Consider the following 68,630-nt stretch of genomic DNA (forward strand, 5'->3'; position numbering starts at 1 on the left):
TGTTATTAAAAAAAGTAAAATCACATGAACTTCTGAGTGAGTGAGTTAAACGATAAGTTGATCCAATTATGTTGGAATAAAATGTTTTAAATTCGAATTCGCAAACCCAAAAAAAAATTACTTCGTGTATATTTTCCAAACCTTTCACTTGTAAAGTTTGAAATCACTTGAGGATTAGTGATTCTTATTGATTAGAAATTTGTTCCATGTAAGCTTTCAAGCTTAAATGTGGGCAAGATTTGCTAGATAATTACATTAAACAAATATTGTTATTTCTAGAAAGTATGTGGTATCGTTTAGTTCATTTAAAAAAAAAATTTTAACCAAATATATTTTAATAAAATTTTAAGTTAAAGCTTGTGATTTTTTAAAATGCAAAAAAATTAATCATTTTTGAGGAATATTATGAACAAATTTTTTACAAATGTATATTTAACTTGAAGAAAATCAATTTCGCGGATCGTTGAACTAAAAAAAACGAAACTTTTATCGTGAGTTATTAAAAACGTTGTCTACTTGTTGAATAGAATTTTGGTTTAGTAAAATTGCATACCAAATTCAAGTTTATGAACTATTGGGTTGCCCAAAAAGTAATTGCGGATTTTTCATATAGTCGTCGTTGACAAATTTTTTCACAGCTTGTGATTCTGTAATTGCATTCTTTCTTCTGTCAGTTATCAGCTGCTACTTTTAGCTTGCTATAGAAAAAAGTTTAAAAAAAGTATATTTGATTAAAGTTCATTCTAAGTTTTATTAAAAATGCATTTACTTTCTTTTAGAAAATCCGCAATTACTTTTTGGGCAAGCCAATATTTGTAACTATTACGCGGCATGTAGATGTTTTATGATATGTCACTTTTGTATTAACATGTAATAGAAAATGTTTGTCAAAATTGTCAATTTACATGCGATTGATCATTTTTGCTATCACACCTGTATGTTATTTTTGTATGACACAACCTAAAAATTTGAGCCAAAGCTGATTTTTTATGAATTATATTTGTTAAAGTTTTGAGACAGCAGGTTAAACCATAAATTTGTGAAAACAGTTTAATTTGGGGTTGTTTTCATTCGACTGACAACAAAAATAGCTGATTTCTTTATGTTTTTGTCAGAAGGAATAGAGCATGCTCTAATCGAAAAAAATTACATGTGCTATTTTGAAAAGTGATTTTCATATTTTATTTTTTTTTTATCACACGTCAAGTACAACTCCACCTGTGCTAAATTTGACATGTCATAAGACAACTACAGGTGTAATAAAGCCTTAAAGATGCGTAAAATTTGTTTAACACTTGCAATGTTTCATGCAACATTTAATCAATTTATACTAAACTTAACTTACTTCATTGAAATAAGTTTTTTTAATTAATTCTAAACCACTTTTTTCTGAGTGTAATACTCACACACTGACTGAAATACTCACAAATGTTAGCAGTACTATGAGGGAAGAAGAAACTAAGAACGAATCGCCGATCCTTTCATCGTTACATTTAATCACTCACTCAAATAAATATAAAGAAATTAAGTACCTGTATATTTCTAGTTGCTACACTATAGCGCAACAGTTTAACGTTTTATCTCTTTTAGTTTGTTTGAAACTATTGAGTATGCTCTTCATTGCACTTTCTTTGGCTCACGAACGAAAGTCCCAACAACGAACCCATCAATCAGACAGTCCAACGGGAGATTTCAAAGTGAACGGTGGGTCTTGGCGGATTTGTGCGGTCTTGTTGTTGTTTTTGTGTTTTTGTTTTGCGGCAGAAAAACGCTTTCTTTCTTCGGTATGGAAAGTATTTTTTAGATGTCTAAATATTTTCTCATATGTACATATATGCAATTCATGTGGGACAAATTTGTGGTTTTCGCAAAGAAAAACATAACTGCTTGATATGATTTTTCTGTGCAAGTGTGAGAGATTCAAGTAATTAAGGAAAACTTTTGTTTGCTTTGGAAACATTTTTAACAGAAAATGTAAATGTTGCATTTATTTGGTGATGCAACGCCTAATGCAAAAATTTAGCTTTTTTCTTTACATAATATAAGAAATGGTAGCATTGAGGTGTGAGTGTTTAATGGTCGCTGCTTTTTGTACAAAGTCAAAGTAAAACGGGAGCATCAACAACAACAATTGCAGTCGTCATCGCAATCGACTATCTGTGAGGCGTCGCTCGTTTGGGTGATTAATTAACATTGACTTTGTGTGTAACAAGTGGTCAGGTCAGCCTGGCTGCCAACTTGAACAATCGCCTTACAGCAGAAGCCCCATGATCAATTGATAAAACGTATCTGCTACAAGTGGGCATGAATTATTGACGCTTGCGTGTGCTAAACGAAAAAATTCTTGTTAAAGTTTATAGTTTGTGCCAAAAACACAGAACTATTTTATACAAGGTTGTATCGAAAGTTAAAATTTATTGAGTGTAAAGCGAAAATAAAACAAGAACAATTTATTGCCATGAGTCCCTTACATTTAATGTTGTTTTATGCAAGTAATTTGGATTTTTTTTTCACAATTTTCTACCATGTTGTCAAAATTTGCTTTAGTTTTCATAAAAAATTGATGTTTGTTTTGATTCCCCTGTAAAATCAAGGAAGAACAACGATTTTGTTTATTGAATTTTTCTTCACCATCTAGCTGGCAATTGTTCTGTCAGAGAATGTAATTTTTTTTGTTTGCTTGTTCATTCATGTCCTCTATATTTGATCCGAGACATTAAAAACGTCGATTGAAAAATGCTAATTTCCAATTTCTAAGCGAAATTTAATCAACACATCCCAGCAATCAGAATTAACCCTACAGATAAAACTGGTTAGGATGTTTTTTCAGCGCAGAATGTAATTAATTTATTTTTTATTTTAATTTGTTTTGTCCAATTTCTACGAAATTTCTAAGTAGACATTTTCGACTATTGTTTGACCACTTATTGCAAAATAATAATGACTTAAAACCAAACGTATAATCAAAGTGTGATATGATACTATGGCTCTCGCTACACACACGTAGACAAACATTTTTTTATGATCTGTCAGTAATTATTTTTTGTTGTTTTTCTTTTTTGGCAAACATTTTTTTTATGATCTGTCAGTAATTTTTTTGTTGTTTTTCTTTTTTGAACAGAAAATAAATTGACTTTGCACTTAACACATACTTAATGTGGTAAGAAAAAATTAGACCGAATTAAATCTGTAGTATATTGCAAAAATTGGTTGTCTTATCTAAAAGACATATTGTATTCGACAGTGCAAAGTAAAATGCCTACACAGAAAAAAATAAAAATCGGTTTCAATCACCAAATAAATTGAACCAATTAATTTTTTTTTAATTGAAACTGCTTCAATCACTAAAATAATAATATCAATCACAGTTTTTGAAAAAAGTGATTGAAAAATTTTTCAAAAATTGCATATTCAATTAAAAAAATCATTGAAAATATTTGAAATTTCCAATTAATTTGTTTAGTTAATCCTATTTAAAAACATTGATATTTCCGAAATATCATATTCATTTTTTATTTAAAGCAATTAGAAATGTTATTGAAAATATGCTAATCTTATATTAAAATTTTTGCTAAAAACGCGCTATAAAGAAAGAGTACCGAGGCGAAGAGGGTTTATGTTAAGCTAGCGACATATATTAACAGTAATTAATATATTTTTATTATATTAGCTTTAGGCAATCCCATGGCAGCCGGTTGTACGTATCGGATTGACCTGACGAAGTCCTTCATCGGCAAGGGCTGCAGCCTCAGTGTACAACAACAACAGTAGCTTTAGGTATTACATTTACATCTTTAGGTATTACACTGCGCCTTCTGTAACACCGTATGAAATACAACTTTTTTATCAATTACACTTATTTTCATGGAACGACCATAAGTTATTCCCCCTGTTCCAGTCCTGCTCTGCATCGACCTCTTTAACTCGCTTATACCTTTTATTTGAGCCCTACAATGCAATAGTCGACATAAAAGTCCTGTTTTGGTAGTTTTAAGATGGGGACATTTCGCCCCAAATGATGATATCAAATTTGTGTCATTGAAGGTCTGTTCTAGTCCCTTATAATTTTTTTGGACTCCTATATTGTAGTGGCTGAATATGTCGGATTTGGGGTGTATTTTGAGAGTGTGCTGTCCACCCAGATACTTGGCTCCTAAAGTAAATATAAGCTTCGTGCTATTCTCTCGAAAACTTTTTAAATGAGTTCCATATAATCATAGTCGGTACATAAATCTTGATTCATTTGAGCCCTATATTGTCGTGATTGGTCTATATATCCATTTGCGGGAGGTTCTTTTTGACGTAGGGATGGTATCTCTGACATTTCGCATTTTTGCATTCGTGCTCTACTCCCAAATACCTTACTTAAGCCCAAAATTGTCATGGTCAAATAATATGTATGGGTTGGAGGGGTTTTGGGGCTGGGGCTGGCACTCCGCAACTTTGCCCTAAAAATAGGTATCTAATGCGTTCTTTATTCCCAAAAATCTTTCATTCAGGCCCCATATTGATATGTTCGGGAAATAAGTTCAGTTAAGGTAGTGCGTAAGGGGCATTAGGAAATGTCATTTTCCTAATCTGCTTCCAAATTTCTTTTATTCGAGTCCCATATAGTCATGGTATGCTAATATATGGATGTTTTTGGGGGTGGGGAAACCACCCATTATATGGACTTAATATGTTTGCGATATTCGTTTTGCCTTTCATTGAAGTCCCATATTGACATGAACGTCCTATATGTCCGTTTGGTGTAGTTTTGAGGTTGGGACGGCCCGCTTGGTACTTAGTCTCAAATTGTAAGACCATATTCGTATTCTACTTTCCAATACCTTTCAATATTGTTCCGATCGGTCCACTTTAGAGTTTGTGTAGTATTTTTGGGATCTTACGATATCGAAAAACTATATAAACTACGTATGTTTCCTTCCACAAAAACATACACAATCTGTGAAAATTTTAAGAAAATCAATACCATTCATTTGATATCCATATTGTCCTTATCGGTCTACTTTTGATTTTGGGTGGTGTTTTTGGGGTAACGGGGGAGGGTCCGCCCCTTTCCGATATCAAAAAATTATATAGCCTATGGGTCCTAGCAGACCAACCCAAACAATCTGTGCAAATTTAAAGGCAATCGGTTTAGCCGTTTTTATACCCACCACCGAAGGATGGGGGTATATTCATTTTGTCATTCCGTTTGCAACACATCGAAATATCCATTTCCGACCCTATAAAGTATATATATTCTTGATCAGCGTAAAAATCTAAGACGATCTAGCCATGTCCGTCCGTCTGTCTGTTGAAATCACGCTACAGTCTTTAAAAATAGAGATATTGAGCTGAAATTTTGCACAGATTCTTTTTTTGTCCATAAGCAGGTTAAGTTCGAAGATGGGCTATATCGGACTATATCTTGATATAGCCCCCATATAGACCGATCCTCCGATTTAGGGTCTTAGGCCCATAAAAGCCACATTTATTATCCGATTTTGTTGAAATTTGGGACAGTGAGTTGTGTTAGGCCCTTCGACATCCTTTGTCAATTTGGCTCAGATCGGTCCAGATTTGGATATGGCTGCCATATAGACCGATCCTCCGATTTAGTGTCTAAGGCCCATAAAAGCCACATTTATGGTCCGATTTCGCTGAAATTTGGGACAGTGAGTTGTGTTAGGCCCTTCGACATCCTTCGTTAATTTGGCTCAGATCGGTCCAAATTTGGATATTGCTGCCATATAGATCGATCCTCCGATTTATGGTGTAAGGCCCATAATAGCCACATTCATTATCCGATTTTGCTGAAATTTGGGACAGTGAGATGTGTTAGGCCCTTTGACATATTTCTTCAATTTGGTCCAGATCGGTTCAAATTTGGATATAGCTGCCATATAGACCGATTTCTTGATTTATGGTTTTGGGCCCATAAAATGCTCATTTATTGCCCGATGTCCCCGAAATTTGGAACAGTGAGTTAAGTTAAGCCCCTTGACATACTTCTGCAATATCGCACAGATCGGTCCAGATTTGGATATAGCTGCCATATAGACCGATATCTAGGTTTTAACTTTTGGGGCCATTAAAGACGCATTTATTGTCCGATGTCGCTGAAATTTGAGACAGTGAGTTTGGTTCTGCTCTTCGACGTCCTTCTTCAATTTTGCCCAGATCAGTCCAGATTTGAATATAGCTGTCATATAGACCCATCTCTGGATTTAAGGTTTAGGGCCCATAAAAGAGGCATTTATTGTCCGATTTCGCCGAAATTTGGGACAGTGCTTAGTGTTAGGCTCTTCGACATGTTTATGCAACTTGGCCCAAATCGGGCCAGATTTGGATATAGCTGCCATGTAGACCGATATCTCGATTTAAAGTCTTAGCCCCATAAAAGGAGCATTTATAATCCGATTTCACTGAAATTTGACACAGTGACTTATGTTCGGCTTTTCGTCATCCGTGTCGTATAAAGTTCAGATCGGTATGAGGTATATGAATATAAGGTATGAAATTTTCACCGAATTTTGATGAAAGGTGGTTTACATATATACCCGAGGTGGTGGGTATCCAAAGTTCGGCCCGGCCGAACTTAACGCCTTTTTACTTGTTCAGTCTATATGGAACATACAAAACCATTGGAAGCCGCAATTTTTGTTCGATTTAGCTGAAATTTTGCACATAGTATTCTGTTATGACTTCCAACAATTGTGCGAAGTACGGACCAAATTGGTTAAGAACATGATATAGCTCCCTTATAAACCGATCTCCCGATCTGATTTCTTGAGCCCTTACAAGCCGCGATTTTTATTCGATTTGGCTGAAATTTTGCATATAGTGTTCTGTTGTGACTCTCAACAACTGCGCCAAGTAAGGTCCAATTCGGTCTATAACCAGATATAGCTACTATATTTTAGCAGAATCCATGCTGGTGGGTTCTCAAGATTCGGTCCAATCGAACTTAGCACTCTTTTACTTGCTTTTAATTTCACTGAGTATTTGGTCGCTTGAGAAGGCATTTGTCGTTCGATTTTCAATTTTTCATAGATTAATCATAACATTTTCTATATTTTAGTCCAAGACCGATCCTGTATTCCAAATTTAAGCGGATAGCAAACAAAAAAAATCGAAAAAATAAAATTTTTGAAGTTTTCCAATTGATTTCTCAAGGTTTGAGTTTAAAAAAGAACTTTGACCCAAAACACTTAAATTTTTCCACGACACCAAAACGTGTCAATCGTACTCAAATGTGCTGATCGATGAAAATTATTCTAAATATTTTGGAATGGTTTTTATTTTGTTTGCTTTCTTTACATGTGTGTCCAAACATCATATCTAATTCTTTCGATGAACCGTGTCGGCACGTTTTTTTAGACGTGTGGGCTTCAAGAAGATAAGGACTCTCAAAAGGTTATTCTACACTCTACATACTTCTTATGGGTATGACAAATCTTGTGGAATCAAATTAGGTGTAAAAATACTATTAATTGGGACATATCTACCTGAATATTCAATGTTATACCAAACTACTGATAGTGCCGAATAATCAAAGTATTTAATATAAGGAAATGATAACAACTTGAGTATAAAAATAAATAACGCAATAGTTTAAAAAATATATATACCCCCATTTCTCTCCCCATTCTAGAGGTGCACCCTTAACGCGTTTATATTATTTATATCTGGTTAAATCTTAAGAAATAGTGACTCTTCAACACGTATAGCGTGCGTGTATACAATTCCAATGACTTTGCAAATATTTTATAACAAGCAAAACAATTTCATAATCACAATTTGTATTCCATAGCTCCATGATCGACAGAGTCTGACAATCACAACAATCAAATGGCCACTCAAATATGGATAACTGCCTTGATCTCCCTTTTATGCATATCGCCGCCATTAGTGGAATGCAGACGACACAATTTGAAAATTTTAGGCTTATTTCCGCATCCGGGCGTAAGCCACTTTCACTTCTTTCATCCCATAATGCGGGGCCTGGCCGAGAGGGGACATGAGGTGACGGTCGTTAGCCACTTTCCAGACAAAAGTCCACCCGTGGGCTATATGGATATACCATTAACCGGAAAGGAGACATTAGTCAATAGCGTGGATTTAAAGGTAATTACAATCATTATTTGGTTATATAATACTTGTGTGTGTCATAGATCTTATTGAAGTAAAATAAACAGTCTTATTATTATATTACAGTATCATGAGACTTTTTAGCATGTCATATTAATATGTAGTACGTTCGGTTATAGCCGGAACTAAAATACCCACCATCGTGGATACTGTCAAAAATTGAAAATATATGTACATTAATTTTTTTTATATCTGTAGTTCGATTCTCCAATAATGACCTATTAGGGAATAGATCATGATCGTACTTATCGTGTGTACGTGTTGATTAGAGCTTTTGCTATAATAATTAAATTCTAAAATTAAAATTTCAAAATTGGTAAATTTTCATAGTATTCTTCTTCCGAAACAACAAAATATGAGCGGTATTACATTTTGTTCGAATAAATATAACACTGTTATCTCACCGACACCTCACCCCAGTGTACAACACACCGCTACAACAACAACAAAAGCCAAATTGTATGTACAGTGAGCGCCATGATAAAGTGTGCATTTATTTGTAAAGTTTTTTTCCTGTATAGCTTATTATTTTTGTTATTAAGGTTTAAGTAGAGACCTAAATTTTCTTATAAAATAACAATATAAAATGTTTAATAAATCGCAAATTTAAAGGCTTTAGGCGTAAATTTAAAGGCGGGAGTTTCCATGTTACTTCTACCATCGGACGCCTCCCCAGGTGGTAGATGGGGGAAAACTCATCAGAAATGACGGCTACCGCAGAAATAATATTGGGTTGCCCAAAAAGTAATTGCGGATTTTTCATATAGTCGGCGTTGACAAATTTTTTCACAGCTTGTGACTCTGTAATTGCATTCTTACTTCTGTCAGTTATCAGCTGTTACTTTTAGCTTGCTTTAGGAAAAAAGTGTAAAAAAAGTATATTTGATTAAAGTTCATTCTAAGTTTAATTAAAAATGCATTTACTTTCTTTTAAAAAATCCGCAATTACTTTTGGGGAACCCAATATATCCGCTTGCATACGGATATGAATACGAATACGATGGGTCCGTGCAATAGGGTCGGCAGCGGATGAGCAAAAAGAAGTAAAAAGCCGTTATGTTCGGACGGGCCGAACTTTGGATACCCACCACCTAGGGTATATATGTAAACCACCGTTCATTAAAATCCGATGAAAATTGCATTATGTTCCATAGCAGTTATAACGAAATATGTTTCTATTTGGACCAAATACTAATAAGTACAAGTCACTGTTCAATTGTGTATAACAAAATATTGGCCTTTTTAGTAGCTATATCTAAAAATAAATCGACCTAAACCATATACAACATGGATGTCGAAAAGCCTAACATAAGTCACTGTGCCAATTTCAGTAAAATCGGATTATATATGCGCCTTTTATGGGCCCAAAACCTTAAACCGAGGAATCGGTCTATATGGCAGCTATATCCAAATCTGTTCCGATCAGGGCTAAATTGAAAAAAAATGTCGAAGGGCCTAAGACAACTCACTGTCCCAAATTTCAGCAAATTCGGATAATAAATGTGGCTTTTATGGGCCTGAGACCCTAAGTCGGAGGATCAGTCTATATGGCAGCTATAACCAAATCTGGACTGATCCGGGCCAAATTAACGAACGATGTCGTAGGGCCTAACACAACTCACTGTCCCAAATTTCAGCAAAATCGGATAATAAATGTGGCTTTTATGGGCCTAAGACACTAAATCGGAGGATCGGTCTATATGGCAGCTATATCCAAATCTGGAACGATCTGGGCCAAATTGACGAAGGATGTCGAAGGGCCTAACACAACTCACTGTCCCAAATTTTAGCAAAATCGGATAATAAATGTGGCTATTAATGGCCTAAGACCCTAAATCGGGGGATCGCTCTATATGAGGGCTATATCAAGATATAGTCCGATATAGCACATCTTCAGTCTTAACCTGCTTATGGGCAAAACAAGAATCTGTGCAAAGTTTCATCTCAATATCTCTATTTTTTAAGACTGTAGCCTGGTTTCAACGGACAGACGGACGGACATGTCTAGATCGTCTTAGATTTTTACGGTGATCAAGAATATATATACTTTATAGGGTCGGAAATGGATATTTCGATGTGGTGAAAGGGAATGACAAAATGAATATACCCCCACACTTCGGTGGTGGGTATATAAAAAATGGCCATCGGTGGCGCTCGCAGATTTTCAGAAGATTTATAATCAAGAAAGCTCGGTCTAGAGGGTCGCTGGCAGACCCAGCACTAGGTACCGATGCGACAATCAGCAATATCGAGCGGCACCGGCTCTTGCACAAATACTGAGTGCATATAATTCTCGATATGACAAGGCGAGTTATTGGCGCCTTTAAATAAACTATGGCCACCTTGTTCCGCGGCGATCGGTCCTTTGGACAGGAACGAGCTTGCTCACATACAGGAGATTGACGAGGATCGCCACCTCCTTATGAAAATGTGGCTACAACAACAACAAGATGGCTACTACTTAATTTTTCAAGCAATGAAATCAACCGAATAAATGAGGTCGGTCTTTTACTGTCGTCGAAAGCAAAACTAGCTCTTCTATCATACAACGTCATATCTGAATGCATTATGACGGCAACCGAACCCGATGACGGCGAATCAAAGGATCAATTCTATTCCCAACTCGACCCAGTGACACGCTTTCAACGCCAAGATAGGCAAAAACAACAATAATCTACAATACAATCAATAATGGGAATGCAAGGACTTTGCGATGCCAGGAAAAACGATTGCGAAAGATTGGCACAAGAAACCAGCTATTTATTGGAGGCACTAAATTTCCTCAAAAATATAAACACAAATATACTTGGGAATCACCAGATGGGAACACCCGCAATCAAATCATCCATGCAAACTCATTGTGGCTTAGCAGATAAATGTAAAAACTAGACGAGCCGACATCGATAGTGACCACATGCTCTTGATGGCCACTTTACGTCAACCTCCAAAGTTCAACCTCTTTCACCTAAAAGAACGCGCGCGAATACCAGACAGCGTTAACTAAGAAGCCACAAAATAAGAGATGAAAGACTATAAAACTGTAAAACAATGTTTACACTTGGAGACAATCAAGATTTGCGACGAGATTTCGGAAATCTCGTGTTTTGCAACGAGGTTTCCCATCATTTTCAGATTGAGAAAATCTACTTACTTGAGGAGACTTGCAGAAAAACTCCTTCGAAATTGAGATGCAACACTGCGTTTGTATTCAATATTTGTTAAGCTTTTTTTCTCAACATCTGATAATTTCTTATTATTACTATATCACTATTGTGGTACAGGGTATAATTGTTGTTGTTGTAGCAGTGTGTTATACACTGAGGCGGCAGCCCTCGCTGATGAAGAACTCCATCGAGACAATCCGGTACGTACAACCGGCCGCCATGGGATTGAGTGTATAATTATTTAGTGTATTTCTTTGTAACACCCAGAAGGAAGAGATATAAGACTCATTGATAAATATAACGATGGACTCAGAATCACTTTCTGGTTCGATTTAGCTATGTCTGTCTGTCTGTCCATTTGTTCATGTTAGTTTGTGAACAAACTACAAGTCCCAATTTTCATCCGATCAGCCCTTGCTGATGAAGAACTCCATCGGGTCAATCCGGTACGTACAACCGGCTGCCATAGGATTGAGGGTATAAATATTTATTGTATTTCTTTGTAACACTTACAAGGAAGAGATATAGACTCATTCATAAGTATACCGATCGACTCAGAATCACTTTTTGATTCGATTTAGCTATGTCCGTCTGTCTGTCCATCTGTTCGTGTTAATTTGTGTACAAACTACAGGTCCCAATTTTCATCCGATCGTCTTCAAATTTGGCGCATATTTATTTTGGCGTAGAGACAAAGCCTATTGAAAGTAGAAAAAATCGGTTCAAATTTGGATATGGCTCCCATATATATGTTCGGCCGATTTGCAGTAATAACACAATAAAATGGTCATTTGTTAACCGATTCTCTCAAAATTTTGGTGAAACGATTTTCTCTTGACTTTATTGGTGATTTTCATAGAAATCGGTTCAGATTTAGATATAGCTCTCATGTATATGTTTCGCCCCATTTTCACTTCTAGAGTCTCTGCAAGCGCATTTATTGACCAATCGTAGATATAGCTCCCATATATATGTTCGTCCGATTTTGAGAAATATTGCAATAAAGTGCGCATTTGTTAACCGATTCTATCGAAAATGGGCAAGAGGATTTTGCTTATGACTCTTAATATTGCTGATAAATTTTATAGAAATCGGTTCTTATTTAGATATATCTGAAATATGTGTATATCGCCCGTTTTTCATTTCTAGAGCCACTGCAAGCGCATTTATTGACCAATCTTGCCTACCACAATATCTAAGAAGTTTTGTTAAAATCTGTTCAGATTTAGATGTAGCTCCCATATATATGTACAAAATTGTATATTTGTGATTCAATATAGCCAGGTCCCTTTGCATGCACGACAAACATAAAAATGCGCATAGAATTCAAGGTAACATTTTCTCAGAGAATTTACTAAAATCTTGTTTATGTGTAGTACCGCGTGTTTATGTCAGAATCTTAATTCGTATTGATTTATTTGCCACAAACTTTCTTCCTTATCAAATGCTTGTATGGAAATTATTCCCCCGAGTGAAATACGAAACGATATTTAAAGCAAGTGAATGTTGAGGGATTGCAATTTTATGAAGTATCATACAAAATGCCAATCAATTGCTCAGAATGAAAAAAAATTGTAACGACGTGTGCTCTCAAAGCAAAAACATCCATACGTTACAAACATTTCTAATTGCGTTATAATATAAAAAAATCTTGCAACCCAGACTGTGCTTTAATTTGCATGGAATGCATTACGTGATCAACTGGTAAAAGTAACCAAAGATATAAATTATTTGTGCTGTTCGCATGAAGTGCATCCTGATATAGTACCAAGGCGGATTTAAAAAGGTGATCTCACGCGAACAGCCGTTAACAGCTGGCCAGGTTTGACGGTATTAAGATGACAGATTTTAGTTTGCATTCTCTTTGTTGTTATCTTCTCTCTCGCATATTCTCTGTCCATGTTCGCGCACGTATACACACATGCACACAAATTTCTTTGCGTGTGTTGGCAAAAGTACGATCAGCTTGATGGCAGAATGCACCACATGATTTGTGTTGTTGTACAAGTGAGACCACCTTTAATTGTTTTGCCATGATATAGTACCAGTCTTTAAGGTTTTTACTATATTCGCTTTAAACGAAATTTTTTTCATGATTACTTGTTTAGATAACAGATTTAAAACAAAAAATCTTGCTGATTTCATTCAGTAGAGCATTTTCTCATTACTTTTGAAAAAATGTCCATAAAAGTTTTATACCATTATGGAAATTTTTGTAGTGTTTCAAAAAAGTAAACACGAAAAACATGTGTTTTCACCTGTGAAAGATGAAAATAGTAGGTCTGTTCGCGTACTTTTCCAGTAAAAATTTGCAGGAAAGTAGTAGCCTTTACTCTCTTAAAAAAATTGGAAGCAAAAGAAAGGGAACGACTTCCAGTGAAAATTTGGACAAAAACAGCCGATTTTTGTTTGGTTGGTTTTTTATTTGCGTGCATGGAAAACATTTTTTTAAATAAAAAATGCTTGCGATACTTTTGAGGTATTTTCCTTAGATAAACGTCAATTTATTGACCAGAGAGTGAAAAGGCTAGAAGGGGGAGCCAATCGCCGTATACGTGTCTCTGGACAGCCATCACAAATTACCGTGCAATGCCATGGCATCAGATTGTACGTACCGCATTGGCCCGATGGAGTCTCTCATCGGCAAGGGCTGCCGCCTCAGTGTACAATACACTGCTACAACAACCGTGCACGAAGCTATGAATGTCATCCGTGGCGCCAAGTCGCTGGTCCTAGACAGAATCTCTACACATATGCTGAAGAATCTGAATCTGCCTGGAGTCAAGTACCATACAACTGTCCTCAGCCTATCTGAACACTATTATAGTACCCGATGTTTGGCAGATGGGCAGTCTGATCCAGCTGCTGAAACCTGGAAAGGACACAAGCAAGGGGGAGTCGTACAAGCCGATCTCCCTTCTCTCATCAGTAGCCAAGACGCATGAGAGACTACTCCTCCCGCTTCTCTCGTTGGACAATTTCCATACGCCGAGCATCAGCATTCATTCGGAAGGCTGCATAGGACTATAACTGCTTTACATTCCATCACCGTGTACAAAAGTACACTTGTTGTGCTGACAAACAAACCTTTTACTAACCATCTAATGCTTCTGGATATTGTGGCTAGAAAAATTGCTGTAACCATTGCTGTGAGGCTAAGGGAGCTTTCTATTTGTTCATGTGGCGGTCTACGGACACTTTGTTATGCTTGAAGATATCTGTATCCGTTCACAATTGGCAAACTAATTTGCACCAATTTATTCTAATTCCACTGTGCGTCACTTGTTTAACTGCCCAGCTAGACCCACTCAATCTTCCCTCCTTAAAAAATTCAAAGGAGCGGTGTTGGTTTCACCGTAGATTCCCGATGAGGATGATTCCATCAAAATACTTAAGAAACCGATAATTGCTCTTTTCTTTTTCCAAATAATTCTGCAAATATTGCCCTATTTGTTGAGTTTTCTGTACCTGAATACTAGCAACTTTTTGGTCCATTTTGCCGTTAGCTTTTGTATTTTCATGTAACGGGTGCTTTTCATAAAACAGCTGACCTTTACAAAACATCTGTTCAAATTTGCAAATTTCTGCTGGCAAAAAAAGTCCCAGTAGAAATTTGCTGGTCTCTATTTTCTAACTGTCAAAATTTACTCTTTTTTACCCTCTCTTCTGCTGGCAAATAAAGTACGCGAACGACTTCCAGTAAAAATTTGTGCAAATTTGCACAAATTTCTGAGTTCCCGAAAACAGATAGTACCAGCCTTTATAGACTTCAACAGGAACTGAATTGCGTTGCATAGTAGTTGTAGTAGTACATATTAGTTGAGTCTTCTTCTTATATGAGTTTACATTGAATATGCTTATCGAATGGTTAACTTATAAACCGTAGACTTATATTTGTCTTCTTCTAACATACAGTGGATAATGTGAAAGCTACATGTTAAATGGGATAGAAAATGTGTTCAGACGCGATATGGCAATAGCAGGAACAAGGCTGGCTACCGGCCTTTTCAATAGCTAACAGAGCTAATGGTCTATTACAAAATAATATCTTTTGGCTGGTACTTTGTTCGTTTTTCGCGGCATTTTTTAGTGATTACTTTTTTTAGAGAATAGAATTTGAAGAAAAATAGCATTCTGATTTTATTCATATTTCATTCTCATTACTAAAGGAAAAAGTATTATGTTATCATTAAGACTCTTGTAGTGCTTCAAAAAAGTAACTGTGAAAAATATGTTTTCACCTGTGTAAAATGAATATAGTACCAGTCTTTAAAGAATTGCGTTGTATGTTACTGGTTTATTTGATAGGCCTTGAAGTTATAGCTGGCAAGCTATCGATAATCCCAACATTCGATATTTTTCATAATAAACATCGGGAGATCGATTTATTTCAATGCACAGACCGAATAAAAACAAATCATTGCACAAAATTTTAGAACAATCGTAATGTATCTTATACGATGCATTCAGTGTCAGATCGTTTATTTTTGTTCAATTTTGCAAAAAACAGAAATTTGCCGATAGCATCGATAGGAAAAATGATCGACTCAGAGAAAAAATTGAATATCGATAGTGCCATCCATATTTTGCCAGCTCTTCTTGAAGGGCAACGGATGAAAAATGTGGCATATTGAGGTCTGTGAACTGTACAAAATTATATATCAAACTAAACTTGTCTATTGCATTGATCTCACAGTACTCACACTCAAAATGTCTGTATGATTGGATAGAAACTACAAGGCCCATTTCATATAAATCAATTCTCCGATTGGACTTTGTGATCCTTTGAACCAAAGTTCTCCCAAATCGAATCAAAATTATTCGATTTGGTTGATCTTCGGTTTGTAAAGTGTACTTATGCTCCCTCATATACCACATAGGGTCCACATAGATCCCTAGCTAGATCTATAACCACATCAACCCTCCTAGTTCACTTCTTAAACACGAAGAAGCCACAATTTTCTCCGATTTGGTTCAAATTCGATATAGCCATGCGTTTGGTCTAGAATAGACCATTAAGTGATCAGTTTTTTGATTTAGTAAATGGTAAATTTTTCATCGGATTTTGACAAATATAAAAAAAAATACATCAATAGGAATGCAAAGTTCGATCCGGCCGAACTTAAACTTTTTTTTAGATCGATTCTATTTTAAATATATATAATTTTTTTCTTCCAGTTTTTTGAAAATCGCAGATTTTACAATCACTTCTTGGAATTTTTTATGCTCTATGAATGGGGTAAAGAAGCTTGCAATCATACCCTGCGTTCGGAGGCTCTGCAGAAAGTCTTGCGTAATAAAGTTCGCTATGATGTGATCTTGTTGGAACAATTCAACTCGGATTGCATGATGGGAGTAGCCTATATGTTGCAGGCCCCAGTGATAGCTCTCAGCAGTTGTGCCATGATGCCTTGGCATTACGAGCGTATGAGTATGCCCATAATACCTTCCTACATACCTGCTCTGTTCATGGGACAGTCCGAAGAGATGACTTTTGGTGGGCGCATAGCAAATTGGATCTCATTCCATGGCTTGAATGCCATGTATAATATGTTCTCAATACCAGCTGCAGATGCATTGGTTCGGTATAAATTTGGTCATGATTTGCCGTCGGTGGGTGAACTGGTGAAGGAGACCTCCATGATGTTTGTCAATCAACATTTTTCATTGAGCGGTGCTAAACCATTGCCACCATCTGTGCTTGAACTGGGTGGAGTTCATATTCAGAAGTCGAAGCCCTTAGATGTTGACCTACAACGTTTCTTAGACAATGCAGACCATGGAGTGGTCTTCATAAGTTGGGGATCCATGATCAGAGCTGAAACTTTACCTGCCGCAAAGCGTGATGCTATAGTCAAGGCTGCCAAACGTCTGAAACAGCGAGTCATCTGGAAATGGGAAAATGATACCTTGACCAATAAACCCGACAACATGTTCATAAGCAAATGGCTGCCGCAAAGAGACATCTTGTGTCATCCTAATGTTAAGGTATTCATGACGCATGCAGGTCTAATGGGCAGCTCGGAGGCAGCATATTGTGGTGTACCTGTGGTGGCCACTCCCATGTATGGAGACCAGTTCCTGAATGCTGCTGCCATGAAACAACGTGGCATGGGTGTTGTCCTCCACTATGAGGACATTGAGGAGAACAATGTCATTAAGGCCATCAAGAAAGTATTGGAGAAGCAGTAAGTGTTTACTTTCAATTTGCTTAGTCCCCAAACTCTATTGTTATTCTAATCCGCAGATATTTTGACAATGCCAAAATGGTGGCGTATGGTTTCAAGCATAGGCCAGAGACTGCCCTACAATCGGCTGTTTGGTGGGTCGAATATGTGGCCAATACAGAAGGTGGACCTCTACTCCAGTCCAAGGCCAAACATTTGTCACGCTTCACGTACTACTCCCTGGATGTGTATATGATATTTGGATTAATTGGTCTCATCTCTATGATAACATGGGGTGTTCTTATGCACAAAATACGCCAAAGTGCAAAACGCAACAAAGCAAACAAAGTAAAATCAAACTAGGTCTGTTAATAAACAACTGCCCTCCAAACTCTTCCAAAAGTGTTTTGTGATAAATTCGCTCGATTTACATGTGAATATTTTCTAAGTTTATTTGGAAATCACTTTCTATATTTTATTTTTATTTCCGCAAGCCGGATTTATACATACATAAAAGCAAAATGGTTTGTAGCATAATTAGTACAAGAGCATATGAAGCTGTATTACGGAGTTTGAATATGGGTTAAAACAAACATATCAACTTCCCATCCCAGTGGGTTTTCAGACAACGTTTGTAATGTAGTGCATCTTGCAAACCCTGTCATATCTACCTTGGAATGCGTTGGGTAATAACATTTCTATAAACTAAGAGGAACCTCAATTCATATTAAACCATAAAAGAAGATCCAGAGATAGGCACACCCTTTTTTGCGTTTTGCGAATTCGAAAACCGGAACAGGCCTGTACATTTTAGTAGTGGCACAGGAAGATCCTGATTAAGTCTTTTTTTTATTCAAATCCAGAAACTGCTTCATATGTATATACGATTTTTATTTTTGTTAACTATTTTCTTAGTACCTAGTATTAAATAATTAGAAAAACAAATACAGGACATTTTATTTGGACCTACAATGTACGAGCGTGTTTTTATAAAATAAAAGAAATAGAACTTTTAAAATGGTTCAATGTATTTCGGTTTTTCATTTGGTACAATTTCCGCTTAGAATAATAGTCATGCACACTTTGGATTTGTCACTTAAAATGACGTATTTTCTTCCCTTGACATATGAGTAGAGATGGGCTAAAGGCGTATTTATATTCAAATTTATTCAAATTTCATCAAAATCGGATGAAAATTGCTCATTTTATGAGATCAATACTCCATATCGGGAGATCGGTATATGTGGCGGCTATATCCAAATATGGTCCGATCTGGACCATATTCAACGAAAGTGTTAATAGGGCTACCAGAACTCGCTGTGCCAAATTTCATCCAAATCATTTTATAGGCTAATTACACTATGTCGGGAGATCGGTCTATATGGCAAGTATATCCAAATATGGTCCGATCTGGACATTTTGACAGGAGTGGGTAAGGACACATTTGACAGGAGTGGGTAATTGTATACCAGAACACACTGTGCCAAATTTCATCGAATTCGGGTAATAAATGGATCTTTTATGGCCTCAATACCATATATCGGGAGATCGGGCGGTCGGTCTAAGGGCAGCTTTATCCAAATATAGTCCGATCGGAGCCGCACTTCACAGAATTCACTGTTCCAAATTTCATCGAAATTGGATAATAAATGACCAATTTATTGCCTCAAGACTTAAAGTCTGGAGATCATTCTATATAGCGGCTAAATATAACTAAAATCCGATTTTATGAGATCAGAAAGTCAGGTTTACAAACAAAGAATTCGAAATCATAAAAAATTTTTTAAAAAATGTTTTTATACCCAAGATTTCTGCAAAATTATAAATACAAAGCTTTTGGGTTTAAATGGGTAAATACCCAGGTATTTACCCAATTTACCGGGTAAATACCTTCTGGATATTTACCCATCGCCCATCTCTGCAAATGAGTTGGTTTGGATGAATAAAGCGAAGGGACATTCAACCACATTTGTGTGTGATTAAAATAGTCACAATCACAAATTCTTTATAGCGAGGTTCAAGACAGATCGAGTGAAGAGCATGGTGGAATGTAAAGACACCAGACACATGAGATAAAAGATGCTAGTCTGACATAAGTTCATTTTGTCCAACTTTTATGCATACAAATTTGGATGCCCGATTACAAGATTCTTCAGGCTCTGAATACTACAGAGTGAGTTATTTTGTTGTTGGAGCAGAGTGAGTTATAACGAGACAATGCGCATAAGACCCAATGTGCGTTAAAGGTTGGCCCACTCACCGAATAGACCCTTAGGCGTGGGGAGTATCGCATAGGCGTTTTCTCGCTACCTTCTTCTATTTCTCCATCTTATGTAGGAACTTACACTTTTTATGCGAATACTTGAGATGCAGAAGAAGGACGGCTTCATAGCCCAATAACATTAGGTATATGAGGTTCTGGAGCAAAATGGGCCCAGTAGAAGCATTTGGAACCCAAAAAAAAAAACTGAAAAAATGTTTGTTCTTAAGTATCGGCCATAAACATATGTAGGTTTATAGAAGATGGGATTCAAATTATACCGATTTGGATCTGACACCTAAAGGCTGGGCTAAACTGTATATTACGGGGTAGTTCGCAAAAAAGTAATTTTTTTTGCATACCCTCTAATTTTGAGTCCGTTTTTGGGGCTCGGGCCCGTGGACCCCCACTACGGAGAGAAGTAGTCCAACCCATGCAATTTGGGTATGAAATGAAGGGTATAGATTAGTAGATGACGAATATGCAAACAAAGGTCCAAATTTTGTTGGGCAACTGCTCCTACCTGAAAATGAATATATCTTGCTGACAACGCAATTGAACTAGGGTTGCCATCCGCCATCAACCCATTCGTTTATATATATATATATATATATATATATATATATATATATATATATATATATATATATATATATATATACAACACTATATTGAGTACATTTTGTGTATGTTACTAGTTCGCACCATTTTTCGTTGCTTGTGTGTGTTATGGTTCTTAACTTTAATACACCGACACAACCAAAACTCGTTGACAGATAGTGGACTTCGCGAGAAAAAAATTTTACTCAGCTGTTTAGGGTACACTATCTGGTAATTATGTCATGTTTTTTAGTAAAAATTTACATCGAGTGACAATTTGTCCAAATTTACCCAACATGCCCAATTTTGCGATTTATTTACATTTGCTACAGCATGCTTGTGTGATGTTACGCCATGTTTGTGTATTTGAACGATAAATTTGACAGATTAAGCCATAACCCACACAGTGTTGCATTTGTTGTTGTTTATGTGTTGGTCAATTACCTCTGCCCTGTAGTCATTCCTCAAATCTCGCATCTTTATCAGTCAGTTAGTTAACTCTCCAAAAGTCTTAAAGTTTTTAACTAGGCAATCGCTGTTTCTTGTTCATTTGCAAACAAGTGTTTCAACACATCACAACAAGGAAGAGGAGAGGGCAAATTCAATCACATTCCAACGAAACATTCTTTACCAAAAATAATTCAAAATGGTCAAAACTCGTGTATATGTCGTTGGTGTTGGTATGACCAAAGTAAGTACGAAGATCCCAAAACCCCAGTGCACTTACCACCCCTTTATGTACACCATACGAGCAACACTGTAGCCGATGAAAAATGGAAGTGCAAAAATTTTAATGTGATATGAACTTTGATCGGCTGTAAAAAAATTGCAGTTGTATCTAGCAAACTTATTGGAAGTGGCTTAATAATAACTTTGGGGCCAAAATTGGTGAAAGGTCACAAAGATAAAAACATGATAACAAGTTTGTCATCAATAATGCGTAAAAGATTATCAATATTGAGCCAGTGATTGTCACGGCCTATCTCTCAAGTCATGTAGATTAATCTTATCTAAAGAATCCAGATGATTTGAAAGTTAAAGGCTAATGGTCAATGTTCATATGACTTTCTTTTATTGAATTTTAATGTAATTGCGTTTTTTATCTTTGCAGTTTGAAAAACCCGGTCGCCGTTCTGATGTTGACTATCCCGATTTTGCCAAGGAAGCCATTACAAAAGCTCTGGCCGATGCCAAAATCTCTTACAATGAAGTGCAACAAGCTACTGTCGGTTATGTGTATGGTGACTCCACGTCTGGACAACGTGCCTTGTATGAAGTGGGTATGACCGGCATTCCAGTGTTCAATGTGAACAACAATTGTTCCACCGGTTCCAGTGCTTTGTATTTGGGCAAACAAATCATTGAGTCTGGAAATGCCGACTGTGTATTGGCTTTCGGTTTTGAGAAAATGGAACGCGGTTCGTTGTCGGCTAAGGTAGGTAAAACTCATATCAATTTAACATCAACTTTAAAAAGGTAAGGAAATTATAGATTGCCTTCGTCTCGGAATGTAATAAGGTATAAGACAGTATTCCCGCACAGGAAATAATGGGATCACGGTAGAGTAGAGGGAGTTCCGGTTAGTGAGCTTTACCTTTACTCAGTTGCAACAGATTGCAGTACAGTAGTCCAGAATGACAAAGAAGACTGTCTTACGAGAATCCCTTTCCCCTGGGGAAGCCATTGTTTCGTTACCAGAGATATTCTATTCGCTTTCAAATGCTTTTATTTTTTTGCCTTTGTTGCGTTTGGCTTTATTCTTTTCAAATAAATTTGGGCCATTCTTGATACTCTCGCCTTATCTGCGTTTTATACAAATGATGTTCTAAAACATATTTATTCTAATAATCATTAGAAATGCTATGCGAAATCATTGATGTAGTAATGTCTTATGAACTACTATATTCTTTTTAGTACTTCGATCGTGCCAATCCCATGGAACACCACATTTCAATTATGTCGGAATTGGCTGAAATTGGACCTGGCCCTATGGCTGCTCAAATCTTTGGCAATGCCGGTAAGGAACATATGAAGAAATATGGCACAAAACCCGAACACTTTGGCAAAATTGCTTGGAAAAATCACAAACACTCGGTTAACAATCCGTAAGTAGAGCATTATCTAAAGATACAAAATCCAATGCAAATCTTGTATTGGTATTAAAGTCCAATCTATTATTATGTCGGCTGCTTGGTTATCTTATCATGCACCACAGTATGTATGCCCCTGACTACACAAAAACAGAGCATTCTAGTGTTTTGAATGGTGTTTTGATATTTAAATTTTATAATGACTTTCCTATTTTCCATAGCTACTCCCAATTCCGTGATGAATATACTTTGGAACAAATCATGAAATCACCCACTGTTGTCGAGGGTGTTCTAACCAAGCTGCAATGCTGTCCCACTTCTGATGGTGCTGGTGCTGCTATTTTGGCTTCGGAAGCCTTTGTACATCGTTTTGGTTTGGAGGCACAGGCTGTTGAAATTGTTGGCATGGAAATGGCCTCAGATCCCGAGTCTACCTTCAAGGACAGATCGCTTATGAAAATTGCCGGTTATGATATGACCAAGATGGCTGCACAACGTCTTTTTGGCAAATGTGGCTACAAACCCACTGATGTTCAGGTTGTTGAATTGCACGATTGCTTCTCAGCCAATGAATTGATCACCTATGAAGCTTTGGGCCTCTGCCCAGAGGGTGGAGCAGGAGAAATGATTGATCGTGGCGACAATACCTATGGTGGCAAATATGTCATTAACCCCAGCGGTGGTCTGATCTCTAAGGGTCATCCTTTGGGTGCTACCGGTTTGGCTCAATGTGCCGAAATGTGCTGGCAATTGCGTGGTTTGGCTGAAAAACGTCAAGTCAAGGACTGCAAATTGGCTTTGCAGCATAACTTGGGCTTGGGTGGTGCCGTAGTTGTAACCCTTTATCGTTTGGGCTTCCCTACTGCTGCCGGTGTGAAATACAACCTAACATCGGCCACCCACCCTGATGGAGAAGGCTTCAAAGTGACACCTCTTTTGAAGTTGCTGGAACAGGCCATGCAGGAAGATCAAGATAATCTCATCGAAAAGGTTCGTGCAATTTATGGCTTCAAGGTAACCAATGGCCCTGGCGGCCAAATCGGCTTCTGGACAATTAACGCCAAAGAGGGCAAGGGCAAAATCACCTACAATGGCAAGGAAAAATGCGATGTTACCTTTGTTATTTCCGATGAAGATGTCACCGAATTGATGACCGGCAAATTGCCCCCACAAAAGGCCTTCTTCCAAGGCAAGGTCAAGATACAAGGCAACATGGGCTTGGCCATGAAATTAATGGATTTGCAACGTTCCGCACAAGGCCGCATTGATGCTTTGCGTGCCAAATTGTAAATTGCTGTTATTGTAAAATGTATTTTTGTTTATATCTTTTTAAATGTTTATGATGATGTGAATAAGTTGCTCGTGGACGAGGTGAAAGTGTATTTAGAATATAAGAACGTTTATTTTTATATAACCTAGACTTTTAAATAAAACAAAATAAATTAAACTTGTGTATAGGTATGAAAATGTGTTTGCTCTATAGACAAGATGGAGTTAAGAAATGGGCGGATGTGTTGTACTTTTTGGGAAGAGCACTAGACATAAAAGGAAAAACTTCTTGACAACTGCAGCCACACTAATAGTTCACAGTCCACCTGTTGACCTCATATATCCAAAAGATGAAGTATATTTTCTTGAAATTACGAAAAATACCTATTTTGTTTGTTTGTTTGAATACTATTTACTATTAGGGGTAACATCTCATAAATATTTGCAAACTTACATAAGTAAAGGGTGATTTTTTTGAGGTTAGGATTTTCATGCATTAGTATTTGACAGATCACGTGGGATTTCAGACATGGTGTCAAAGAGAAAGATGCTCAGTATGCTTTGACATTTCATCATGAATAGACTTACTAACGAGCAACGCTTGAAAATCATTGAAATTTATTACCAAAATCAGTGTTCGGTTCGAAATGTGTTCATTCACCGTAACGTTGCGTCCAACAGCATCTTTGAAAAAATACGGTCCAATGATTCCACCAGCGTACAAACCACACCAAACAGTGCATTTTTCGGGATGCATGGGCAGTTCTTGAACGGCTTCTGGTTGCTCTTCACTCCAAATGCGGCAATTTTGCTTATTTACGTAGCCATTCAACCAGAAATGAGCCTCATCGCTGAACAAAATTTGTCAAAATTTGAACACATTTCGAACCGAACACTGATTTTGGTAATAAAATTCAATGATTTGCAAGCGTTGCTCGTTAGTAAGTCTATTCATGATGAAATGTCAAAGCATACTGAGCATCTTTCTCTTTGACACCATGTCTGAAATCCCACGTGATCTGTCAAATACTAATGCATGAAAATCCTAACCTCAAAAAAATCACCCTTTACATATATCTTCCATTTACCTTTCACATGTACACACCTACTTCCACATCGATCCGCGAAGAATCCTAACGGTCTATATTTGTTTGCCACATTGGCAAAGCGATCACACCAGCCAAATAAGAGAGGCAAAATTTATCAACTCCGCGAAGAATCCTAACGGTTCATAAGTTTTTGCCACATTGGCAAAGCGATCACACCAGCCAAATAAGAGAGGCAACATTTGTCAACTCCGCGAAAATCCTAACGGTCCATATGCTTTTGCCACATTGGCAAAGCGATCACACCAGCCAAATAAGAGACGCGAATTTGTTATAGGTAGATATGGACCTATAATTTATAAGTGAGTAAAAAAATAATTTTGCACAAGTGTTGTTATTAAAACTTTGTTTTGCTTATTTGAATGCGGCCCAAGTTAAAACGTGTCGCAAGACTAACTCTGCCATGTTTAGAAGAACAGACTCGATGACGTCATTGAAGAGTGCCTTATTCCCCCTGGCTTAAGAATAGCGACCACCCTACTCATTTCCATATTTCGTGTATTAGTAATGTGGAGATGGAAAAATTGAGAGTATACATACTTCAGCTTTAAACATGCTATTACACAATATGTATAGCAAAGAGCATAGAAATAACAGGAATTTATGGGTCGATTATGGATGGCAACCTTAGTTAAATTGCGTTGCCAGTTGACAAATTTGCATTGCGGATGGCAACTTTCAACTTTGCCAAGTTGTCGTGTCAGTTGCTAAAAATGGGATATTTCGGCAACCACTTTTTTGTAGTTGCTCTGTTGTTTTTATTAGTAAATATGCAGTGAAATTAAAAAGAAAATAAATTGTTTTGTGTTCAAATTGTTTGTTTATTACACATCTCCACAAATCAACAATTCTTGATGTTCGAAAAAATTGGGGCAAACCTAAATGCAAAAAAAAACATAGCCGCGTACTTTCGAAGAATAATTGAGTGTGAAAAGCTTTTTAAGCTAAGAAAAAATGAAACTGGCGGGCAATAAAAGATAAAAAAACGAATCACAGGACGTCGGCTAGCGGCAAAGAGGAGAAATAGCAGAGAAATGTTTGTGCTTTCAAAATTTAACAGCAAATGTCATAGATGTCGGTAATTATTTTATTTTTCTTCAAAGCAAGCAGGTCTGCCAAAAAAAAGTTTGAAAAAATCAAATTTATAGCAAAAAGAAAAAAAATAAAAAAAAGAAAGATGCACATATTGGAAGTAAAAAGTGACGAAACCCTATATACATACGTGCATTCAACCATAGTTTCCTTTCCGAGAAAGAAAATAATGGATATTTAGAAAATGCAAACGACGCAAACAGCATGCCATTGAGAGCAGAAATCTGCTTACGGCATGTTCTTAGATAATTCTCATTTATCTATAATCACAAGCGCCAACAACGAGTCTATGTGCGAAGTTCAAATTCTTCTTTATCTATATATAACTTATCTATGTGTATAGTCATATGTATTTTTAAAGATAGCAACTCTGAAAGTTGTACACACCGTGTTATACGAACGAAAAATTTAATATGAAAAAAAAAAATTCGAATAAATATGCAGCTCTTACGATTAAAGCGAAATCTTATTTCGATCTTATTTCATCGTACATACATGCATACATATGTATGTCTATAGAAAAAAATACCATACATATCAGAAAATATGCCGATTAGAGCGCGCTCTATTGGTATTTGAAGTGCATTAGAAGTCTAATAAATACATGAAGTGACATTCTGCTCCAATTTGTGTTCATTGCTGTCACGGGAAGCTTGGCTGCGAGCTACCATAGATTGCGGATAGTAGCGGTATCGAGCGGAGAGTCTCAGTGAGAGGTCTGGCAGCACCGGCTCTAACGCAAGTACTGAGTGCCAATGATGCTCCATCTGACAAAGCGAGTTATTGGCGCCTTTAAATAATCAATGGACATCCTGTTCCTACGGAGATCGGTCCTTTGAACCGGAACGAGCTTGCTCACTCAAAGCAGCTTGACGAGGATCGCCACCTCCACATGAAAATGTGGCTACAACAACAACAACAATGCACGGACGTGGTGTGGGATATGTTGCAAACGGGCATGACAGCATGTCTGCTCCGATGGTAGTACAGCATACTGTCACATATGTTGGCCTCCAGTCATTTTACTCACTACACCTTTCCAAGGTGGAGTGGATGGGGTTCTGACATACCCGTTCATGTATGTAGGTTTTGTTGTTGTTATATCCACATTTGTTTGTGGAGGTAGCGATGATACTCGTCAGGCAAATTAGCTTGTTCCGGTACAAGGACCTATTGCCGCGTAACGTTATGACCATTGGCTATCAATCAAGTCCTTCATCGGCAAGAGCTCCCGCCTCAGTGTACAACACACTGCTACAACAACAACAACAACCATTGGCTATTCCCGACATGGGATAGCTGTGAGCACCACACAGGCTGGAACATTGAGGTCTGATCTGTGTGGTGTTCATTGCTGTCACGAGAAGCTTAGCTGCAAGCTACCGGTCGCGTCCACAGGTTGCGGATAGTGGAATGTTCCATATGGAGCAGCTGCAACTGCAGCCGCGGACAATCGGCGGCATCGAATGCAAATTTGGCTACAACAACAAGAAATGTAGGCCGCATAATAAAGGAATATCCTATGCTGAAAATTTTGAACTTTTCGCTAATTTTTTACATTAAGAGCTCAACTTGAAAAGCCGTTTGGAATTTCGTTTTCATTTCACAAAAGCAAATTTCTTTCAATTTATTTTCGAAGGTTTTGTCGTTTCATATCGTACAACATTGAGTGAAGGTATACTAACTTCATTACTCTGTTCGTAACAGTCGACTGTTGAAAGAATGCATCTTTCGATTGGAAAAAAATATCCATTCCAAATTTTGCACAAACATTTCTTGTTGATGTTGCAAATTTGCTTACGAACATCCCTTGAAGGAACGCGGGCTAACTTCTCATATATCGATGAGTGCTGTCCGATTCAAGTTTAAACTTATTGATAAGCCAAGTCCGAACGGCGTACTGCAGTGCGACACCTCGTTTGGGGAGAAGTTTTTGCAATACAAATGTCGCCAACATTAGGAGTGAATAACCACCGCTGAACATTTTCTGATGTTATCGCCAGGATTCAAACCCATGCGTTCAGCGTCAAAGACGGACATGCTTACATCTGCGCTACGGTGACACAAAACCTACCACATTTTATTACCTAAAAGACTTTGTAAGCGATATCTTAATTTGTTTGATTTCATGTGTTTACTCTCAGTGAAAGGGTTGATTTGGACTTATTTATTCTACAGTATTACGACTCTTTACACACTAAAGATTTTTTGTAGATTATAGGGATTTTGCCTGCCTTTTTTAAATTTCTTAAGAGAAAATTTTTTTAAATAAAATTTTAAATACTATGTCAGAATGACCATATTGATCATTCTCGTATTATATTGAGGTTTGGTTTTCCTTATGTTGAGCGGAGCGACTGTCACAATCTGAGCAGTTGTTATCGTTGCTGGACTCTAATGAGTATTGGTTTTTTTCAACATGAACAATTGTCATTTCTCTGGTCGTGTATTTGACCGATGATGAGTGTATCTGCCCGCTGTATACAGTACAGAATCAGAGTCTGGAATTTTGATTAATCTCAGAACCAGTCACTAGCAATTGGGGCAGTTTTTGAGGAATTTTCTCTCACAGCACTAAAAATGTGGAAGACCACATCAGAAGTAGTACTAAGACAGCAGCAGCAGACTAGAGCCACTGAAGCATCCATCTATCGAGACGATAAGGATTACAAAATCGGCCTTCTCGGGATTGAGAGATTTAGTTGAATTTTTTTTCCTAAACCATTTTAGCTTTTTTGCATCAAATATAACAATTAAAACTCTCTTAAGTACAACTACTTTATTATTATTTATTTATGGCCTTATAACCTAATTAAATATTTTTTGTGTATTTTTTTTTTGTTTGTTTAAACGCTATGCCAATTTTCTTCTTCTCCTGTTCTTATGGGGATAGGTGAGACAATATGATGTGTTTATATGTGTGTGTGTGTGCTGCTTTATTTGATTGTAAGTTGTTCTCCCTCTTTGTTTTGCTCTAAATTAATATGTGTTAATTACATATACATGTGTACGTGTGTGTGTGTTTAAGTGTATGTGTAATATAATAATTATGCAACTATTTAATTTAACTTCAGTAATTGTTAAAAAATTATTTGTTTTGATTTGTTTTTTTTTCTTTGTTGTTTTGTTCTACAAGAGTGCAAAGTGCCGTTGCCGGTTGGGGATGTTGTGGCCTGCCATGTGTTGGCATGCCATGCCACAAACTCCAAATCTCCAAGTTGAATGGAGTGGTTAGTTTAGCTTTAACTCATCAATAAAAACAGCGCAATTAAAAACGTAAAAATAACAATTGCCCATCATAGATTTATCAAGAATGTAACATTATTGTGTTCTTTGCATTTGCTTTGGGAGAGGCAGAGGCAGAGGGAGAGGGTTTGATAATGATGGAGGGAGTGAGCTTAAAGGAATTTACAGAAAACTGGTCTATAGTTAAGGAAGCCTAAATACACGCAACTGCGTTTCATATATTTTCAAATTAAATTTAATATGTATAGCAAATAAGTTATAAGCGCGAAAAGGAAACGAATTATGAATAAATTAAAAACGGAAAAGTTCAGCCTTGTGGGATTAGAGTCTCCCACTGTGCTTCAGTGATCATTTATAAAATAATAAATACGAAAATGTCCTTATTTTGCATTATACCATACATGGGAGGGGCGTTCTCATTATGATGAACAATTACAAATACATAAATCTAAAATATATATTGATTTTTAATATATATATATATATATATAGGTATATACACAATAATAACAGTGTGGAAACTACTAAGGATGTTGACCAAATGGGTGGAAACTTGTGTTATTCTTCGTAAAACATCAATTTTTGCGTTGCATTTTGCATGCTGCCTGCCTTTTGCTGGTGTTGAAGCATTTTCAATGCCATATCCAAACTATACTTTAAAATAAAAATATTTACAATCATATTTCCCAGTGACAATATGCTCTTAATGCATTGAAGATGACGATGACGACGATGGGGTACCGTAACCAACTGAGGAGGAGGACGATGACAATAATGAAGTACTGCTACTAGTTGAGTTGCCTGCCTGTGTTGTATTGACATTGCTATTGTCCATGCTGGCCATTATGGAGCTTAAGAGATCCGTTGATGGTCTGTTGTGCAACTGTTTGGGGTTGCTGTACACCTTTGTGGCATTCTTATGAGATTTTGAGGGAGTCGTGGTGGCTGATGTACCCAGCGCAGTGGAAACTTTGGTAATCTTAATGGCTTTTACCGCTTCTGTTGCCAAAGTCGAGGGCGGAGGTGGAGGTGGCGGTTGAGGTGTGTGTGTGGGCGGTGTTGGGGGCAAGGGAGGCATAGGAGGTAGGGGCGGTAAGTAGCATGTATTAGCAATGCCCTCCACCATTGGTGCAGCAGGCGGCGCCGCTGAAATTACAAGTGTGGTTTCTGTACTTGTTACAATTTCCTCTGATATGACAACTTCTTCCTCGTGATCCACCACCAACTGAGGCTGGGACGATAGAATCACCTCATCGGCCATGCTGGCAGTTGTTGGAATTAGCGCCTCCTCAACATGAACCATTTCATTGTTGGGTGGAGCTGGTGTCGGTGAAGGAGGGGAGGATAATGCCGTCACTTGGCTAGGAGTGGCATTTGAAGCCATCGTTGTATTCATCTGCCCCATTGACGGCGGCTGACTACTACTGTTATTCGTCGACATTGGTGTTATGGGTGGCGGCTCATCGGACACGATTTGTACTTGGATTTTAATTTCGGGCTCCTTTTGATTAAGACTATTTACATAAGCTTCGCGGTGTGTAAATGGTGTGGGAGGTACTAAAGGCATAGGTAATACAGGCACTATTGGTTCTGGTAGTTTAATTTTGTTATTGGTCAAATGACTTGTATTTGCTGCCACATTTGTTGAGGTGGCCGCCGTCATTGAAGATGATGAGGATGTCGACGCCGTTGTTGTTGCAGTATCCACCAATATGTTCGACGCCACTGATGTATCCATCACAGTGGCCTTAGCCTTCTTGGGCGTTTGCTGATTGTTCTTAGAAGCTTTGGATCCACCACTGCCAGCACCACCAACATGTTCCTCCTTATGTTTACGTTTCTCCTTTTTTTCCTTGTGGTGATCAGCGTCACCATCAGCTTTGGGCTTTTTAGCCTTCTCCACTTTGTTGGGAGAAGCTATTGTGGCCACTACTTTATTGATCATATTGTGTTCTATTACCATTTTGCGCATATCAATTTTCGGCTCATCTTTGGCCGCTTTCTTCTTTGTGGGAGTTTCGGGATCGTCTTTAGGCGCTGCCGAAGAATCATCGGTTCCGCTTTCACTTGAGAGCCTGTTGCGGCTCTCCATGTCGATAAGTTTTTTGGCCTCTGATTTTTTAGCCTTGCCCTCGTGATTACGCTTGCAAGGTGTCTTCTTGGTATCCTCATGAGAAATTGGATTTGGTAAAATCGTTTGTTTCTCTTTGTATTGTGGTGGCTCTGCCAAAACGGGATTATTCTTCTCATTGATAACTTCTTGACCGGGATAATACTGGCGCAACCGCAAATGCCATGCTATAAAGGAACAAAAAAAACGAAACACAAAAAGAAAAGCTCTTTCAATGACATGATTGTTCTTCAATACGAATCGAGTCTTATTTACCAACACTGGTTACCGCAGTCACTGTCCGGAATTGATGGATAATGTTGCGCGGCAGAAAGTAGATGTCATTGTCACACAATTTGATGCGAGCATAGCGTATACCATCGCGGCGCAACTGATTCAACTTGGCATCTTCAATCCACTGTACACACTGAGAAATGGGAGGCTCATGCAAATCCAGTTGCAATGTTCCCACTAATTGATTGAAATCTTGAGCTGCAAATGCTACCACATCTTTGGTAATACGATTTTGTGTATATGATTCGCCACCATGGACTGCTTTGAGAATGCCTACAACAAGAAAAGAAAGTCATATATTTTTTTATTTATAAGCCAACTAACAATTTTTAAATTGGATATGGTTGCCTATTATGGCTTGGTCATTGATTTCATACATTTTCCCTAATCTCCAAATAGGGGAGAGATACGTGTGTTGACCATGAGAATCAATATAACCAGAATGAAATATTTTTATTGATTACAGAAAAGAAATTGCCAGGCATAAAGGCGGAATGGACACAAACAAACACAACATTGGCGGACGTTTTGGGTGCTTGTTTAGGGCACCTTATCAACGCTATCGTGTTCACTGAGCCTCCCGCTGCTGACAGTTTTCAGCATGCTTGTCTCTGGTATATAAGCTTAGAACACATAGGAGATTTCCTATGGATTCTAAGTATACCACAACAAACTGCCTGTTAACTTTAACTGAAGATAAGTTAATTTTAACTAGCAGAGACACAAACCCATTAGAAGCTCTCTATTACGAGCTTAGCAGAGCTTTGCTAAAAAAATTAACAGAAAAGATCTAATAATAAAATCAAGAAAAATAATGAAACGACAAAAAGAGCACTAAAGGGACCACAAACATTTCGAATTTTGTAAAAAATTTAGTAATATGCATAACGGACAGATCAACAACACTAAAAAGTCCAAAGCAAAAAGTGCAAAGACTGGGAGGAATGCGGTGTACCCACGTATAGTGAATGAAGCTCTCGATGCCTAGGATCTAAATCAAAAAAGCAGAATATTCAACTAAGCCACAGTTGGTGTGTGTTGCGATCTTTGGCTTTCCTTTTCCATTTGCAAAGAAAATCACCGATCATTGAGCACGTTTCGAAAGAGAAACAAAAACTTTTTTTGGTATTTGATAATTTTGGATGTGTGTTTGTAAGTGTTGCCAACACACAATGAACAAAACAGAAAAACATATAAATTGCAAATTTTGCCCATGAACATTCCACTAAGGAGCAGGTGCAAACTTCTCACGTATCAATGAGTGCAGTCCGATTCAAGTTTTAAGCTCAATGATAAGGGGCCTCCTTTTTACAGCCGAGTCCGAACGGCGTGCCGCAGTGCGACACCTATTTGGAGAGAAGTTTTACATGGCATTGTACCTCACAAATGTTGCCAGCATTAGGAGGGGAAAACCACCGTTGGAAATTTTTTTTGATGGTCTCGCCAGGATTCGAACCCAGGCGTTCAGCGTCATAGGGGGGCATGCTAACCTCTGCACTACGGTGGCCTCCAGAAAAACATATGGACATTTAAAAAGAAATTGTTGGCAAGAATACTTTTTATACCCTACACCACCACATTTGTTTGCAACGCTAAAAAGGAGGAGAGCTAACCCCTTGATAAGTAAACCGATCGACTCAGAATCACTTTCTGGTTCGTAAGCTGATCCATATATTTTAGGAAGAATCTTTCAAATACTCCAAGCACTGCCTCATCTGCTTTCTCAAGTTCCCATGCTAAACTTTCTTCCTTCCCTATCTTTGCATTAAAATCTCCCAGAACCATTTTAATATCATGGACGGGGCAGCGGTCATATTCTCTCTGTAGGAGCTCGTAGAAAATATCCTTGGTCTGCTCGTCTTTGTCTTCCGTCGGGGCAAGGGCACAAATAGGGCTGATGTTGAAGAATTTGACTTTAATGCGGATTGCGGCTAGCCTCTCATCCACCGGAGTAAAGCTGGAGACAAGGCGTTGCAGTCTCCGCCTAACCACAAATCCACAGCCAAATTCATGCCTCGTGTTATGGCACTTATAGTAGTAGGAGTCGTCACCGTTTGGCGTTGTAGTGACGCTATACCCAGTCCATCGCACATCCTGTAAGGCGATAGTATCTGCCTTGTACTTGTCTAATACATTCACCAGCGCGTATACTGCACCTTCTCTAAAAAGAGTGTGGACATTCCAGGTGCAGATCCGCAAATCATGGTCGTTTTTTCGTTTGCGTGGGTCGTCAATGTTGGGGGGTTCGTTTTTACTATTCCTTTGTTTCTCATAGTAGTTATCATAGTTTTCCGGGGGCGTGTTACTGGATCAGCGCCCCAACCGCATGGATTTTGTGGGATTGCACATGTATCCCTCGGTGTGCCAGCCGCTTGTTCCCAGAAACGACGCTCGCCTACAGCCGCCCCTGACCTGGGAACAGACGCTGATGTTGGCCATTTATTATTTGAAGGCGCCAATAACTCGACCTTTCATCTCGAGTATCATTGGCATTCAGTATTTAATTAAGAGCCAGTGCCACCTGACTCCTCACTGAGACTCTCCAGCCGCCCCTGACCTGGCAACAGACGCTGATGTTGGCCATTTGTTATTTGAAGGCGCCAATAACTCGCCCTGTCATCTCGAGTATCATTGGCATTCAGTATTTAATTAATGCTGAATCCTCACAGAGACTCTCCTCTCGAAAATCGCTGACTGTCCGCGGCCGCATTTGCAGCTACTCCGCATAAAAACGGAGCTTTCCACCATCCGCAACCTGTGGACGCGCCCGGTAGCTTTTAAGCTAAGCTTCCCGTGATAACGATTTACACCACACAAGTCGGGACTCAAAGTTCCAGCCTCTGTGGTGCTCATAGTTATCCCGCATCGGCGACCTCGTATAACTACTTAGTAAAAATAGGCTATCTTGTTTTTTTGAATTCTCGCCTTGGAATGGTCATGTAAGAGTTTTTTCCAATTTCAAAATAGGTTTGTTAGGTATGGTGTGAAAGACTTCTGTTCTGAATGGATTTTTGTGAAGGAGCAAGCCCTTTGGCTTTGTGTGTATGAGTTTTGAAATTGTGCCTAAAGTTTACCACTGTTTGACACTTTTTCTATGTAGAAATATCTTTTTTGTTTTGTGTTTACACATACATTTTCAATTAGAAGTTTAGCGGACAAAATTTAAAAATTTCTATTGGGCATTTTGGCTTTTGTCAAGATGTTACCCGTAACAGATTTGCCAACAACCTTAATTCTGGTTGAATGTTTTCTTACAAAATTTGAAGGTTTGAATCAAAGGATGTACTCACCAACAGCTGCCGTTGTAATACGTTCATAACCATGACCTACATGATCAGCGTGTGCTTTAGTGCGATCCTCAATCATTGTTTCGCGAGCCTCAGATAGGCGTGGTAAATATTGCAAGTTTCGCAGTTCATTGATACGTGTCCTTTTTGATAAAGAAGGAAAGGAGAAAGTAAATATGTAGAGTTAAACCATTCACGTTTGACTATACTAAATATGTACCTTTGCCGTTTCAAAGGCGTTTTACTGTTCAGCTCAGCTGTAGGTACCAATTGTTCTCCGGAGCGTATCCATAGAATTGGACCATCGTTGGATAAACGAGGATCAGTTTGTAGTATTGAATATGGACCCCAGGGCATTGTCTAAAAAAAAGTTGGTTTTCATTTACTAAAGCCTTGGTCGAAAGAATTTGTTCTTACTTTTTTCAAGAAAGGATTTTCTTCAATTCTTCCCAACAAATCGGGGAAATAACCACCAACCTCCTCATGCACTTTACCCACCAAGCTTATCTGATGTAGGGGGCCATAGCGAAAAGTACCCTGCGAGTAATTTCGAACAACCTAAAAACAATTAAAAGCAAATTTAGTACGTATAAGTTCCCTTTGTAGTCTGGGACTGCACTGATCAATTTACCTGTTCGTAGTATTGAGCCATTGTGCAGGTCTCTATATCAGAGTTTCTTCCCAAAACACCGGCCTTTACTGTAAGCGTTGAATAATTTTCTGCCATATGCTGCAATAGATCAGGCAAATATCTTGCCGCATCGTGGACTATGCCCATAACGTGATGAGCATACCCATCTTCGTCTTCGGCAAAACAAACATCGAAAAATTCCTTCACCAATTCGTCCATTTCTTGTGGTGGAAGATCCTTTATTTCATCCTGATACAAGTGGACAACAGAAGCTCCACCATTCGGATAGACTTCTATCTCAAAGTATTGGCCATACTTCAAATGCTCAAGACCCGAGGGAACCCTGCAATTGTTGCGACTGCTGCGCGTTACATTGGGTTCGGGCGGTGGTGGTACGTACTGGGTTCCGATACTGCTTCGACGAATCTTCGAGCGCTTATAACATCGAGAACACTCACGGTCACGACTACTGCGTGATGAGGACGACGATGAATTATTGTTCGAAGATGAGGACGTGCTGTGTTTACTGGACGACGAAGATGAAGATTTGTGGTTATGATGATGATGCGTATGAGAACTACTGCCTGAAGAAGAACGCCTTGACGATGTAGCTGATTTCGAGGATGAGGAAGAAGAAGACGTTGTGGGCGTCACTGGCACAGTGTTAACGGCACCGGTGGAATGATTTTGATTTTGCATGTGGTGACTGTTGCCATGAGCGGACGCCTGTGATATCGCACCAGTTTGCGTTTTAATAGCTGGTGAAGGCATCATAAGACTTTCTATTTCTGTCGGTGTGTATGGTGTATCATTTGGTTCCATTTTAATAGGAGTCCTGGGAAAATTCTCCTGTTTGTTTGGAATTTGTTCTTGTTTGTTTTCAATAAGCTTTGATGTGAGCGCTGCTTGTTCCTGCTTATTTCGCATTGCAACTGTCGCTGCAACAGCGAGAGTTTTTTCATTGGGTTTGATATCAACAGCGTCAAAGTCAAGTTGTCGTGAAACTTCTGTAGGAGTTTTGATCACGACCAAATGCTTGATTTCGCTAGATTGTCCTTCTTCCAGTTTAATTATTTGTTCAGTACATATAATGGAGTCCTGAGTGGTCTTATTCTCACTTTCTTCCTTCTTGATACTTAACTCGGTGTTTGGTTTTATGGTGTCAGCTTTCAACTCTTTTAGGAGTTCAACTTTTGGAGCTAGTATATTAGCATTTGTGTTATTTGCAATTTGCGTCTCTTTCACAGCAGCATCCTTTTGTTTATGCTCTGCTCTATCGTTTTCAGTAGAATTCTCCATTTTAGTTGGACCATCAGTTTCTTTGATAATAGAACATTCTTGAATAATTGGTGCATTGTCTGCATCGGTTGTTTTTCGTCTTTCGAATTCTGTCTCACTCATGATGTTGAGACAATTCACCTTAATGCCGCTGCTTTGGCTGCATCTGCTGCTTTCTGAACTTCTTCGGCGGCTACTGGCCTCGGACGATGAAGCTGATGTTAGAACGGGCTAAAAAAGCAAACAAGATGATGCGTGAGATAGGTATATGATTTTTGGCCTTAGAAGAACACAAAATGTCAGAGTTAAATAGACCCAATGCAAATTTGTGACCCGAACTGAACCGTACACCGAATAAATGCATTTAACGCAAAAGTCATAAAAGTACAAGTGGTGTGCTAACCCCAATTTTCAAAAAATTCGGTTCACGGTCAAGTCGTGGGGGAAGCTTTCTAAATGAAAGGTCTTTGGGAGAAGAGTACGAATATGAATACCATTTGACGCCAAGTATCTGTACGAACGCTCTACCCTCAAAAGAATACCCATACTGGCATGTGGGTCGATCGGGAAAATATGGAACTCAAATGAAAGATATTTGGGAGTAGAATGATGCCCAAATTTAAAACCATATTAACGAATAAATAAGTGTATCGACTGACTAAACTAGAGACCAAAGTAACGCAGAGGCTGTCTGCGCCAATGACGTTGAACTGAATATAAAAAAAGTTCAGCGGTGATTATCCCCTAACTTATTCTGGATACATTTTGTGAGGTATCCTACCATGTTGAAACTTCTCTACCAAGTGATATAGCTATGCTCCACGCCGTTCGGACTTGGTGTAAAAAAGGAGACACCTTGTCATTGAGTTTAAACTTTAATTGGACTGCAATCATTGATATGGGAGAAATATCTGGCTGTTCCTCAATGGAATGTTCATGGAAAATTTAGTTTTTTTAGCAGTTAGTATAAAGTAAACTAAGGCATACGAAGTTGTTTACAATAAGGGTGTATTCAAAGTTTTGTGTAAATTTCCACAAATTGTTACTGAAAATCGTTCGTCTTCTTCTTTTGGCAGCAGAAGAGAGCGGTTGAGTGCGTAAGAGCGAGCAACATTTTGAAAGTTTGGTTATTGAAAGCTTAGAAATTTCTACCGGAGGTTTTTTTCAGTAGAATTTCAATAAATACTTGTACTAAGAGTGTAATGAAGCGAAAGTTTTGTCTCGTAATAAGTAATTTCAAGTCACTCAAGAATAGCTACGATAGTATTACCGATTACTTAGTTGGTGCCGCAGATCTAGAGCCCGGGAATAGGCTTGCAATCGATACCAAAGTGTAAATGTTTTTTTTTTTTCTTTCTTTCAGCGCTAAGTACTTAAGATTCAGTAGTAGCCAGCCTTGAAATTAGTAAGTCTCATTACTAGCCGGATTCCCCACCTATGGCACACTATACAAAGTTGCCAAAACTTAAGTTGCTGGTTAAGGCCGCTCCTGCAGCTAAAAAGGGCCTCATTGTAGGAAGTGATGCTAGTGCATATTACAAGATATGGGGCACGGCACTGGATAACTGTGAGCATCACACAGGCTGGAACATTTAGGTCTGATCTGTGTGGTGTTCATTGTTGTCACGAGAAGCTTAGCTGCGAGCTACCGGGAGCGTCCACAGTTTGCGGATAGTGGAATGCTCCATACAGAGTAGCTGCAACGGCAGTCGCGGACAATCAGCGGTATCGAGCGCGGAGTCTCAGTGAGAGTCCGGGCGGCCCTGGCTCTTGCACAAATACTGAGTGCCTATGATGCTCGATATGACAAGGCGAGTTATGGCGCATTTAAAGAACCAATTGCCACCATGTTCCTGCGGCGATCGGTCGTATAGACCGGAACGAGCTTGCTCACCAACAGGAGCTTGACAAGGATCGCCACCTACAACAACAACAAACTACAAAAATACAAGAAAATCTAGGATAAGAAAAACCATATACGGAAAACCTATTACGGTGGGATATATTCAGAAATCAGAAAATGAATGGACAATGTCTAGTTAAGAAACACTAGAACAACTCGTTGATACGCATTTCCCGGAAACTCTCCAACGTACAATGTGGCACCAGAAGAGTTTGTCACTGATATACATTTAGCGGATGTTGTTGGGGAAACAGTGTCTGAGTCGGAAATTTTTTGGGTAATAAAAAGTTTCGACTCCTTTAAGTCGCTCGGCTTTGATGATGTAGCACCGGTTGAATTACAAGCTGTGTTTGATAGGCTGGCTCCTTGGCTAAGGGAGATATACTCTGGTTGTATCAGCGTGTTGTATATATATGAGCCTTTAAATGACCAATGAGCATCATGTTCCCACGGCGATCGTTTCTTTAGACCGGAACGAGCTTGCTCACCTATTGGAGCTAGACGATGATCGCCACCTCGTGGCTACAACAACAACAGACAACGTGGCTACAACAACAACTCTAGAAGAAAAGGGTGTAAAAATGGTCGCGTATGCAGATGACGTGGCTGCTGCGGTTAGAGGAGAGTTTCCCAGCAATCTTAGAGATGTACTTCAGAAAACTATACCCAATTTGTCTACGTATTTACCTTTTGGGTATCAGTTATACTATTGCCGTAACCAATGCTGAACGGCTGAGTTTGAATCAAAGCGAAATACTTTAAGTATTGAGTGTCGGTGTTTGTAACTTGTGGTCTATTGCCAACCCCGGAAGAAGCGATGACAGGACCTCAGTCACTTTTGGGGCGAAGTGGGTTTCTATTAAGTAAGCAATGTTAAATCATGCCTAAGGATGCCCCTTGTGATTTTGAAACATTGACTGCTTTCGATGCGGTCTGTCACAAAACAATTTTTGTGGACTTTGTCAAAATACCCACTCTCTTCCAGTCCTGGATGCCAGAAACTATTTCTGTGGCCGCAAGTCCTATTTAGAGTTTAGGGATTGGGAATTCTCCAAGGTGGGATGATATATCTGACAATATTTCAATCATATCCGGACGATTGTAAAAGTACTTGGTTCACTACTGACCGGCAAGTAACTTAAGGAACCTGTTAAGGCTGTCAAATGTGATAGCAAGTATTTTGGTATTGTTGATAGTCGCTGTCAAATGTGACAACAAATATTTTGGCATAGTTGGAAGTCGCGCAAAAGTACTTCATCCTTATAAGTGCTCCAAATAATAAATATATGAAATTTCATCGAAATCGAACAAGAGAAACGAGGGTTAGGAGTTAATGTAAAATGAAAACAGATCATTGAACCATTAAAACCGATTTTAATGGTCAATATAAACCTGCTTTAAATGTAAGTACAAACTATTCTTGACCACATTATTGACTTTTTATATTAACTAGTAGCGATCAATGCACAAAACCTGACAACAAAGTATAAATTTTGAACCTGCGGTCATCATTTTAATAAACGGTGTAAAAATAAAATAAAAAGCACCCTTGTAATGAACAGTCATTACCAAACCCACCATATATATATATAGGCCAATCACGACAATATGGGACTCAAATGAAGGGTACTTGCGAGTAAAAAACGAATCTGATATCCAATTGCTGGACCAAGTGTTTGGGAGACAACCCCTCCCCAAAAACACCCCCAAAGAGGACAAATTTACGACCATAGCAATATGGGTCTCAAATGAAAGGCCTTTGGGAGTAAAGCACGAATCTGATATGAATATTTGGGAAAAAGTTTCTATGGGGTCGCCCCACTCCCATAACACCACCCAATAGGACGTATTTGCTGACCATTGCAATTTGGGGCTAAAATTAGAGGTATTTTAGAGTAGAACACGAATCGAATATATAATTTCAGGGCTAAGTCACTGAGTGACCGCCTCATCAAGTTTGCCGACTACGGAAATATGGGTCTCAAATGAAAGATATTTGAGAGTAGAGCACCAATTGTTGGGGACGTCTCACCCCAATAACAATCTCCAAATAGGACGCATTTGCTCCCCATGACAATTTTGGACTCAAAGAGAGTAGAGCTTGATGTGGATAGTTTTTAGGGCCCACCCTCACAAACCGGAAATAAATGTGCTAAAATAGATGCCCACTGTCGGGACCATGTTTCTGGCCCCTTCCCCAAAACATCCCACAAATAGGATTTATTAACTGGCCATGACAATATGGGGCTCAAATTAAAGGTATTTGGGAGTAGAATACGAATCTGATTATCCATATGAGGACCAAGTATTTGGTCCTCCTTGGTGTTTCCTTCTCACGAAACACGCCCAAAGAGGTGCCGCCCATGGCAATATGTGTCTCAAATGAAAAATATTTGAGATTAGAAAACGAATTCCATATCCAATTTTGGGGCCAAGTTTTTGGGGGACGCCTCATCCCATAAGCTAACATTAAACCAATGGCAATATGTGGTTTCAATAAATAGTACTTGAGAGAGCACGATGCTGATATTTTTTCAGTGCTATGTGTCTGGGGGACCACTCCTCCACATATATGGGGCTCAAATTAAAGGTATTTGGGAGTAGAGCATGAATTTGTTACCCACTTTCGGGACCACGTTTCAGGGGATCCACACCCTATGTTCACACGGAACAGTATACTATTGGCCATATTTTATTGTAATATATTTAGTATGCTCCGATTGTAAATAAAGGTCATATATATATATATACACCACCCCATAAACCCACCAGCCACCACCCTTGGGGCCTTCCCACTCCCAAAATCCCCATGAGAATATCGGGCTCAAATGGGGTATTTTAAGAATGAAGTAAATCTAACATTCAAACTTAAATGACCCTTAACCCACCGAGCGAGTTCGTAGACCAATAAATATCATATAGGATTCAGATAAAGGCATTTACATTGTTATACTGTTAGTCAACACCGCTCCGGGGCGGACCAGGTTCAATTTGTCCAAAATAAATGAAACAAAAGGGAACCCAGTAATACACCATCTAAGATGTTTCCCATGGGATTATGTCGGTAGTAAAGTCAGAGAAAAAAATTTTATAAACTTGCGAACTAAGCTCAGATTAATCCAAATAGCGTCTCTTTTTCGCTTATAAACAAAGTTGGTACCTTGATTTAAATAATTATTTATAAAATGAGAGCATTCTAGGCTGCAGCAATAGGAATAATTTTGATAAGTATATACCTTGTCTTTGTCAGATGAATAGTCCTTTGCTGTAGCAGATGAACCGCTGCTACTGTTTTTCATTTTATATTTTCCACTACTCTGGTGATGACCATCCCTATGTTGATCGCTTGAAGAATGCGTCTTTGACTTTGAACTGCTTCGATCAGAAGAGCTTTTCGATGACTTTTCCTTGCTGTGTGAGCTGTGGGTTGATTTTTCTCGGTCACTCTTATCTTTATCCCTTGGCTTCTTATGACTGTCATGACCCTTTTCTCGATCTCTTTCGCGTTCACGATCCCTATCTCGATCTTTTTCCTTTTTCTTCTTCTTATGAGATTTTTCTGGAAGAGTTAAATAATTCTTAGCAAAATGAAATGAGAGCATAACATAAGAAATATCTACCTTTATCATCACCGCCATACTCCTTTGGAACTGAATTGGAAACTTTCATTTCACTTTGAGAATTTGTGGTTTTTATAAGCGAGGCTTGGTCCTTTGAAGACTTTTCAGTGAGTCTCTCTGGATCTAATTGTCTATCACTTATCAATTGCTGACTTTGTTTATTAGGAACTTCGCCATCTACTACTACAACTCCCCCTGTTTCGGGCTGCAGTTGTTGCTGTTGAAGTTTCTTTTCATTTTTATCTTTACCACCGGCTAATTTTTCATTATTTATTTTTGTATTCATTGTTACTGTCGGTGTGGTTGTTTTTGCTTGTTGTAGAATTCGCTGCTCTTCCTCCTCATTTGGTTGTTGCTGCTGCGACGACGAGAACGTTTCCACAATATTCGACATTGCGCGCCACTTCTTCACTTCTTCCCTACGACGATTTCAGCACGTAGTAAAAAAGTCAACACACACAACGCAACCTATGCGTTATGGGCTGGCTACGGTTATAGTTGGTAAGATGTTGGCTGGGTATAATAACCAGAAGAATAAAAAATCGATCGATTTTATTTTGGCCCCCTCTGCCGTACCCAAATGTTTTAGCTATAGCGCGCAATTTATGACCGATTTATGCTCTCTATCGCCTTTCACTTTAGATTTGTTGTTTCTTTGTACCCTATAATGTTTGGACTTGTTTTTCTAATTTATTTAGAAATATTTTCCATTTTTTTCACATTTTTTTCTCTTTGTGCAAGCGCCATACACATTCTTTTCTTCTGCGTCACATAAATCCTTTGTTTTTCCTGCACCTTACGCACTCATTTCAACACAAATACCATGTAAATTCTCTTTAAATAGATCTTTAGTTTATGTATTTACTTAAAATTTTGCAAAATTATGCTCAGAATTAACACAAAACGCGTAAAATAATTACGACCGTCGCGAGAATAAAAATCATCGGCCATTTTTTTACGAACTAGTGATGAGAAAACTGGGATAATTGATGGTAGTTTGCTTTTATATTATCGATAGCTGGTTTGGTACCTCACTGTAATCGAAGATGAATCATCAGTACCAGCGAAATATTTATCGGTTTGAGCATGGCATATTACGCCAACATGACATACATTTGCTGTGTTTTATTTTAGTACTGGGCACACAAGCCGAGGAAGACAAATGAAAAATAATAGGGATGTTTTATTTACCCATTAAACCATTACCCATTAAAAGGATTTTCTCGCTTAGTTTGCATGCAAAAAATACTATTCCCGATTAGGTAAGCGGCTTATCTTATCGCCGCTTATTATATCGTCAAGAACGGACTACATTCCCAGCCAAAACGCCTATCACCTATTGCGAAATACGACGGACAATTCTTTGCCAGAATATAAACAAAAGCCAAACAAAAACACACAACAAAGACAACAACAATGAAACAGAGCTGATTGGTGCCAATTTTGTGAGCGAAATTAGTATAGGCGCAGCGATATATCGCTACTATTTTGCTTATAGAACTCAGTACCACTTCTAAGGAATGATTTCGGATTTTTTTACTTACCATATTTTTATAATGAGACTTAACAGTTGTTCGGGCGAAAAGCCGAAGTCAGTACTAGGCTTGACGATATCGGCAACGAAAGGAAATCGCTTAGGATAAGTCAATGTATTTCTTATGATAACGAAAATTTCGCCAGAGGTGCATACTGCCCCTGGTATGTTATCGATGTCATACGAAAGCAGATAATAATAAACGTTGAATCGTGCTTTACACTATATAGTATTAAAACACTTTGCATTTAGAATTCGTCTGAAGCGGACGCTTCGGGATTCGATGCTTAGTCATCGTTATACACAGTACAGTTATAACTGTACATTGGTTTTAATTCTGTATTTTTAATACACGTGTTTTAATTTACAGTTGGTGGGGACACCAACTTCGGAAGTACAACCTGGCATATAGAGTCGTACTCTGCCATTTCGATTAAAGTCCAAAAAAAAAAAAAAATAGTATTAAAATAAAACACAGCAATAGATCATGTTGTTGTTGTTGTAGCCACATTCATTGTTATATGAGGAGGCCCAACGGACCGATCGCAGCGGAAACATTATGGTCATTTCTTATTTAAAGGCGCAAATAACTCGCTTTTTTAGTCATCTTACATAAAAAAAAGGTTAATTCAAGGCGGATTTAAAAAGGTCGTCTCACACAAACAGTTGTTTACTGCCGGCCAGGTTTGACGGTATTAAGATGTCAGATTTTTGTTTGCATTCTCTATGTTGTTATATTCTTTCTCGCATTTTCTCTCGTCATGTACGCACACAATTTTTTTGTGTGTTTTGCTTGTTGGCAAAGTGGCGGATTGCACCATATGATTTGTGGTTATTGTAGCAATGAAACCACCTTTAATTGATTCGCTATGGCTACAACCTATACCTGTTTTTAACGTCATCGTGACTAGCATCGCCAGTCAACACACACACACAGAAATTTGTTTGCGGCTTTGTATACATGAGCAGAGATATGTCCGCATGCGTAGAATTCGCATAAGCATTACTGCTAAAAATCTAAGCAAGGTGGATTTAAAAATGTGGTATCACACGAAAAGCCAGTCAGTAGCCGGCCAGTTTGACGGCATTAAGATGTCAATTCTGTGTTGACATTCACAGCAAATAGCCCCATTTTTTTAACGTTATCTTTGTTTGTGTTTCTCTTTCACTCTCCTTTACATGTATGCAACAACCAATAGCAACTTGCTGAGTTTTATTTTGTCCTATCCAGTGCAAGTTAGATCTTCTGGATAGAATGACAGCGCAAAGCTGTACTGGTAAGTTATCGATAACATGCTATAACAGATAATAAAAAACTTAAAATCGTGATTTGTACTATATAGTATTAAAATAAAATCTCGGTATGTGGACCCGACTTGAGTTGGTATCGCTTCCCATGCCGCTGTTTCACATAGACACAGCGAATAAACATTTGATGTACTGTGTAAACCCCAAATAAAACTTTTGATCTGACTTGCAATGCGTAGAACAAAAATATAACACTAAAATAAAAAAATTAACGGTACTAGTATAAAACAGGCCCTTGGGTAGTGATTTGTGTAATAAATAGACAAGGCTTATGAGGACATAACAAAGTCAGGCTTAATATCGTTTCTTAGTACTTGTATCAAGGATTTGTACATGCCTGAAAACTCCACATCTCGCGTTGCTTCATCTAAAACATGACAAAAGCGTCCATGAACACTGCGTGTAAAAGCACCATTAACAACATCCTCTGTATGTCGTAGACAGAAGCCCATGAAATCAACGAAATTACGTGCGGCGCGGTGTTTGTGAGCAAATAAAAGGCAGTAACTAATAACAACGCATATATCAGAACATGAAGCATTTGGTTTATCTTTGTATTATTGTGCATGTTATACAGTTGTCGCCGGCGATAGAGGCTAAAGAAATTCTAGGCATTTTCCCACATTTTGGATATAGTCATTTTAAAGTGTTTTATCCGTTATTGCGCAATTTGGCTGAAGCTGGCCACAATGTAACGGTCATCACGCATATCCAAAGTTCGAATAAATTGGATAACTATGAAGAACTGCTGCTCAAGCAAATGGAAGTTGTCAATATAGTGCCCTTGAGCGAATGGAGGCCCAGAACATGGAATGGACTACTGAATGAATATGTTGGATTGCATGAGGAGGGTCAAGAATCATGTGAACGTCTTTACGAAAGTGGCTACGTTCAAGAAGTACTGCGACGACACCAAGAAATAAAGCCCTATGATCTGGTGATAACGGAATATTTCAATTCCGATTGTCAATTGGTTGTGCCTTATTTAATGAACACACCAATTGTGGCCTTAAGCAGTTGTCTATTGATGCCCTGGTACTATGATCGTATTCTACTACCGGATACACCTTCGTTTATACAATCAGAATTTATAGGATTCTCTACGCCACTAAATTGGTTTGAAAGGCTGACAAATTTTCTGCAGGCTAAGGTTTTATCGTTATTGTATCGGTAAGTATGTATAAAATATTTATTTATATTTTGGTGCTCAGTTAAATGCAATACAGTATTAGGCCGTATTGGCGTAATTCTAGTTCATGCCTAGCAATGGCAAGGCAATTAACTTTCGTTGCGTAACTAATGATTGTAGCAGCTCATAAGGGCTTAAGTGAGTAAAGTAATTCTAGTTTCATTAAAGCGCCTCATCTTGATATATAGCGACGTCTCACACATACAATAGTTTTGCATTGCACAAAAGCTATAAAATTCTGTAGAGTTGTTGTGCAACTAAATGGCGCTCATAACTTGTGTGTTTGTGCTTTGTAATGACATTTAAATTAACTGGACTTGTGACAAGATTCTGGCAGATTAAAGGTAAAAAGTGGGAACCACAACCAAATTAAGCACGTGGTTTTAAATCTGGGTGGAATTCGCAGGAAATCGCAGGAAATTTAAAAAAAAAAAAATCTTCTTGGTGGTGGACACTTCCTTAATTATGCGGGTCACATTTTAAATACTTGAACTTTGTAAAACTTCCTGTAGAATCCAGACTAATCTCACCAAATATCACTCTTGTCTTCAGTTTACAAGACCAACAATTTTATGTATGTAAATCCCTGTCAAATTCATCAAACTTTAAAAATTATTATAGCTATTTACTTGACTAAATATTGTATAATTATTTCTTTACAGTTACCATACCAATCAGAAAGACAATGATCTCATATATCGTCATCTTAATGTCACAGTGGATGTGGCTGACATTGCCAGACAACAGACGAGCATTATATTTGGCAATCAACATTATTCGCTTACGGGAACTAGACCTCAACCAACATCATTTATTGAAATCGGTGGTATACACATACAGGAAAAAGTCATTGATGAGCCCATGCCTCGAGATATAGATGATTTTTTACAGACATCTGGAAAAGAAGGAGTTCTTTTCATTAGTTGGGGCTCTATGATTCGTGCTTCAACCATAAGCAGTGACAAATTGACAGCTATTTTAAAGGTCTTGGAAAGAAGCAATTTAAAGATCATATGGAAATGGGAAACCGAGGAAGTGCCGGTTAAAAATGACAAGTTTTTATTTGTTAAATGGGCGCCACAGCTAACATTGTTATGTGAGTATCAAACGGAATTGTGTGAGTATCAAACGGAATTGTGGGTGTCTGGTCTGGTGTAAGGCTCTATTAAGGGCGAATCTTCTTAGGACAATCAAAATGTGAGAAAGCACAGAAAGCAGGGGCTACTGAACTCCTGGGCAATGAATAGTAGTCATAGAACTGCGGTTAATACCAAAATCGGAGTAAAGCCTTATAGCCTTAGCGTTAAGTGCCCAGATACATGAACAGCCTCATTCCTCAATCTCAATTCGGGGGATATTCATTTAATATTAAAGAAAAGAAATTAAAAAAAATATTAAAGAAAGAAGACTATTTGCAGCACAACATGTCCCCGTGGGTATCAAATTTTGGTTTACAAATTTATTTTATACAATTTTTCATTAATTTCCTTATAGGTCACCCTAAAGTGAAACTATTTTGGGGTCATGGCGGACTTTTAGGCACCACAGAAGCTGTCTATTGTGGCAAACCCATGATTCTTACGCCCATATATGGTGATCAATTTGTGAATGCGTATGCTGTTGAAAATCGTCAAATTGGACGTATTCTTAGCTACGACAATATCAACGATAGCAGTTTGGAGGACGCATTACAAACTGTAAGACATTCAAGGTAGGTATCCTATAAACAACCATACTTTTAACAAAATAATTATTAAAGCTAAATTTCTTGCAGCTATGCAAAGAATGCCCAGGATATATCAAAAATATTTCGTGATAGACCTTCAAAACCTCTTGAAACAGCAACTTGGTGGGTTGAATATTTGCTAAGGCACAAACGTGCACCCGAGGTATTGCATTCTCATGCAGTAAACTTGAATTGGTTTATCCTTTACTCTCTTGATTCCATTTGTATTATTGTAGTAACATTGCTGTTGATAATATTCGCTTTAAAATATACTCTAAAGTTAATGATGAAAATATGTCGAAATAAGAATGATGAAAAGTTGAAGAAACATTAGCCAAATAATTAGTTGTAAGTCTTTTCATTATTGTAAATATTGTCATCTCAAAAGCAAAATGATAGATCATCTTGAGATGGGATTTATTTCAAACATGGACCCCATGTAAATAAAAGATAATCTTAGTGAAATATTTATGCTATATCTAAGCTTAGGGGTCATCAAACGCAGTTTGATTTTATACTCCAAGAGGACTTGATAAGCTATTGAAAACATGTAGAAACATTTCAATTTGCTTTTCTGGTGATGATATATGTATTTTTAAATAGAGAATTTTTATACATAAATTTTTTTGCAATAATAATAGAAGCTAAAATGGATTTATTTTTCTTAAATAAACTATGATGAAAATGCGAGTTTTTTCGTTTTTTAAAGAGGCTACTGCAAGCACAATCGCGGCAGCCATATGAATTAAAAGGTGTTTTCTGGCACTGGAGCAGCGATAGTGATAGGGTGCTGCTGCTCTCATATTGCTGAATGCGGGTCTATTAGATTGACGAAGACGCCGAAGTCGACTTTTTCGATCCACTGCGGCAACGTAGTTATACTAACTACTTTGCTGGGTATCAAAGAAATCAGCAATGGGTTGGAAAAGTCGACTATACTTCCGCCAATGCACGTTACCCCACACATCCGCATCGTTTGGGTGCCGGGACACAGCCGAGAAAGGGGGAATGAAAGAGCAGACGATTTTGCATTAAAGGCCAAAGTGAAGGCCGCCAAAAAACTTGGTCAACCCGAAGCCTTTCGGAGCAATGCAGTCCGAGTATAGTGCGTGGGCGACGAACGCTCATGTGACATTGAGGAACAGCGAAACTGTCGAAAGGGCGACGAAAATCTTTTGTAGAGATCCAGATCGTGAAAAGACGAGGCTATAACTGAAATGAACTAAGAAAATCAGTATTTCTTTCAGTATCATAACGGGACACATAGGATTACGAGCTTACCCATACTAATTATGTGCGGCATGTGATTGCATGTGTATGGCATGAGGGGAAAATGATGAGACGTTAGAGCATTTTCTATGTTATTAGCTTGCTTTCACGGCTAACAGACTCCGCCACTTAGGTGGGGACGCAATACCAGACATGAACCAGCCTTGGGTCATGGTATGGAAAACAATTAGAGATTTTGTAAGTAGCATGGAATTCCTGACTGGGGTTTTCTTTTTCGATGTTACTTTTTGGTATTTAGAGCGCACACCAACCCAATTATTGGCTTAGTTGTATGTCCATAGCGGCATGGGGCGTATTATTATCCATACCCTCTTTTCAACCTAGCCTACTTCATACATCTGTTTTGATAAACTGAACCACCCTAAGCTGCAGTGTTCTCTTCAATCATGGGGCGGACCAAAGGAATACGGAATATACACTCCGCCACGTGCCTGTTGCAGGATGAAAAAGGCACTTTACATTGAAGTTTTAGCCACTGCGCGTTGAAGGATTCTATCAGATCAATTTGATCCATTGAATCAACTTCTGTGGAACTGCATATGTAAATTTGCCTATAAATATTCCATCGTACTAATCTAGTCATTCCGTTTGGACCATTTCGAAATATGCGACCAAAACCCCATAAGATATTATATTTTTGATCGCCTCGACGTTCTGAGTCGATCTAGCCATGTCCGTCCGTCTGTCGAAATCACGAAATCGGTCGAACGCGTGGCTTGAAATTTTGCACAAATACTTAATATTGACGTAGGTCGTAGGAGATTGCAGAGGGGCCATATCGGTTCAGATTTAGATATAGCTCCCATATAAACCGATCTCCCGATTTGAGCCCTTACAAGCCGCAATTTTTGTCCGATTTGGCATGCAGTGTTTTGTTATGACTTTCAACAACTGTGCCAAGTACGGCCAAAATCGGTCTATAACCTGATATAGCTGCCAAATAAACCGGTCTCTCATTCATCGTTGCTCGGTTCCTAGAGCCACATATTGGCATGGTCGAAAATGTGAACTCTTTGGGGAAGGGGTGATGCCCTAAATACAAGGTCCTACATTTGGATATCAAATTCGTACTTTACTCCCAAATACCTTTATTTGAGCCCCATATTGCGATGGTCAATAAAAAAATTGCTATTTGTGGGGTATTTTGGGAAAGGGGTGGACCCACAGAAAATTGGTCCCGAAAATGAGTATCAATTCTTGCTCTATCCCCAATACCTTTCATTTAAGCTCCACATTGACATGGTTGGTAAATATGCCCGATTAAGGGATGTTTTGGGGATTGGGGTGGTCCCCCAAACACTAAGCCCGGAAAATATATCAGCAACGTGCTCTATTCTCATATATCTATACATCATTTTTTTGAACCCCGTATTGCCATTGCCCTCAAAATTGGATATCAAATTCGTTTTCTAACCTCATTTAAACTCATTATTGCAAAAGTCAGCAAATTTGTCCGGTTTGGGGTATTGGCCCTAAAAACTATGAATATTTAGCTCCACTCTCTTTAGGACCCAAATTGTCTTGGTGAGCAAATACGTCCTATTTGGGGGTTGCTATGGTGGTGGGACGTCCGCTAGACAGTTGGCACCTAATGTTGAAATCGGATACGTGGTCTACTCCCAAATACCTTTCATTTGAGCCTCATATTTCCAAAGTTGGCAAAAATAACCGGCTTGGGGGGTGTTTTGGGGGATGGGCGGCCACTCAGTGAGTTGGCCTTGAAAATATATATCGGATTCGTGTTCCACTTTATAAACCCTCCAATTTGAGCCTCATATTGCAATAGTCAGAAAATACTTACTATTTGGGTGGTGTTGTGGGGGTGGCCCCATAGACACATTTCCCGAATATTGATATCAAAGTCGTGCTTTACTCCCAAAGACCTTTCATTTGAGCCCCATATTGCTATGGTCGTAAATTTGTCCCCTTTGGGAGATGTTTTTGGTGAGAGGCGGCCCCCAAACACTTTGTCCCATATTTGGATATCAGATTCGTATTCTACATTCAAATACCTTTTATTTAAGCCCCATATTCCCATGGTCAGTAAATAAGTCCAGTTTAGGGGGTGTTTTGGGAGGGGGTGGTCCCTCAGAAACGTGGTCCCACATTTGGATATCAGATTCGTATTCTACTCGCAAATACCTTTCACTTGAGCCCCATATTGCCATGGTCGGTAAATATGTTCGATTTAGGGGTGTTTTGGGGCTTGGGGTGGACCCCTAGCACTTGGTCCGACAATTGGATATCAGATAAGTTTTCTTATCCTAAATACCTTTCATTTGAGTCCCATATTGTCGTGATTGGCCTAAATATATGTTTGGTAGGTTTTAGGGTGTGGCAGCCCCCCTAGGTACCTCATCCGAAATTAGGATACCAAATTTTTATTTTTAGGGTACTATAGGAGAGCACACAAAATTTCGCTTAAATCGCCCCACCCATCTCCGAGATCTGGCGTTTCTGAAAATTAGGGTAAGGGGGAGGGTCCGTCCTCCCTTCAGATATCAAAAAATGTAGTACCCTATTTTCACCACGGGGTCATTATGCACCATCTGTGAAAATTTCAAGAAAATCGGTTGTGCCGTTTCTGAGTCTGTAAGGAAGACACAAACAAACACAAATTGATTTTTATATATAAGATAGTTGCTAGTGTGCAAAATTTAAGGGCCCATTGGTGGGACCTCGGGCCCTTATCCATTCGAAAATGGCAGACTTATTTCCACTTATTTTTTCTCCATCCCGACAAGGGATTTGAGAACGTTGTTTTTACTTTTGTGTACGATGATGGAATGTAAAGCAGTTGTAGTTCTATGCAGCTTTCGAAATGCGTGGAATGGAAATTGTCCAACGGGAGGATCGGAAGGAGTAGTCTCTCATGCGTCTTGGCTACTGATAAAAGAAGTCAAATCGGTCGGTACGACTTTCCCTGGCTCATGTCATGTTCAGGTTTCACGGATTACACTGCCCATCTTCCAGGCATCGAAAACTAAAAGAGGGTTCAAACACGGGTTGGGCACAGTTGTAAGGTACTCAACTCCAGACAGACTCAGATTCTTCAGCATCAGTGTAGAGCTTCCGTCTGGGACCAGCGCCTTGCGCGACTTGGCGCCACGGATGACATTTGTAGCTTCGTGCATTGTAAAGTGTGATAGCTGTTCAGTGGCACGGAGATCATGGATAGAACGAATGGCTCCCCTTCTAGCCTTGGCACTCTCGGTTCGATAAATTGACGTTTGTCTAAAGAAAATACGTCACAAGCATCGCCAGCATTTTTTATTTAAAAACAATTGTTTTCCAAAGCAAGCAAATAAAAAACTAACCAAAACAAAAACCAGCTGTTGTTTTGCAAATTTTCACTTAAAGTCATTTGCGTACCTTTGCTTGCAAATTTTTTAAAGAGAATAAAATGGCTCTTACTCTCTTGCAAATTTTTACTGGAAAAGTATGCGAACAGATCTAAAGAGAGTAAAATGGCTCTAACTCTTCAGCAAATTTTTACTGGAAAAGTACGCGAACAGACCTAATATATATACATTATTTCGAGGTGTTACAAACTGAATGACGGTATACCCCCTATAGGGTGGTATTAGGGTGGCTATATAAATTCTTAATATTAAGAAAAAAATCTTCCAATAAAGGATATTTTTCTTTACAAGTTTAGCATTTTTAGTTAAAGAAAGCTTCAAAATTTAGGATACAAATTTTTTCAGCGAAGATTCGGGATATGTAGATCTGTTTGATTTATTGAGGTAATAAATGGATACAGCCCAACACAATATAAACCATCATTGACGAAGTTAATGTATCTAAATCCATGGTAGTGTGTACCCAAGGCCGATTAGATGCCTTTTTACTTGTTGTTGGCTATTTGTTGAACATTTTTTTTTTCAAAATCATTGTAATCTCGTGCACTTGTTTCGTATGAATGATTTCGCATTGATATAATTTACATAAAAATTGTTGTTATGCCACATTCATTACAAAATGTTTTCAATGAAAAACGAAAACTTTCATTTTCATTTGACTGGTGGCAGCATGAATGAGTCAGGTGTAGCGTGTATGAGTCAAGTAAAGCCGAGCTATTAAGGCGCTTGCATCATAATTTTCCTTGACCATGCCATACGGCATTCTTGCAAAGTCATTACCCACTGCATTGCAATAGCTCACCAAAGAAATTCTTAAGAATGGAGTGAGTAACAACAATAAAATACAAAAAACGCTTCAAGAACCAGTTTCCAATGTTGATTGAAGTGAACAGATGTGAAATGGCTAATGAATGAAATTTACCCAAAGACCGCTTAAGCTAATGACTTAGGAATGACTCTTTCTTTATACTGGACTTTGAGTTTCAAGAAGAAAGACTTTTGTATTTTTAGAATTTATTTCATTGGATTGTAAATAATTTATTTTTTTATTTTACGTTATACATATATCGCATATACACATTTGCAGTTTTTTCGATTTTTTGTTTAAATATTTTTAAAATTACTCATCATATTCCTCCTCCTCCAAATCGTCTATGTTCGAGGGGTATTTAAGCTCTTTCTGTGGGGGATTAACATTGAAGGTCTTTGAATTTGACCTAGATGTGGAGCTGGAGCTGTTGTTGGTGTTGCTACTTGCATTGTCTCGATATGATGCCGGAATACTTTTCACTGCGAATTTGGGTGGGCTAGGCTTGGAAATGCTGCTGCCTCTGCTGTTGAGAGCAGTGGATTTTACATTGGTGCTTGGGGCTGCATTACTTTCCGAACGTTCCCGCTTGAGGGGCACCACACTGTTGGTATTCTCGTAGGCTGATGAGCAAAAGTCATTGCACTCATCCATGGATTTGAAATTGTTATCATTGCCAGCACATCCGCCCCAATAGAACATGGTGCACTTCATGCGTCTAATGTCAAAGTAATAGCGTTGCAATTTAGCACGACAATAGCCAAAATCCATGGGCATAAGGCAAGTCTCGGGGAGGCCTGGGAATGGGAAAATAAAAATTTCAAGTAAATTCCTTCAAAGTCCATATCGGATTAAAGATTATATGGGAGTTATATTTTAACCTGTGCCAATTTTGATGAAATTTTGCACACATACTGGGACGTCAAAAAGAATATCAGACGCCCTTTATTGTAGAGATGTGGCCAAAAAAGATTGGCCTTAACTGCTTTAAAAATTTCATGACAATCGGCTAATAAATGCGACCTTGATCCCAAGAATACGTGGACAGACAGACCGTCATAGCTAAATCGGTATACTTATCAACGGGTCTAGCTCTTCTCCTTCTAAGCGTTGCAAACAAATGCACAAACTTATAATACCCTGTACCATAGTGGTGGTGTAGGGTATAAAATCAAACCAATCAAATTTGCCCATGAACATTCATTCCATTAAGGAACTGGGGCAAACTTCTCACATGTCAATGAGTTTCGCCCGATTCAAGTTTAAATTCAATGATAAGAGCTTCCTTTTTATATTCAAAGGGCGTGCCGCTGTGCGACACCTCTATCGGATGAAGTTTTTGCATAGTACCTCACAAATGTCGCCAGCGTTACAGGGAATGCTTCTTTAATATCAATGAGCGCAGTCCGATTTAAGTTTAAGCTCAACGATAAGGGGCCTCGTTATGTATGCCGAATACGGCCTCTGCCGCCAGCATTAGTAAGGGGAAAACCATCGCTGAAAAATTTTCTTAAGTTTACGACGGGATTTGAATCCAGGCGTTCGGTGTCATGGGCGGATATGCTTACCTCTGTGGGATATTTATATTAAGAACACTTTGTCAAAATCCGGTCGAAAAGTTACAATTTGTCAGCACGATACTTGGCAAGGAAGACAGCGGTTTTTCAACCCCGGTTCCCAATTTCAGCAAAATCGGGTACTAAACGGGCCTTACAGATCTAATTGGGTTATAGATCTAAATCGAGAGATCGGTCTGTAGACAGCTATATTTAAATATGGTCGAACCTGCACCATATTCAGTCAGGATATGTAGGGGTCTAATAATAAATACGTCATTAATGGGAGAAAGTTCTTTGATCGTCAGATTGTTCTATATAGGGGTACATCTACATATGGTCCGATCTTAAGAATACTCGGCACAGATATCGAGGGGCATAATAAAATTCACTATGCCAAATTTAAGCGAAATAAATGTTAGTGTTATGATGCAGAGGCCTTAAATCGGGTGATCGTTTTATATGGCAGCTATATGCTAAAGCGATGTCAAGAAGCCTAACAAAACTCACTTTGGCAAATATCAGCGAAATCGGGCATTAAATGTGCGCTTTATGCGGCCAAGTCTACATTGTGAGATTGGTCTATACGACAGCTATATTCAAATATCGTCCGACCTAGCCCATACATAGCACGGGTATCGTATGCAACTCTCCGTACCAAATTTCAGTGAAATCGGGTAAATAATGTTTCTTTTATGGCCTAAAAACCTTAAATCGGTTGATCGGTCAATAAGGGGCCTTTATGACCGTCCGTCTTGCCTTCTGTCGAAAGCACGCTAACTTTCGAAGAAATAAAGCCAGGTGCTTGAAATTTCTCTTGAATACTTCCCATTAGTGTAGGTCGATTGCGATTGTAAATGGGCCATATCGGTCCATGTTTTGATATAGCTGCCATATACAAAAAGCGCTCGTATGTCAAAATGTTCTGAGTACGTTTAACCTCAAAAATTTCAAGCTTTACGATAGAGCTATAAGTTGCAACACAAGGGTTGTCCAATCCCGAAATGGAAAAGGCAACCCTCGTATACGCATGTGTAGGCCATTAAAATCCTCAGCAAAACAGAGAAACGGACAGAATTGGTTTTTGGATTTAGTTAAATACAGATCATAAAAATTTCAACTTAAACGTGATAATAGCATGGATGTCCTTTAATGTATAACATAAAATTAAAGAAAATTTCCTTATTTTAAAGTCCGGTGTATAGTCTGATTAACCGATTTTTCTATTTTACTTCTTGACCACCTACAGGAAGTAATTCTTATCCATATACAAAAACATGGACTCTTCATGGGATTTATTTCTTGTCAACATTATCCGCGCAAAGAACTAAATTCACAAATTCGATCCATGGTGGAGTGTATTCGAAATTCGGCCCCGACGAACTGAACACATTTTACTTGTTTTTTTTATCCAAATGAAGACGTTTGCTATAAGTTATCGATTCAGATTTGGGAGAAGTTATTGTCTGATTTTCACTTTAAAAGCCACACCGTAAAAAAATGGGATCCGCCCGAAAGCTATCTTCCCCTACTTATTTGAAAATAAAATGGGACATATGAAAGTCAAGGTCAAGACCTTAGATGTCATTTATATGAAAAATTTAACAACACTTAAAGAATTTTTTTTTATTCAAAGGTAAAACTTTTTTCACAATGTTTCAGTACCCTTTTTTGGGAAGGGATAAGGTGCTGGGGGGAGGAGGTGGATTTATGGGCAGAGTATTTTAAATCTCACTTACCTTCATACCTATCCGGTCCATACAAACCCACTGCACTCTCTACATAGAAATTTTCCGGTGATCTCACCACAAATATTATCAAAAATTGTAGCACCGTTGCGGCTACTGCTGTTGTTGCTCCGAAATTCATTTTTACTGCTATTAAACTGTGCACATGCGCACAAGTGGTACGCCAACAAAACACCTTTGCTTCAATGTACGACTTAAAACTTAATACTGGACACAAGATGATGGCTGATAAGTGAAACCTCCAGTTTTCACCGTTTGCGTGGTAAGGCTGAGCAAAATTTGATATGGACGGCGCTAGAGGGTGGTGCAGGCGGCAATAGAGGTAAAAACCGTTGATCGGTGGTTGCTGTGTCCAAATGACTCCTCTATTAAATGATAACAAAAATATTTGCCAGCTTCAACAGGCTGGTTGGGCAGGGTGGTGGAGAGCAAGGGTGTTTCGCTCTCAGGGGCACTGATGTAGAACTGAGTGCGCCTATAACAACTCCAATGGCTATGATGAAGATGATAACAATGGCCAGCTATGAAAATTGTTGTGAAGATCTTTGAAAAATTATCTGCTGGCTGGCTATCGGAGTAAGAAGAAACATGAAAATTGCAAATGTTAATTGTTCCGCTTACAAAAGATATAATAGCTCTTGGCTGATTGACTGGGCATCTAGCCAGCCATGGAAAAAACCCTAAGCGAGCTGTAGTAACAGCAGCCTACAAAAAAGGCAAATCAGGAGATTATTTTAAATACCTACTTACTTGGCTCCTAATGTGTAGCGTGTGTAGCGTGGTTGGTTTGTCTTGGTGCGGCGGGGCGTTTAAATGCTTGATTGCGTTTTACACTTGCGATCGCTTGAAGTATTCAGAATAAACTGAGACTTCAAATGGATATCCCCATTCAATTTGGAATCCGTCTGCAATGTAACAGCATAGAGGTGGTAGTGAAACAGCAACAAAAACAAAAGCACTCCGATTGAATGAAATGAAATGCGAATTTATAAATACAAAAATATTCTGCAAAACTCAATATCTGGGGTTTTGCTTTCGTCTTTTCTCGTAGCAGCAGTAGTTGTTCTTGTTGTTGTCGCTGTGTAATAAACAACAATCTTTTAAATTGCTGTTGCCGCCATCTATCTGAGTGTTCACTTGTACGTTTGCCTGGCTGGCTGGCCATCTATCTCCGCGGGCCCGTTCCCCATCAAACCATTTGCCAGCCTTTGTAGCAAATGCGGCGTATTTAAAACCTGTCCTCTTTGAGTTAAACTGTTTTTTGTTTTCTTTATTTCTCTATGTGTAATGCTTCTCACCTTCATTGGGTTTAACATCATAACAAATCGTAACGCATGTAGGGATGTCATACTTAGAATCTTGGAATAAGGCAGGTGAAAATTTCTTGTGGTAGTAATCGTTTCAAAAACCATAAATTTCAACGACAAGTTGAAATCAGGGAAATAAAGACTTTGGTCGCCCGTTATTATTTCATAAGTGGTCGGAAAAACAAATAAAAGCTCATTAAGTTCGGCAGGACCGAATCTTAGATACCCAACACTGTGGATTGCATTTGATAAGTTCTTTGCAGATCGCTATATCCAGTTATAAACCGTACTTGTCAATGATATAAAGAGTCATACCAATTTCAAAATATCAGTCAAATCGGCTAATCCCAGTCCCAGCCTTCTAGAGGCTCAAGAAGTTAAACTGGTGATCGGTTTATATGGAAGCTTAATCAGGCGATGTACCGATTAAGATTATATTCGGCACGGTTATTGAGAGTCTTAGAAAACACAACGTGCAAAATTTCAGCCAAAACGAAAAGTTTGTTCTAGAGGCTCAATAAGTATAACCGGGAGATCGGAAAAAAATTTAAACGGTGGTTATCCTTTCCTAATGGTGGCGACAATTGTGAGGAACTTTGTCATGTAAAAACTTCTCCCCAAAGAGTTGTGGCACTGCAGCTCGCCGTTCGCACTCGGCTATGAAAAGGATACCCCTTAACATTGAGCTTAAGCTGAAATCGGACAGCACTCATTAATATTTGATAAGTTTGCCCCTGTTCCTTAATGGAATGTTCATGGGCAAATTTGCATTTGCCGCGGTCTTCTGCGCACCTTCTCCAATTTTTGACAACAAGATTTTTTCTCCCCTTGGTCTTTCCAACGGAGTTTTCCCAAGGCTGATGGATCACAAGAGCTGTCTCCCTGCGTGAAGCCTCTGTTCGGAGAGGCCGTTCTCTATTCTAACATCATTGCAGGGGTGCCGAACTCAGACATAGCTGAAAGTACCTTTGAACGTACAGGCCTGTCGAATGCGGTTTGTGGTCGACTCGTCTTGTCCTATCGAGCATCTTAGGCACTCAGTATTTAACCAAGAGCCGGTGCCGCCCGGCCTCTTCGTTCGATACCGCGGATTGTCCGCGACTGCCGTTGCAGCTACTACGTGTGGAGAATTCCACTATCCCCAACATGTGGACGCGCCCGTTAGTTCGCAGCTAAGGTACTCTTGACAGCCACACAGATTGGACCTCAAAGTTCCAGCCTGTGTGGTGCTCACAGCTATCCCGTGCCGGGTATGGCATTATGAATTTTGCAATCACAACCGCATTGTGATCAATGTGGCCTTGCGAATATAATGATGCTGAAATTTCAGCTTAAACTTGAATCGGACTGCATTTATTGGCATGTGAGAAGTTTGCCCCTGTTCCTTAGTGGAATGTTCATGGGCAAAATTTGCATTTGCAACTACCATGTTTTTTGTATTGGTCTATTGGTATTGGCCGAACTCTTTAGCCTCATTCCATTATCGGGCGTTTCTTCGTAAAAGCTAAATTTTCCGACTGTTAGACCAAATATATTTTCCCTCCAAACTTGCAAAGTCCCAGCATGATTTCAATCTCAAGTTCATTGGAGTGTGTCTTCTTAATTTGTCGGGGCCTTAGCACAAGTAATAGTGATGTAAAAGAATTTGGCTTTTATGCGGAGTCTCTCATCCACTGGAATAGATACTAGCCTAGAGTGGAGACTAACATAGGTGTTTTACTCTCCGGCAAACAACATATCCACAGCCAAACTCATGTCTCGTATCGTGACAGCTATAATGCAGCGCATCATCCTTCTGTGTTGTAGGACGCCTCTCCTTACCCATAGCATTTCCTGTAATACGGGCCTCGTACCTATCCAATACATTAGCCTGTGCGTATACTGCACCTTATCGGTATGAATTTCGGACATTCCAGGTTGGCATATCATGGACCTCAATTCGTTTGTGGAGGTTGTAATTGGCATTTTCTGCAAGCGTGGGTTGTAGCACAGCGCCTCAACCAGGTTTTTTATAGTTGTTATGTTTAAGCAAAGGTGTTGTATAGTCTCTTCTTCCTCGATGTCCCTACAGCTCCTGCAAAAGTCGTTGCTGGCAACCTTCAGTGTGTCAGCATTTTTTCCGATTAGACAGTCATCTGTCATGACGGGCACAACGACTGAGAAGTCTGTTCTAGCCAATGGCAGGAAAGCAGTAGACCTCTTCAAGTCTAGATGAGGCCACATAGTTTTGGAATGCTCACAGCCCCCTCTTTGTCCTTCGGGTCTGGTCCTGAAAACTTAGCGGACATGTCGCTAGAGGCATACCCACGGATTCCAGTGTCCCTGGAGTGTGTAAGGTAGTTCCCAGTCTCGCAAGCTCGTCTGCTTTAGAATTCTCCGGGATATCTCTGTGACCCGGCACTCAGAACAGGTGAATTTTGAACTCTTCAGTAAACTCGTTGAGAGATCTGCGACAGTGGAGGGCGGTTTTTGTGTTCAGAAATACTTTCTCCAGGGATTTAATGGCTGTCTGAGATTTATGTCAATCGTCGTAATGACATTATATCTTAGTCATTCCACCACTTCCTTAATTGCAAGGATCTCTGCTTGATACACACTGCAGTGGTGGGTAACCTCTTCGATATGACCTGTTCTAGATCTTTAGAGTACACCCTAAAGCCCACCTAGTCGTTTAGTTGGAAACCATCCGTATAGAAGTCTATGTAATTTCTGTTACCTGGGATATCGTAGTTCCAATCGGTTCTATCAGTGGTACAGTAATTTTTATCAAAAAGCGGCTCAGGTAGGGTGTAATCCACACTACCTGGAACATCGGATATTGTATCAAGGATAACACAGTGTCCGTAGCCGCCACATGACCAATGAAAAAGCTCCCTTAACCTCACGGCAGTGGTCGCTGCAATTTGAGATTGTGTCGTCCCCAGTGCGGCTGTGATGCACAAACAAGCCATCCTTTGGATCCGGTTAAGTATTGAGCAGTAGATGGATTTCTGAAGCGTCGCCCACCAGACCACAACACTGTATAGCATAATAGGTCTGACAACTGCACCTTTTGCCAATGGCTCTCGTACAGGTGTATAAGGCAAGAATGGCCTTTCAATGTCTTTACCTTGCATAAATTTGCCTAGGAAAATGAAGGAGTTATCTTGCACACTCTCCATTGACTTACTCACGTCGAAACTGGGGAATTTTTTCTTCTTTTTTATTTCACTAAATTATTTAAAAGCTTAACTTAAATTTCCATAAAAATGTGCAATCATTATCATTTGATTTATGAAAGTCCGAGTTAGAATAATATTTAAATTACACAATTTGTTGAAAAGTCTATATAGTCACAACCATCAACTGGTATCCCTATCCCTAAAATATCTTTTCTGAAACCATCGAAGCACACACTCACACTGATACAGAATGGCTGCAAGTGGAGCTTTATTTCGTTGAAGCAAAACAAACATTTTTTAAATAGTCGAAATCTGAATGTTCTACTGCTCTGTCTCTTCGATACATGAAAGGTGATCAGGTGTGGACGATTGATCGATGAATAGAATAGAGCAGGCCAGCAAGTTAGCAAGCATTTTTACTACTTACTAATAATTGTTATTCCGCCAAGTGCGTTTAGTTTATTTGCATTTAGAAATACCTAGGTACCTACAATAAATAAAAAATTGCTTTAATTTGTTTTTTTTTGGTTTTACAAAAATTCCTGTTTAAGAATTGTTGTGTGTGTGTGTGTGTATTGTCTACGGGCGAATTTTCGAACGCATAATTTTGCTACTAAAATCATGGCCATTAATGATCCCACTCATGCCTCCCTCGTCAACGCGCTTTTAGGAAAGTTGGCATTGGCAATGGTCATTTCTACATACATATAGACCTAGAGATGTAGTTTGTCAATCTAACTGTAATGACTGCCAATAACGTCAACTCTGCGACTACAGATTTAAATACGGTTGTCATATTCTAAAAATTGTTGAGTTTAGTTGAGTTGAGTTTTTTTAGCTTGCCTCATAGTTGTGACTACGTCTCTATTTGAATTTCAAGGTTAACTCTGGATTTTCTCATTTAAATCATTAAGAGAGAAAGAGGGAAGTCTATTTTGATTTATTCTTTAGGTCTTGGGGAATGCTGAGAATCTTGTGTTGATGTTTCCTCCACGATGATTCCACTATTTGATGATTCTTAACTCTGGTATTCTCCAAGAATTGCTTTAGAGAGTCAAGGCCCCCTGCGTATTTAGTGTAGGGGTAAATGATGTGATTCCAACAAATACCACAACAACAGCACCAAGTTTTTTTTTATAATCAAATGTGAAATAAATGAAACGAATTTTTTATTACTTCTATTCAACAAAATAAGGCAGAATGTTTTGTTTTGTTTTTTTTTCAACTAATTTAAATGTTGTTATTGCGATTTAGTATATTCTAATTTGAACAACAAATTTGTAAACAAATTTGTGAGATGATTTAAATGGTTAATTCTATCTTCATTTCTAAATTAGAAAGGAAATTGGGAGTGGAGTTTTCTGTGAAAAATCCAAATTTATAGATATTCTGAACTCGATGAAAATTAAGAATTGCGTCTTGTAGGGGCTCAAGAAGCAAAATCGGGAGATAGGTTTATATGGGAGCTGTATCAAGCTATTGATCGATTCAGACCATATTGAACACGTATGTTGAAGGTCATGAGAGAAGCCGTTGTACAAAATTTCTGCCAAATCGGATGAGAATTGCGCCCTCTAGCGGCTCAAGAAGTCAAGATCCCAGATCGGATTATATGTCAGCTATATCAGATTATTACCGATTTGCGCGCTACTTCGCACAGTTATTGGAAGTCATAATAAAACACCTTGCGCAAAATTTTAGCCATATGCGATGAGAATTGCGCGCTGTATTGGCTCAAGAAGTAAAGATTCAAGATCGGTTTATATGACAGCTATACCAGATTATGAACCGATTTGAATCATACTTAACACAGTTGTTGGAAATGATACCAAAACACTACGTGCAAAATTTCAGTCAAATCGGGCGAGGATTACGCCCTCTAGAGATTCAAGAAGTCAAGACCCAAGATCGGTTTATATGGCAGCTATATCAAAAACATGGACCGATTTGGCTCATTTACCATCCCAACCGAACTACACTCATAAAAAGTATTTGTGTAAAATTTCATTTTACTCCTTCGAAAGTTAGCGTGCTTTCGACAGACAGGCGGACGACATGGCTAGTTCGACTTAAAATGACATGACGATCAAGAATATATATACTTTATGGGGTCTGAGACGCATATTTCGAGGTGTTACAAACATAATGACGAAATTAGTATACCCCCATCCTATGGTGGAGGGTATAAAAATTAAACACATTGTTATGGTGGTGACCATCCCCCTTACCATAATTTTGCGAAAACTCAAGATCTCGGAGATGGGTGGTCAGATTTAAGCTAAATTAAAAAAAACACGAAATTGATATAAAAATTTGGGGTCAAATAATCTGGGGGAACGCCCCACCCCACAATCCAACCAAGCGGACATGTTTACCAATTGGTGCAATATGGGTATCAAATGAATGGCAATTGGAAGTAGAATACGAATCTTATACAAAAATTTGGGGTCAAGTCCCAGGTGGGCCGCCCCACCCCAAACGGGCATATAGGCCGATCGGGATAATGTGGGATACAAACGAAAAGTATTTGAGAGTAGAATACGAAACTAATAGAATCGGATCGACCAGCTCAAAATTTTGCACTAAATGGACATGGGACAAGTTTTTTTTTATAATCAAATGTGAAATAAATGAAACGAATTTTTTATTACTTCTATTCAACAAAATAAGGCAGAATGTTTTGTTTTGTTTTTTTTTCAACTAATTTAAATGTTGTTATTGCGATTTAGTATATTCTAATTTGAACAACAAATTTGTAAACAAATTTGTGAGATGATTTAAATGGTTAATTCTATCTTCATTTCTAAATTAGAAAGGAAATTGGGAGTGGAGTTTTCTGTGAAAAATCCAAATTTATAGATATTCTGAACTCGATGAAAATTAAGAATTGCGTCTTGTAGGGGCTCAAGAAGCAAAATCGGGAGATAGGTTTATATGGGAGCTGTATCAAGCTATTGATCGATTCAGACCATATTGAACACGTATGTTGAAGGTCATGAGAGAAGCCGTTGTACAAAATTTCTGCCAAATCGGATGAGAATTGCGCCCTCTAGCGGCTCAAGAAGTCAAGATCCCAGATCGGATTATATGTCAGCTATATCAGATTATTACCGATTTGCGCGCTACTTCGCACAGTTATTGGAAGTCATAATAAAACACCTTGCGCAAAATTTTAGCCATATGCGATGAGAATTGCGCGCTGTATTGGCTCAAGAAGTAAAGATTCAAGATCGGTTTATATGACAGCTATACCAGATTATGAACCGATTTGAATCATACTTAACACAGTTGTTGGAAATGATACCAAAACACTACGTGCAAAATTTCAGTCAAATCGGGCGAGGATTACGCCCTCTAGAGATTCAAGAAGTCAAGACCCAAGATCGGTTTATATGGCAGCTATATCAAAAACATGGACCGATTTGGCTCATTTACCATCCCAACCGAACTACACTCATAAAAAGTATTTGTGTAAAATTTCATTTTACTCCTTCGAAAGTTAGCGTGCTTTCGACAGACAGGCGGACGACATGGCTAGTTCGACTTAAAATGACATGACGATCAAGAATATATATACTTTATGGGGTCTGAGACGCATATTTCGAGGTGTTACAAACATAATGACGAAATTAGTATACCCCCATCCTATGGTGGAGGGTATAAAAATTAAACACATTGTTATGGTGGTGACCATCCCCCTTACCATAATTTTGCGAAAACTCAAGATCTCGGAGATGGGTGGTCAGATTTAAGCTAAATTAAAAAAAACACGAAATTGATATAAAAATTTGGGGTCAAATAATCTGGGGGAACGCCCCACCCCACAATCCAACCAAGCGGACATGTTTACCAATTGGTGCAATATGGGTATCAAATGAATGGCAATTGGAAGTAGAATACGAATCTTATACAAAAATTTGGGGTCAAGTCCCAGGTGGGCCGCCCCACCCCAAACGGGCATATAGGCCGATCGGGATAATGTGGGATACAAACGAAAAGTATTTGAGAGTAGAATACGAAACTAATAGAATCGGATCGACCAGCTCAAAATTTTGCACTAAATGGACATGGGAAAATATGGGATTCTAATAAAAGATATTTGAGAGTTAAATACGAATATAACATAAGGGTGTAGCGAAGCACACTGAGCCAGCTAGTTGTTAATAAATAAGAATTTTTTGTTTACAAAAAATAGCCGGTTTCGTGGATGTTCTATTACACTGGTCAATAAGATTTTTTTTCCTAAGATTTTTTGGTCGATTCTTCCGAATCCGATAACTTTTTATACGCAACACCAAAGGATGAGGGTATACTTATCTAGTCATTCCGTTTGTAACACCTCGAAATATTCGCCTAAGACCCCCGTAAAGTATATATATATTTTTCATCGTCTCGACGTTCTGAGTAGATCTAGCTAGGTCCGTCCATCCGTCTGTCCGTTTGTCGAAATCACGATAGCGGACGAACGCGTAAAGTTAGCCGCTTGAAATTGTCAAAATATGTACATTAGGGCGGGCTGATTTTCATGGATGAAAAAAAAAAATATATATATATATCGTATAGTAAAAACGTAAACTTCGTTCAATTCTGAGAAGTTTCTCCGAAGAAACCATGTATTCACAAGTTTTTGGTCCAAGGACGAACGCTTCCATTTGATTTATCTGCTTGGATGAACAAGGTGTTTGATACCATCCATTTTGTCTTATCTCCATTTACTGCTAAACCCACTTTCACTGATTCACTTTCGATTAAACAGATCACTTGATAAGTTTCTCTATGTCTGAAACCTGAAAACTCTGCCGGCTGAGGAATAACTAGGCAGCAGGAGCTCATAAGTTACCAGCACAACTATTTAAGACGGCAAAATTCTGATAAGTTGTATGCATCAGCTCGACTAGGCGATCTGGCTAGATGAACATATACCTGTTAATTGGAACCTCGGCATATACAATGTCTCATACACCAGAAAGGAGACAAGACATAATGTGCCGACTACAAAGTGATGAATCTTCTTTCCATTGCACATGAGTAGAGATGGGGTTCTACCGGGTAAATACCCAATACCTTTTTGGGTATTTACAATTTTGTAGATATCTTGGGTATAAAAAAATTTTCCAAACAATTTTTGGCGATTTTGTATTCTTTGTATGTAACCCTGACGTTCTGATCTTATAAAATCGGATTTTAGTTATATATAGCCGATAAAGACCAATCTCCAGACTTAAAGTCTTGAGGCAAGAAATTGGTAATTTTTCATCCGGTTTCAATGAAATTTGGCACAGTGAGTTCTGGTAGACCCCTATTAATTTCTGTGAAGTGCGGATTAGATCGGACTATATTTGGATATAGCTGCCCTTAGACCGACCACCCGATCTCCCGATATAAGGTTTTAAGGCCATAAAAGATCCATTTATTCCCCGAATTTGATAAAATTTGGCACAGTGTGTTCTGGTAGACCCCTACCAATTCCTGTCGCACGTGGTACAGATCGCACCATATTTGGATATAGCAGCCATATATGCCGATCTCCCGATATTGTGTAATGAGCCTATAAAAGGAGCATTTTTCATCCTATTTCGATGAAATTTGGCACAGCGAGTTCCAGTACCCCTCTAAACATTTTTATTGAATATTGTCCATATCGGACCATATTTGGCTATAGCTGCCATATAGACCGATCTCTCGATATAGAGTATTGAGCCCATAAAAGGAGTATTTTTCATCCGATTTTGATGAAATTTGAAACAGTGCTTTCTCGCATCCCTCTAAACTTTTTTGTTGAAAGAAATTAAATTAAATTCTGGTAGACCTCTTACCAGAATTTACTGTCTCAAATTTCATTGAAATCGGATAAAAAATTACCAATATATTGCCTCAAGACTTTATGTCTGGAGATCGGTCTATATAGGGGTTATATATAACTAAAATCAGAGTTACATGCGAAGAATACGAAATTATAAAAAAAAATTGAAAAGGGTTTTTATAACCAAGATATCTGCAAAATTATACCAGCTTTTGGGTATAAATGGGCAAATACTCGTGTATTTACCCAATTTACCGGGTAAATACCTTTCGGGTATATACCCATCGCCCGTCTCTACACACGAGTACAAGATACTTTGTAGCGTACTGTATGAGGGATTATAAAGGGTGATTTTTTTGAGGTTAGGATTTTTATGCATTAGTATTTGACAGATCACGTGGGATTTCAGACATGGTGTCAAAGAGAAAGATGCTCAGTATGCTTTGACATTTCATCATGAATAGACTTACTAACGAGCAACGCTTGCAAATCATAGAATTTTATTACCAAAATCAGTGTTCGGTTCGAAATGTGTTCAAATTTTGACAAATTTTGTTCAGCGATGAGGCTCATTTCTGGTTGAATGGCTACGTAAATAAGCAAAATTGCCGCATTTGGAGTGAAGAGCAACCAGAAGCCGTTCAAGAACTGCCCATGCATCCCGAAAAATGCACTGTTTGGTGTGGTTTGTACGCTGGTGGAATCATTAGACCGTATTTTTTCAAAGATGCTGTTGGACGCAACGTTACGGTGAATGAACACATTTCGAACCGAACACTGATTTTGGTAATAAAATTCAATGATTTGCAAGCGTTGCTCGTTAGTAAGTCTATTCATGATGAAATGTCAAAGCATACTGAGCATCTTTCTCTTTGACACCATGTCTGAAATCCCACGTGATCTGTCAAATACTAATGCATGAAAATCCTAACCTCAAAAAAATCACCCTTTAAATAAAGTGCGTCTTTCGACCTAGCAAATCGGCAATATACCGAATAATTACACTGTGCCAAATCCTGAAAAAGACCTAAGAAAAACAGATCAACACTTACCATCTTTTCGTCGACTACAAAAACGCCCTACACTTTGTAAAAGGTTTCAACCCCTCTTTGACATTAGTATCTCTCCTCAGTTAAGATAGGAAAGAACATCTCTGAAGCGTTTAATACCTAATGAGGTTTTAGACAGGGGGACAGCTTATACTGTGACCTCTTCAATATTCTGCTGGTGAAGATTATATAGGCGATTCAGGTATGAATAGGCAGGGCAAATTATTTACATAAATTGATGACATCGATATTATGGGTCGGTCAGTGAAAACTGTAATTGCAGCCCTTAACAACATCAAAGAAGAGCAAGTGAAATAGGGTTCGGCAGTAAAAGGTTGGTTGGTTGTAGTGGTTTGGTATCAATGCTCGCAACGCTCTGTAAAACCGGGCAATTGGTAACTATAAATTTGATAGGGCCCAATTATCTCATTGACTTTAGTACGTACGAGAGTACGCTGACAGTACGCTCGAGAGTATCTTGTATGCGATAAGTCTCCTCCCCATCGCATACAACATACTCTCGAGCGTACTGTGTG

General features: G+C 38.5%; 4 protein-coding genes across 5 annotated transcripts; 2 read left to right on the forward strand and 2 right to left on the reverse strand.

Moving 5' to 3' along the window:
* Nucleotides 1-1,666: 1,666 nt before the first annotated feature.
* On the forward strand, nucleotides 1,667-48,706 carry LOC106080829 (uncharacterized). The gene is made up of 15 exons (XM_059364740.1): nucleotides 1,667-1,784; nucleotides 7,799-8,112; nucleotides 16,479-17,488; nucleotides 17,548-17,827; nucleotides 21,439-21,762; nucleotides 22,242-22,432; nucleotides 22,639-23,703; nucleotides 29,021-29,114; nucleotides 29,187-29,256; nucleotides 30,997-31,230; nucleotides 39,619-39,689; nucleotides 45,610-46,265; nucleotides 46,947-47,380; nucleotides 47,779-47,995; nucleotides 48,059-48,706. The coding sequence occupies exons 2-15, from the start codon at nucleotides 7,837-7,839 to the stop codon at nucleotides 48,342-48,344; spliced, it is 5,208 nt and encodes a 1,735-aa protein (XP_059220723.1). The 5' UTR covers nucleotides 1,667-1,784; nucleotides 7,799-7,836; the 3' UTR covers nucleotides 48,345-48,706.
* Nucleotides 20,778-23,864, forward strand: LOC106095367 (sterol carrier protein 2). Its single transcript, XM_013262600.2, has 4 exons — nucleotides 20,778-21,018; nucleotides 21,439-21,762; nucleotides 22,242-22,432; nucleotides 22,639-23,864. The coding sequence occupies exons 1-4, from the start codon at nucleotides 20,974-20,976 to the stop codon at nucleotides 23,705-23,707; spliced, it is 1,629 nt and encodes a 542-aa protein (XP_013118054.1). The 5' UTR covers nucleotides 20,778-20,973; the 3' UTR covers nucleotides 23,708-23,864.
* Nucleotides 29,314-43,206, reverse strand: LOC106094224 (uncharacterized). The gene is made up of 8 exons (XM_013261423.2): nucleotides 42,254-43,206; nucleotides 41,870-42,192; nucleotides 35,453-36,961; nucleotides 35,239-35,379; nucleotides 35,042-35,181; nucleotides 34,825-34,964; nucleotides 31,517-31,807; nucleotides 29,314-31,428 (listed from the first exon to the last, which is right to left on the reverse strand). The coding sequence occupies exons 1-8, from the start codon at nucleotides 42,645-42,647 to the stop codon at nucleotides 29,834-29,836; spliced, it is 4,533 nt and encodes a 1,510-aa protein (XP_013116877.2). The 5' UTR covers nucleotides 42,648-43,206; the 3' UTR covers nucleotides 29,314-29,833.
* A 4,984-nt stretch (nucleotides 48,707-53,690) lies between the features above and the next one.
* On the reverse strand, nucleotides 53,691-57,551 carry LOC106094225 (amyloid-beta precursor protein). Of its 2 annotated transcripts, none has more exons than XM_013261426.2 (3): nucleotides 57,521-57,551; nucleotides 56,766-57,342; nucleotides 53,691-54,267 (listed from the first exon to the last, which is right to left on the reverse strand). In XM_013261426.2, the coding sequence occupies exons 2-3, from the start codon at nucleotides 56,893-56,895 to the stop codon at nucleotides 53,783-53,785; spliced, it is 615 nt and encodes a 204-aa protein (XP_013116880.2). In that variant the 5' UTR covers nucleotides 56,896-57,342; nucleotides 57,521-57,551; the 3' UTR covers nucleotides 53,691-53,782. The 2 variants fall into 2 exon arrangements, with proteins under 2 accessions (XP_013116880.2, XP_013116878.2); XM_013261424.2 differs by having other exon boundaries at nucleotides 57,525-57,550.
* Between the last annotated feature and the right edge of the window lie 11,079 nt (nucleotides 57,552-68,630).

Source organism: Stomoxys calcitrans, chromosome 3 (assembly GCF_963082655.1).
Source record: "Stomoxys calcitrans chromosome 3, idStoCalc2.1, whole genome shotgun sequence".
Lineage (NCBI taxonomy): Eukaryota > Metazoa > Arthropoda > Insecta > Diptera > Muscidae > Stomoxys > Stomoxys calcitrans.

Bases quoted from the DNA above. Each gene is read 5' to 3' on its own strand.
- LOC106080829 (XM_059364740.1), top strand. From the start codon at position 7,837: ATGGCCACTCAAATATGGATAACTGCCTTGATCTCCCTTTTATGCATA. The intron at 8,113-16,478 runs GTAATTACAATC...TTTTTCTTCCAG, and splicing joins TCAATAGCGTGGATTTAAAG to TTTTTTGAAAATCGCAGATT. The intron at 22,433-22,638 runs GTAAGTAGAGCA...TATTTTCCATAG, and splicing joins AAACACTCGGTTAACAATCC to CTACTCCCAATTCCGTGATG.
- LOC106095367 (XM_013262600.2), top strand. From the start codon at position 20,974: ATGGTCAAAACTCGTGTATATGTCGTTGGTGTTGGTATGACCAAA. The intron at 21,763-22,241 runs GTAGGTAAAACT...TATTCTTTTTAG, and splicing joins GCGGTTCGTTGTCGGCTAAG to TACTTCGATCGTGCCAATCC. The intron at 22,433-22,638 runs GTAAGTAGAGCA...TATTTTCCATAG, and splicing joins AAACACTCGGTTAACAATCC to CTACTCCCAATTCCGTGATG.
- LOC106094224 (XM_013261423.2), bottom strand. From the start codon at position 42,647: ATGTCGAATATTGTGGAAACGTTCTCGTCGTCGCAGCAGCAACAACCA. The intron at 36,962-41,869 runs GTATATACTTAT...TTGCTTTTTTAG, and splicing joins ATTCATCTGACAAAGACAAG to CCCGTTCTAACATCAGCTTC. The intron at 35,182-35,238 runs GTAAGAACAAAT...ACTTTTTTTTAG, and splicing joins AAAATCCTTTCTTGAAAAAA to ACAATGCCCTGGGGTCCATA.
- LOC106094225 (XM_013261426.2), bottom strand. From the start codon at position 56,895: ATGAATTTCGGAGCAACAACAGCAGTAGCCGCAACGGTGCTACAATTT. The intron at 54,268-56,765 runs GTAAGTGAGATT...TCCCATTCCCAG, and splicing joins TGGACCGGATAGGTATGAAG to GCCTCCCCGAGACTTGCCTT.